Raw genomic sequence first — 60,948 nt, forward strand, 5'->3', positions numbered from 1 at the left:
AGGTAGATGGTGGTTTCCCAGGTTCATTCATTCCGTATAGAATTTAGACTCCAGTAGAAAAAAATATGATCTACATAATGAACTAAATCCCCATCACAATCAAAGTGAGTTTACCAATCATGTAGCACTAAGCCCTGGAGGCATACTGCTTAAAGCATTTACCTGAAAGGTGGTCAGTTCTAAGCTACCAGCTCTCCCAGGAAAGATGTGAGTTCAGACACCTTATCTATGGACTTAGGAGTTCCAACTATTTGCGTGAGAACCCAGGTGTGCTGTGAAGGAGTGTGCCTATCTTTAAAAGGATTTGGAAGCACTTTGTTCTTAATCAACAATGGAGGAGCAGCTGTGGCACAAACATTTTGTCTAAAATCAGAACACCAACTTCAGAGCACCAAATCAGTAGCTGCAATCGGAGGCTATAAGGGGCAGAGAGCTTTTTTCCCCTTCCCCTAGCCAGCCTGTAGCTCTATCCATCAAATTAATGACATCAAATAGTCTGAAAATTACAACTAAGACTAATTGTAAAGGCAATGGACTTCCTTGTATTTCACCCTGATCCAAAATATTAACATCTCATCTTGCTAGGTAGGTCTTGGAGGTTGAGAAGATATGGCTAGGGATGTATCTGATATTTCTGGTGTTGGTATTTCTTATTGAAAATAATATGGACACTGAATTTTCTTGAAGTAAATGTAATTACTAGAAATCCCACAGGTATTTTCTTTTAAGCAAAATTTACACTCTATTCAAAAATCTAAAATGATTCCATCTCAAATTACATGCTTAATAAGAAAATTATCTAGCTCCATGGTAAAATAAAGCTCTTTGGTGATAATTTTGACTGGACTTAGAATAAGTTAACTTGGCTTAGCAAATCCTTTCTTCTTAGGATTTATGACAGAAAAGGCACTTGGCAGCAGACAAGGCAATTTTACCAGATTTTGGATAGAGGAGCTTTAACTCAGGTGATCGACAATGCTATACTGAATTAGTGTCCCTAACAGGAAAAGTGTTGCGGTAACTCCTATATGTTCCCTCTCATGATCCAACTAATCACCCAGGTTTTATGTTCCAGTGGCTGAAATCAAAAGGTTGTTAGGTATGATGTGCCACCTGCATTGTGATTAGAACATTTTTTTTAAGAACGACATAGATATTGGAGAATTGGCTACATACCTAATTATTCAAAAGTAGATGAGACTGAAAATTGAGTAACATCAACTTAAACATTTTTTATTGTGAATTAGATGGGGGTTTGAATTTTGAATCATCATTATTGTATCCAATAATTTAGACAACTTGGCAAGCCTCCCAATAACTTGCTCTGCCCTGCTCCGCTTTGTGCTTGGTTTTCTCCCTTTTCTGAGATACCGTCTTCCTCCTTATCCAGATTAGCACCTGTCTATCAGCTAGTCCAGAGGTTCTCAACCTGTGGGTCTCAACCCCTGGGGGGGGGCGGGGGCAAATGACCTTTTCATAGGGGTCACATGATTCATAACAGTAGCAAAATTACAGTTATGAAGTAGCAACAAAAATTTTATGGTTGGGGTGTCTGCACAACATGAGGAACTGTATTTATTAGAGGGTTGTGGCATTTGGAAGGTTGAGAACCACTGATCTAGCCCATTGCTTCTCATGTCCTCCTTTTCCCTCCCACCCCTGGTCATGAACTTGTTTTTGAAAATTTAAAATAATGCTAAGCTATGAAAATATAATGATTGATGCCTTGTATTCCAGGGGAATGATTGACAATGTTTAACTTTTCTATCTCTTATGGGTTTTTGACTCCCTGCTTTTAATTTGCTTGTTTTTGTTGGTTTTTCTTGGGGTCTGCTAGTTGGTTTGTTGCAATCGTTGGGATAGTTGGTCTTATGGGGTTTTAGATTTGCCTTAATACTACCTCCAGAATAAACCTGAGTCAGGTATATCCCATGGACAAGCAGATGGATTCTGGGCCCCACTGAACTCTAGTCCCAATTCAAGAAGAGTTAGTTCTGATTACATGGCCCTGCTTGATACTCACCTTTATGAAATGATCACTGAAGATAAGGGTGCTACAGCAAAGTGTATGAAGAAAGCTGATGGTGCCAAGCTATCAATTTGAGTAGTGCCTGAGGTCTTAAAGGATTGTATTCAAATAAGCAGTCATGTAAGTGAAAAGTCAACTTAGTCCAGATTGAAGAAGTACACCAGTTCATGTGATGCAAAGATGACAATAACAAAATTCAAATATGACAAAGGGAAATGTATCAGAGTCTAAATGATAAACACCCAATTTGTAGAAGGCTATGGAGGACAGTGGGAGCCAGAACTCATCTGCAGAGTATCTAGTCAGATTTAAGCTGCTGGCAGATCCCCACTAGTCACAGGCGAGGGTCTCCAACAGCTTTACTATCAGATAGGGATCATGGTAATCGTGATTACACTGAGTCAAACTTGATACTCGGTCAGTTGACTTCCCTCTTGACGCAACCTGAAATTTTTCTAGATGCAAGTATTTCTTGTTAGTTCCATGACAAAAACTTCTTCCCTGTCCTTTTAAACATTCACAGTGGTCTTTCTTACTCACTAATTATAATTTCATATTTATATTATTTTATCTTTACTACTTTATTTTGTTTCTGTTTTTGATTGCTTCTGTTGGGTTTTCCAGTTTGTGAATCGCAGAAGGAGTAGATGCAGAGATAATCACTGATGCAAGGGTTTACAGGGCGGGGGCGGGGCGGGGAGGGGAGCAAACAAGGTATGTGGGAGGGGAGTGAACACTAGAAATGACAGTGATTACACAACTCATTTTAAAAGAGATGGGGAAAAAAATAAAGTATTCTAAAATTGATTATAGTAATGATTTCACTACTTTTTGATATGATTGAACTATTAAATTGTGTGATATGTGAATTAAGTGCCAATAAAACTGTTAAAAAATGATTGATTTAAAATGCTTCATGATTGACTCAAAATACTTAAATCCCAGCACCCCTTTTCACTTCCTGTCTCCTTATATAGTAATTTTATATAAAAACCCACAAATGTAAATTTTCAATTTTGAAATTGAATGTACCAATCTCTATGAAACCAAGTGTTTTTCTCAAACTAAAAAGAAAAGGTAAATTTGCCCCTGAGTTAAAAAAAAAAAAAAGAGCCTATGACATGGATTCTCTGTGTTTTAAGAAATATTTAACAGTTGTAAAGGAGCCTTGGTGGCGCAGTCATTAAGTACTCCAGTCCAAAGGGGTTGGGGGTTCAAATCCACACAAAAAACTATAGCAGCCTGTGTCCATAAAGACTAATAGTCTTGGAAACCCTGTGGGCAGTTCTGTATCCCACAGAATTGGGATGAGTCTTAATTGACTTGGCAAAAGTGGGTGAGTTAAAAGTGTGAATGACCTTTCAGAGCCAATTTGAACCTCAGGTGGAACTTGCAAAGGGTAATCAACTGCAAACTTTGGGGTTGTGATTATCAACACAGTGTGCTAATACTGATCATCGTCTCCTGGTCAGTCCTGATGGCAATCACAGGTACACTTGATGATTTTGAAAATAGTACACTAAAGAATTATTACTAATTACTCTAGTTTATTGGACCAATTTTTCATCATTTAGGATCATCAGTGTGTGTGTGTGTGTGTGTGTGTGTGTGTGATTTATGTTTACCAAAAAAAACAAACCAACAAAGGTGCTTGATAAGGAAAAGTTTGTTACTTATAGTCCCAGAATATAAACTCATAAAATTGGAAAAATCATTGGGGAATGTTCACAATATAATGAGTTTGTGTGTATTATATTTTTAATGGCAAGGATGTCAAATTCACAAATACTGCCAAAATAAGTAAAATAATGTCAATATGTGGTTGTTTTTAGATTGTAGTAATTTCCTTCGTTTCTGTGTTTTTCAAATTGTTTTAAATGAGAACATAGTAACTTAGAACAGATGTATATATGTCTTTGTAATTGAAAAAATTATTTATTTTATTATTTTAAGTAAATGTTTCAGGAAATGTTAATTTATACTCATTTGTGTATTATTCTTATGTTTCATTTAATCAAAGCCTTTAAAACTTTTACTTTCCCTCTATTTCTTCAGTTCAAATCTACCTTCCTTGGTTAAAAATTCTGGTTTAAAACGAAAGAGACATTTCACTTTCAGTTGGTTTACAACTTAAGAGAAAAGCACGTTGAGCCCGTTAATTGATTGGGAGTTGTCTGCAATGGAGTAGGCTAAGGCAGTGTGGGATACAGGATTTCTCCCAAGCTGTCTCCCCCAAATATATGCCAGACGGCTGCTTGAGAATGACTGCACTTGGAGGTCATCAGAAGTAGGTCAGGGGTTATTCTCCCTGAGAGCTATCAACCATCTAGAGCAAGTAGTCACCACTGTTTATCCCACAACAAGTAGGGCCCACTCCCTTCTGATAAGGATAGCAGTTGTCTGTTGCCTTGTAGGAGACCCCTGAGAGGTCAAACCTGCCCAAGGATGACTAAGGCTAGGCTGCCATCTTGAATCTAGGATCTGCCCATCTTGTCACATATATACCCCTAGACCTTCCCATTCCTATAGGCACACCCCTAGCTCATGCCCTTATGCCTATCATACATCCCCTTCCTACGATGTGTGTGCCTATTGTACTGCCCCTTCCTGTGACATGTGGTGACCTGCAATTACGCCCCCCCTTAAGAGGTATAATGCTTGGTTAGCAATAAGTGGGGTCCTCCAGCCTTGTGCCCGGCTCTCCAACCTCCTGCCCAGTCCTCAAGCCTCCTACCGGGTCTCCACCCCACCTCCCCTCAGCCCACGCTGTGTGAGGACCTGGCTGGTAAGATCATGACCATCCAGGAGGTGAGCATGCTACCATGAATTGTTTGGCATATATTTGGGGCAGACAGCTTGGGAGAAATCCTTCTGTATCCCACAAGCTGGTGCAGTCATGTTGTTGTTGTTAGGGACCATTGAGTCACTTCCAACTCATCAGGACCCTGTGCACAACAGAGTGAAACCCTGCCTGGTCCTGCACCATCCTCACAATTGTTCTTATATTTGAGCCCATTGTTGCAGCCATGAGCTTCCTCTTCTTTGCTGCCCTTCTGCTTTACCAAGCAGGATATCATTCTTGATATCTAGATAACATGTCCAAAGTACATGAAATGAAGTCTCGCCGTTCTTGTCTCTAAAGGAGCATTCTGTGTGTACTTCTTCCAGAACAGATCTGTTTGTTCTTGGCAGTCCATGGTACTTTCAATGTTCTTCACCAACACTGTAGTTTAAATGCATTAGTTTTTCTTCATTCTTCCTTAATGTCCAACTTTTTTATGCCATTTAAAGTACCAAGGCTTGGTCAGATGTTCATTAGTCGCCAAAGCAACCACGTTGCTTTTCAATGTTCTAAAGAGGCCTCGTGCAGCAGATTCACCTAGTGTGAGCTGTCTTTTGATCTCTTGGCTGCTGCTTTCGTGAGCACTGTTTGTGAATCCAAGCAAGAGGAAAGTCTTTTTTCTTTTTTTTTCAATCTTACCTCTGTTTATCATAATGTTACCTATTGGTTTGGTTGTGAGGATTAAAAAAATGTTTTTTTTGTAAAAAATTTTTTATACTGAGGTGTAATCAAGACCGAAGGCTCCAATCCTTGATCTTCATCAGCAAGTGTTTCAAGTGTTCTTTACTTTCATCAAGCAAGTTTGTATAATCTGCCTATCACAGGTTAGTAAACTTTTCTTCTTCATATAATTGTTTCTCTGATTATTTGCTCAGCACACAGATGGAATAACTATGGAGCTAGGATGCAACTTTGACACAAACCTGTAGCAATTTTAAACCATGCAGTATCCCCTTGTTATGTTGGCACCACTGCCTCTGGATCCATGTGCAGGTTGTGCTGAAGCACAATGAAGTGTTCTGGAATTTCCATTGCTCTCAAGACCGTACACAGTTGGTGAGAGTCCACACAGTTGAATGCCTTTGCATTGCCAACAAAACACAATCAAACAACTTGCTGTTATTCCCTGCCTTCATGCAAGATCCATCCGACTTCAGCAAGGATATCTCTTGTTCCATGTCCTCTTCTGGATCCCACCTGAACCTCTGCTGCTACCTGGCCAATTGACTGGAAGAGATCTATATTTGAACCTATTCCAAAGAAAGGTGGCCCAACAGGATGTTCCAATTAGAGAACAATATTGTGGATATCACATGCAAGTAGTATTTTGCTGAAGAACATCTAACCAGGTTGCAGCAGTACATTGACAGTGGCAGAGATAGAGAGGCTAGTGCAAGTACACAAATACCATCAAAATAAGATGCAAAACAATATAAATATCAAAAGAGAAACACAAACAACATGACGTAGGTCTTCGCATAAGGAAAATGTGTTAGTTGTATCACTTAGCTGATTTTAGGTAAAATCAATAATTATAGTAGTAGACTCTGTGGCTGCTGACTGAAGAGTCAGTCTTCCCACAGAAACCACCCACAGAAGAGGAAACTTTCAGACTCTTGTTCACATTCCAAGGTTTTTTTTCCTTGTAGAATACCTTCAATGCTCATTTGGTAATCAGATATTGTGCCTGGGTTTTGGCTGACTTCCCAGGGTTTATTTATTGACTCAGATTGTCAGTATTTTCAGTAAGAGCATCAAGCTAGTGAGGGTTAAGCCCAAGAAAGAATTTATGTTCCCTATTTTTAGCTGACCCGTGGGATTTAATTGGCTTAAAGAAGGAGACCATTTTTGAGAATGATGAAGACAACGACTGTACAAATGTGCTTTACACAATTGATGTATGTATGGATTGTGATAAGAGTCGTACAAGCCCCCAATAAAATGATTTTAAAAAAAGGAGACCAAGAAGGCACTCCAGTTACCAGCAGATTAGGAGTAAAATGATTAATGCTAAATGGATTGCCAGTTGTCTGAAACTCCTCCTGTTTGAAGAGTCCTGATCCTTAGAGTGAATTTAGTGCATGAAGAACTTTGTTTCAGATTTTATGACTTTCCTGCTTCCTAGGACTGAACCGACGTGGAGCACACCTCTTGAGGAGAGTTTCTGAGTAAGAACATAATCAGTGTTATACCAAGCGGTTGAAAGTGATCCAAACAAGTGTTTTCTGGTGTTGAGAACTTTAATCAGGAAGAGCCCAAATCCAAGAATTTAGGATGAGCCAGAGAAGGTATGAAGTGTCTTCAGAGAGGGGATAGGAAGGAAAAACTCTTATGAGAGAGAAATAAGACCAGACGGAAAACTCAGGGTGGAAAGGGAAAAGAAAGCCTAGTGTTTTCGGACCTGTTTGTGGCCAGATGGTTGGTTGTCCTGTTTGCTATTTCCTGTTTGCCCCCAGCCTCACTCTGCACAGGATCCCATTGCTCTCCAATGTGAGGTGGACAACTCTGGCCAGAGAGTGGAGCGAAAGGACAGGGAGGAAAAGCAAGGCTATTCATTCCTTTGGCTCCCTCCCTGTGAGGCCACTACTGATTGGCTGAGTCCTTTAACCAAAATCACAGCTCCTCTGGAGGCAACCATATCTATCCAGCCCTCTCTGTAGATTCTGGAAACTCCTCCCTCCATTTGGACTTTGAGGTGGTGAGACTGCTAGTCCCAGGTTCAAAACCACCAGCAGCTTTGCTGGAAAAAGACTGCGCTTTTTGTTTCCATAACCAGTTGCAGTGTCAGAAACCCACAGGAGGTCAATTGTCTAGATGGCAGTGAAAGCCCCAGGCTTTTGTACCTCGTTGTATCCTGCTCTACATTTTCAGAATTGTTCCTTTGCAAAGAAATCCTTCCCAATTTTGAGCGTCACATCTGTGGCTTGGCATCTTGACTTGTACTTTGTAATTCTCATTCACTTTTCTTTAGAAGCAGAATGCTGACATTTTGCTGAGACTACTGCTATGCATTAAAAGAGGACCTGCCACAGTTTTTCTTGGGGCCAATAAGGGCATAAACCAAATACTCACTGCCTGCCAGTCAATGCCAACTCATGGTGACCCCTAAGGACAGGGTAGAAGTGCCCCTGCGAGCTCCCAAGTCCTTAATTGTTAACCCAGCGAGAAAGCCCTGTCTTTCTCCCGGGGAGCAGTTCGGAGTTTCCAAGTGCTGCCCTTGCAGGCTGCAGCCCAACAAGTAACCAATATGCCTCCAGGGCTCCTTTAGGATGTGCAGTTTCCCTCGTGTCTTAAAATGAAGAGGCACTACCTTTCACAAGTTCCCTATCCTACTGGCTAGATAGTGATGTGATGACTGGATCTCCAGCATCTATACTGGAACATGAGAATGAGAAGAAACTTGGATTACTGACAGCTGAACAACTTTGTGGAGATGCCATTACAACCTCTGATTGCTTATCCCGAGATTTCCTTTTACTGGAGAAATAGCTTCTATTTTGTATCGGTCTCTGATGTAATGTTTTTTTTCCTGCCCCATACAGCCAAATTAATATCTTTAAAAATGCATTTCTAGAATTGAGAGTCTTCATTATGGTGATGAGCTATTACATCGTCCTTATCACTGCATCTTGTTGTATCCCCAGCATTTGTAATTAGGTTTATCATTTACTAACCAAACTAACAAATTCACTGCCCTTGAGTCAATTCTGACTCATAGTAGAACTGACCCTCTGGGTTTCTGAAACTCTAAATTTTTATGGGAATAGAAAGTCTCATCTTTCTCCTGTGGAGTGGCTGGTGGTTTTGAACTGCTGACCTGGTGGTTAGCAGTCCATTTTTTAACCCACTACCACCCCCACCCCCCACCCCGGGCTCCTTTACCATATAGTAGGAACTAAATAAATATTTGTTAACTGAACAGAAGTTGTCTGCTACAAACTGCAGAGGTGAGTACTGCAGTTGGAAGGAAGTTCACCAGGCTCTGTCATGTTTGTATATATTAATAATTCCCTGAAGTCATCATGCTGTTTCACACTTCCATGAATTTGCAGAAGCTTTGCATTTTGCCAGGAATGGCTTTTCCCCTTGTTCACCAGTCACACTAATTTATGTCTGAATTTTTATGTTAATCATCACCTCCTGAGAAATCTATTCCCCAGTCAACAGGAGTTCATCTTTCTTTATACAACTCTGAGTTATATGGTAGCATTTACTCCACTTTTGCAATTGTTTACGTGTCTGTCTCCTTGACTAGACTCTGGGACCATGTGGGCAAAGTCTATGATTTATTGATCTCTGTATTCCCAGGACCCAGCCTAAAGTCTGGTTAAAAGTCCAGGTTCAGTGTATGTTTGTGGACTGACTGGCAAGTTGGCAGATCCAAAGTTGTGGTTTGAATCTGCTAGTGAGAAGTAAAAAATATAAAGATACCTTCAAATTACTTGCTTAGTGAGGCAAAAATACTGTGGTGTATGAGGAGATCAACCTGGATTCTGGTCTTAATCTCAGAACTTCCTTCCTGGGGATTTTAGCGTCTTTGAACATCTAAATCCTCATTGATAAATGAGGTACTGAGATGCTCAGACCTTACAGGGTTAGGCTGCGGATCAAGTCAAGGACTGTGGGTGGAAGTTCTTTGTAAACTAAACTGTTAAGAACAAACTTAAAACTACCCAAGTAGAGTTTGTTTGTTTTTTAAGAAGGAAGAATCATTCTACAATCTACTTTTTGATAATAAAAAAAAAGTTGACCAGGCTTCAAGGCACAAAGATTACTAAGAAGTTGAGTTTTTTTCTCCCTATTCGTAGATTCTGAAAGGCAAATCGCTGGAGAAGTTTTTGTTTTGTGTCGATCAAAATCTCCATTCATAGACTCTTAAAGTCAAGAACAGTTTTCCAATTTCGAGGCCCATCAGCTTGAATCACTCTTCTACCGTCTATGTAGCTAGTTCAGGGATGCATAGGCTTCATTTAGAATTACTATTTATGGTAAATGCCTCCTGAAATTCAACACTCAGTAGCAGCAAATACTGGAAGACTCCTTGTGCTTGAAGCCTGAGCTAAATGGCTTCAGCATGTGGGTGCTCCCATCCCTTCCCTCTTCCTCTCCCAGTTCAAAATGTTCCGCTTGTTAGTTAGTACCCCAGGACCAGTGAAACATGCATTTTGCTTTTCTCTCATCTTTTGAATCTTACCACAATTTGCTCTCATAGGCTAAATAAATGATGAACTAAGTGAACTAGGTAGACTGGTTATGATTTACAGGGAAAGGGAAGAAGAGGGAGAGATTGCAAAGGAAAAATGGTCTTCTTATTGGGTTAACAGCATTAATAGGCCTCACCTAAGAACTATATTTAGGATCAAATGGAAAGATGGGATTATTAACTCAGCCCAGGAATGCTGTCTGGCAACATTGATGAGGTGATTGTCACAGCCTAATTCTTCAGGACAGGCAGCTCACTGGGGTCTGCCTTGTAGCTACTAGTTCATGGGTATTTTGCAATTATCTCCTCCAGGCCTTTTACTGCTTGCTTCCTTGGTTTTCTATGAGGTCAACTCTGAATCATGGCAAATTTATGTACACCAGAACAAAAGTTTCCCAGGTTCTGAGCCATTGTCACAACCTGGATCGGCTCAAGCACATCACTGTGTTTTGAGTGTCTTCCGTGGGGTCTTCTCTTCAAGCACTATATCACACAATATTCTGTTGTGACCCACAGGATTTGCATTGACTAATTTTTGGAAGTAAAGTGCTAGGCAATTCCTTCCTAGTTTGTCCTAATCTGGAAACTGCTCAAATATGCTGACCTTGTGAAATGAAGGATACCATCACTGATGTCATTTGGATTGTGGCTGAACGCAGAGAATTCCAGAAGTATGTTTGCTTGTGTTTTGTTGACTGTGCCGAGCCATTGGACCGTAACAAACTGTGCGGATCGCCTTGGGAAGAATGGGAATTCCGAAAGACTTCATTGAGCTCTGGGAGTGCTTGTACAGAGAGTAATAGGTAATTGTTCAAACAAAATGAAAGATTGCTGAATGGTTTAAAATTGGGACTGGTGTGTTAGGGTTGTATCCTTCGCCACACTTACTCAATTTCTATACTGAGCAAATAATCTGAGAAGCTGAACTCTATGGAAAACAGAACATCAGGATTGGAGGAAGACGTATTAACAAATGAATGGTTGAATGTCAACCAATTATTTTTCATACATCAAATCTATGTATTCCTTCTATCTTCTTTAGGGGCTTCCTGCATCATGCAATATTTTGCTAATAGGATGCGTTAGTATTACAGCACGAGGCTTGGATTTTCCCTTTGGTTCTTTTGAGAGAAGGATCTTGAACAAGCTCCTGCACGCCTGCTACATTTATCACACCTTAAGTTTTAGTTCTCTGCAGCTGCAGAAACGCCCCCTCTCCTTCCTCCTGCAGGTACCCCAGGCATTTGAGTTAATGCTGTAACATTGTTAAGTGTAAAACTTAAGATAAAGAGTCAGCCTTGAGGCACTGACACCCACACAGATTGTGTTCATGGATGTGAAGGCCTTATACTTTAGATAAAAATGGGTACTGTCTCTTAAATTCGGTCATTGGCTAGACTATTGATGTCATCAGTGCAATCACCTTATACCCCAGTGGGGGTGTTGATGTTTTTCTGCCGTTTGTTGCTGTTGTTCTTGTTGGTCTCTGTCATTCTTGGATAAAGTAAACCAGAGTTGTTCATAATCTGTTGCCAAGCAGATGGATTCTGGGCTCCCACTTAATTATAGCCCCAATCCAAGAACAGTTAGTTTCTTATCACATGGCCCTACTTGATCAATAGTCACCTTTATAAAGAGATCACTGAAGACAAAGAATGCTAGAGTAAAGTGTGATGAAGAAAGCTGACGGTGTCCGGCTATAGACTGGAATAGTGTCGGGTCTTAAAGGCTTGCATTCAAACAAGCAGCCAGCTAGTGAAACAACTAAATCACATTGAAAAGCGCATAAACCTGTGTGATCCAATAATGGTGATAACAAAATCCAAATATGATGAAGGGAAAAGTACCAGAGCTTAAATTATGAACACCCAATTTGTAGAAGGAAGGCTATGGAGGACAAAATGTATCTGCAGATTAGGTCAGATTAAGCCTGTGGCAGATCCCCTCTAGCCAAAGGCGAGGGACTAGAACAGCTTTGTTATCAGACATTATTGTAAACTTGATTATGGTGGATTAAACAATGGTGTAATATGATACTTGGACAGGTAACCTCCCTTTTCACCCAATCTGAATTTGCTCTAAGCTCAAATATTTCTTGCTTGTTCAACGACAGAAATTTCTTCTCTGGCTTTTAAAATATTGATGGTGGTCTTTTTCCCTTCTTTACAGCTTATACACACGTTTGTTTAATACTTTTCACAAATGTTTAAATCAAATGAAAAAAATTTGAGTTAAACCATTTCACTCTCTCAAAAGTTAACAACCTTCCTCCCCCCCTTTTAAACTGGGCACAACAAGCTTTTCAAGTCTCAGTCTCAGGCCGAATATCTGAGGAGGCACCCCGCCCCACACACAACCCCCCCCCCCAAGTTATGCTTTCAAATTTCCTTACTAAACAACCCTATCACCTTCAAAGTACTCTCCATTACTTAGCACATTGGTCAAATCTGTGATGCCATTCTTGCAAATATTTTTCAAACTCATGTCTTAGGATGGAGCTGTTCTTCCAAAGTGTGGCATGTTTCTGCTGCTCTTTTTCCTGGTCAGTCAGAATCTGAGGGCCCTCATTCCCAAATCTCCCATTAAAATTCACTGAACGGAGCTCCACAATAGTCCAGGCTTCCCTGTCTCTTCAATGGTCCGTCGTTGGTCTTCAAGCACAAGTACACGGATTTTGTCAACATTTTCCTCCATTCGGGAAGTCATGGGAAGTCCAGCACGAGGTTTGTCATCAACTGACATTTCACTTCTTTTGAAAGAAAACCACTGGTACACTCAAGTTTTTCCCAAAGTGTTGGCATATTTTCCATGCAAGGAACAAAATTTCACAGGCACATGCTGCTCTCTCAAATTGGCCATCACAAAAAAATGAGGTTCCAGCGAAACTGCTTTTACGAAAAAATTCAGAGAACCTTGGGAGCTGACGCCACTGGGTGCACTTACTCAGAGCAAGTTGCTCAATGCTTGCCCAGGGGGAAATGTGTACTATGAAAACACCTGGGGAGCTTTCCCCCCACCCCCACCCCTGGGATTTGGCTGCCCCTTAGCATACACCTGGACCAGGAGTAGTGCTCCAGTAGAACTCGATCCCCCACTCAGCAGTGCACAGCGTCTTTCCTTTTGATTGGCCTGGATTCAAAGTCCACAATTGAGACGGACTTACTCAGGCCATCAGACATCAACCCACTTATTGCCAAGTGACACCCAGCTCCTGACCAATCCTGCCCTGCGGGAGGTCTGCTAGTTCAAAAGTCTTGCCAGGAACAAATCCTGAAAGTCATGAGACCAAGGGATGGCACCCGGTTTCTTCGGATGCCCCGCAGCGACTCCCTCCTCCAACAGCCATCCTGGGCACCCTGGCCACACTAACCACAGCCACTAGCAAACAGTCCGTCCTTGGCTGAGTTAAAGTTGCATGTGGTTGGATTAGTGAAGTACGACACAAAAGCACCGCTGACAAAAAAGAAGGGGTCTTTTCTTTCTTACTTTTAATTTTAATTTTTATATTATTTTCTTCCTGCGGTTTCATTTTTAAAAATTGTTTCTGTTGGGTTTCCCAGTTTGTGAAGCACAGTAGTGGGTACATAGACAATGACAGATGCAATGGTTTCTCAGGGAAGTGGGGGTGGGGAGGGTGAAGGGATTAGGAGAGCCACCAATGAATGTGGGAGTGGGGAGGGAGCATTATAACCGATTATGATTATATATACAACTCTTTTAAAAAAGGATTTAACTATGAGGTGTATGATATGTGAATATTATATCAAGAAAACTAGTGAAAAAGAAACAAACCAACCAACTTGACCAATGGTTACCATGCGTAGGGGGCATTGAGTTTATGTTAATGGCGGTGGGATAATTTGGAAAAGGATTTCAATAATGGTTATATAACATGAAGAGTATAAGCAATTACTGAGTTATCCAAGTAGAAGTTAGTGAATTGGAGAGTATCTTGTGGTGTATATTTTTGCCACAATTTTAAGTAATTATACAAATAACAAATACAAGGAAGGATTGTGGTAATAATTGTATAACTCTTAATATAATCGAAATATTGAATTGTATGACATGTGGGTGAAGTGCCAATAAAATTGTTAAAAATATGTAATGTACTATCAAGAGAGCATAAAAACCACCACCCGAATGTATGCCAAGACAAGGTAGTCTTGAAGAAGTATCCCACTGAACTTATAGCCCCAAACAAAATTTACCATAGAGTCTAGTTTGACTCTTAGTGACCCTACAGTAGAACTGTGGGTTTCTAATACTTTATACTTTCACTGACTCTCACCCACTTCTCTGGTTGGCTACAGTGGCTGGTATCCAGACTCATTTTCAGCTTGAGATCTGCTCCGCTTGTTTTGGGGTTTCTAATTCCAAGTCTTTGTACATTTTATTAGATGGCTTTACTTTGTCTTCTTGAGGTGTCTTTTGAAATTTTCTGTTCAGCTCTTTTCATCATCTCTTCCTTATCAAGTTTCAGAGCCTATTCTGATATCCAATTTGGTCTTTTTTCTTAAAAATGACCTTTTGTTTTATGTATGAGATTCTTAATATTATCCCACAACTCAAGTGGTCTTCAGTTGTTAGTGTTCAATACATTAAATCTGCTCTTGAAATAATCTCTAAATTCAGGTCAGATATACTTAGGGTTGTATTTTGACTCCTGCACTTGTTTTACTTTTCCTCAGCTTCTACTTAGACTTGCATATGGCAATTGATGGTCTGTTCCACAGTCTGCCCTCAGCCTGGTTTTGGCTGCTGCTAATATTGAGCTTCTCCATCATCTCTTCCCACAGATATAGTCAGTTCAATTCCTGTATATTCCATCCGGTGAGACCTACATATATAATCACTGTTTATGTTGTTGAGAGGGTACGAGTAGTTGGTCTTTCAAAAGTCTATCATGTGGTCTTCTGCTCCATTTCTATCACCAAGCCATATTTTCCAATGACTGATTCTTCCTCTTTCAGAGGAATACAAATATGAAGAAATCTTATTATTTTAATCTTCAAAAAGAAGCCCTGATGGCACAGTGGTTAGGTGTTGGGCAGCTAACTGCAAGGGCTATAGTTCAAAACTATCAGTTGTTCCATGGGTGAAAGACTTTCTACTCCCAGAGAGTTACAGTCTTCAGACCTCACAGGTACAGTTCTACCTGCCCTAGCGGCATGCTATGAGTTTGCGGCAGCTCTATAGCAGTGAGTTTGGTTTTGAGTTTTAACCTTCAAATATCCTTATTGCTTATTTGAACATATGGAAAATGATACTTAGAGGCATTATTAGCTTGCCAAAATCACATCATTAGTAAATTAATAAACTAATAAGTAAGATTTGGGGCTCAGTTTTTGTTAACTCCAAAGCTCTTTTTACCTTAAACAGTTATAGAAACATTCTAGTAAATAAGACTTGACTAACAATTGCTTACTATTAGAAATGTACCTCAACTCCTATGAAGGTCTGTCAAAAGTATTGTTACAAAATTATGAATCAAACTCACGACAATGAGTCCATTGCTTTATTAAACAAAAATTTCACAATGTGAAGCTATTGTTTCTTGATCTATCCTCAACTTAGGTCTACACGCTTTAAGGAAGTGTTTCCATCTCTCTCCAACCCTTTCCTGAAGAATTCTAGACTCTTCAGTTTACAACACATCAAAATGGCAGTTTCGGTATCCTTGAGGGTGAAATCCTGTTCCTTTCCAATGTTCTTTGAGTTTGGGGGAACACAACTTTGAAAGAGCAACATCAAAACTGTAAGGTAGTGAGTGGGGTTAGGTTAGTCCTTGTTCCCTCCCAAGAAGGCGCAGTATGAACATTGTCCGGATGGAAAAGAATTCCTGAGTGTAATTTTCTTGGCCTTTTTCTCCACAATGCTGTTTTCAATAAACGTTTTGATAATAAGTCATCATAACTGTACTGTGTCCTTTAAGGAGAAATATTAAGATTACTCCTTTGGAATAAACCATCATAAAACACAGTAACCATAAAAAAAACCAAAAAAAACCCCCACAGTAACCATCACCTTTTGAGCTGATCTCTGTACCTTGAATTGAACTAGTCCAACAGATTTCCTGGGAAGTCACTGTTTTTTAAATTCTTTTTAATCATTTTATTAGGGGCTCATACAACTCTTATCACAATCCATACATACATCAATTGTGTAATGCAAATTTGTACATTCATTGCCCTCATCATTCTCAAAACATTTGCTCTCCATTTAAGCCTCTGGCATCAGCTCCTCACTTTCCCCCTCCCTCCCCACATGAATCCTTGATAATTTATAAATTATTATTGTGTCATATCTTTAACTGTCTGATGTCTCCCTCCACCCACTTTTCTGTTGTCGGTCCCCCAGGGAGGAGGTTATATGTAGATCCTTGTAATCGGTTCCCCCTTTCCAACGCACCCTCACTCCACCCTCCCGGTATTGCCACTCTCAGCGCTGGTCCTGAAGGGATCATCTGCCCTGGATTCCCTGTGTTTCCAGTTCCTATGTATTAGTGTATATCCTCTGGTCTAGCCATATTTGTAAGGTAGAATTGGGATCATGATAGCGGATAGGGAGGAAGCATTTAGGAACTGGAGGAAAGTTCTATGTTTTATCGTTGCTACACTGCACCCTGACTGGCTTGTCTCCTCTCCGCGACCCTTCTGTAAGGGGATGTCCAATTGCCCACAGATGGGCTTTGCACACTCCCCCTCATTCACAATGATATGATTATTTTGTTCTGATGATGCCTAATACCTGATCCCTTCGACACCTCGTGATCGCACAGGCTGGTAAGTAAGGCACTGTTTTGAATGGGCGTTTTTTGGGGGGGCGTTTTTTTAAAAGGCATTTTAACTAGACCCAGACAAGTGTATTACTAGTTGTGAGAGAACATGCCTGCAGCCATGCTCTGATTCAAGAGACGTTTAAACACATTAAAAAAAAAACTCATGCATGTATGAACTGTAACCCAATACTTTTTTTTAGCAGTACTTTTTTTAACTTACCCTTGTATGTGAAACAAAATTGAATGTTTGTTTGTTTTTAAGATCATTTTATTGGGGGCTCTTACAACTCTTGTTACAATCCATACGTCAATTATATAGACATATTAGTATATATATTGCCAATGTTCTTTTCTAGACATTTGCTTTCTATTGAGCCCTTGGTATCAACTTTTTCCCCTCCCTCACCCCCCTCGTGGCCCCTTGATAATTATATTGTATTCATATCTCACATGGACCGGTCTCCCTTCCCCTCTGGTTTCTGTTGGTCTTTCCCCTGGATGGGGGTGTGTGGTTATGTGGCATTCATTGCGATCCATACCCGCTTCCACTCCCCTTCCCCCTACCCTTTTGGTATCGCTATTCCCATTCTTGTACCTGGGTTCCATGTGTCCTGAGCGTTACCTGTGTACATGTTCCCATGCAGTCCAGAGTAGGAAGCAGCACTGGAGTCATGATAGTGGGGAATGAGGAGGCCTCAAGGGATCAGAGATAGAATGTTTTATTATTATTTTTTGAGATAGAAATGTTTTAAATTAAGATTTTAAACTTTTAAATGGTCCTTACAAAATCGGCATTCTTTACACCATTTTGGATAGTAGTTTTGGCCTCATACATATCACTCAAAATGCATAACCTTTGAGTCAGTAATTCCATTGTAGTAATTACGAATCTGGGTAAATAAATATAAAATTTAAATTGGAAATTTTTAACAAAAAATCCTGAGTCAAACATCGGAATGTAAGTGGTTTATTTGGATCAGAGTCAGTGGTATTAGAGTGGAAAAATGAGATAGGGAAGGGTGGTCTGGTTACTAATGTAAGCAACTGGGGCTCAATCGCACTCATGCAGACTTCACGAGGTGTTTTACCTAAGGGTGTTGGAGTGTTGTGTCAATTATGACTCATAGGGATCCTGTAGTATAGACTATAATCCTGCAAGGGTTTCCAAGGCTGTAATCGATGGGAGCGGATTGCCACATCCTTCACGTGTCGAACAGCTGGTGGGTTCCAGTGCCAACTTTTCATTCAGTAGTCTCACACTGAGCTGCTGCACTGCCAGGGCTCTTTCTTACCAGATCAGCTCATAGCTAGTCAAGGTAAGAAACTATGGCCATTGACCAAATTATAGATTTAATTTCAGGGTTTTTTTTATGTCTAAAAAAAATTCTACTTGGTTTATCTAAAAGCAATGCATTTCTCCATCAATCTTCTTCATCTTTTACTCTAATTTCTTTACCATATTTATAGGTTTGCATTAAAATCCTATGTGAACCCCAGCATCTGCGCCATTTATGGATCTTTCTTCTTTTGATTTTTGGGTCACTTTGCTCTTCTTCTAGTCTTTTGCTAATATTGCCTTTTAAAATCATAGAGGGCAGAGTTTATAGCTCTCACCTTTCGAGGACAGCTTCTTTCTCCTGTCAGGCCTCTGGATGAGAAAATGATTATTACTTTGGTCTAATCAGTAGTTAAGCTGATTGGGGTAGTTCTTTTAATCTTTAATTGCGTTGCTCTTTGGCTTTAAAAGCCTTGAGAGTAAGATAGATTCTACGTATATTTTACGACCCTCCCTATTGCAACATGTTGAGACTGAGGCACCACACAACCAGTCTTTGCATCAAGCCATGTGCACAACAAAAATCATACAGCACTGGGAGAGTGGAGGGTGAGTGGGTTGGAAAGGGGGAACTGATTACAAGGATCCACATGTGACCTCTTCCCTGGGAGAGGGACAGCAGAGAAGGGGGGAAGGGAGACTCCGGATAGGGCAAGATATGACAAAATAACGATGTATAAATTACCAAGGGCATATGAGGGAGGGGGGAATGGGGAGGGAGGGGGGAAAAAAAGAGGACCTGATGCAAGGGGCTTAAGTGGAGAGCAAATGCCTTGAGAATGATTGGGGCAGGGAATGTATGGATGTGCTTTATACAATTGATGTATGTATATGTATGGATTGTGGTAAGAGTTGTATGAGTCCCTAATAAAATGTAAAAGAAGAAAAGAGAAAAAAATGATTAGGGCAAAGACTGTACAGATGTGCTTTATACAATTGATGTATGTATATGTATGAACTGTGAAAAGAATTGTATGAGCCCCAATAAATTGTTAAAATAAAAAAAAATCATACAGCAGGATCTTCCATCTTCCATGTTGACCTAGAGCATGGAGCCAAATACTTGTTATTCTCCCATACTCAGCAAGGCTTAAAAGCGAAAGCTAGCCTGTGGCAGAGCAAGGTGGTAGCTTACGGGAGCTATCTTGCTCATTTCTCCAAAAGTAGTTTAAGTACCAGATAGATACATATATAAAGTATATATAATTATATACTACTCCTACGGAAGTGTTATTTACTTGTCTGCGTATCAGCGGAGTGCTTCTACACAGCAGAGTGAGGTTGTTTATGAGCTGCACATGCCCAAGGTCATTAGTCCTGAGCCCTTTAGCGGCACATCGAGCTCTTCTAAATTCTGGTGGTAGATTGAATCTTTGTTCCCAATGCTCCATAACCTTCTTGTATTAGAATTACACCTATGTCCTTATAACCAAATCATTATTTTGGGTCTCCCACTAGAATAGGCAGAAACTATCTCCCTCTGCTATGTGACTTATTTTGGTCACTGACATACGAGCCACTGTGACAATGGGTCAGGAGGCCTGGTGCCATCGTTCCTCTGCTTTGGGCTGCGAATCTCAAGTCAGCAGTTTGTGACCACCAGTTGTTCCATGGGAGAAAGACTTTGTACTTGCTTAAACATTTCCTGTCTCAGAAACTCACAGGGCCAGTTCTACCCTGTCCTGTAGAGTCACCATGAGTCAGTAATGACTGGTGGCAGTGAGTAAGAATGGATCAGCTCCAGGGTAAGAGCTCAGCACTTAGATGTGTTTCTTGTTTGCTATCTTGAACTCCAGTGACATTCCATGAAAAGGACATGTCCCAAGAGCCACTGGTCCAAGGAGAATGAGGAAATTTGTGCAGCAGGTTTGAATCTATGAGCAATCTAACACTCAAGTCCAACTGATTTCAGCCAAGCCCAACGGAACTACAGCGAACCTGTGGGCCCATGGGGGAAGAAATAAATATTTGTTGTTAAAGTTCATGAGAGTTTAAAGTTGGTTAATATGTAGCAAAAACTGTTTAAAATCAATGGTTAATATTTTCACATTAAAAATATACTTTTTTGCTTTATGAGTTTTTAAAATGTTCATAGTGAAATGTGGAAGATAATTTATTATTCTGGAAAAAGTATGAGTTTTAAATTAGTCTTAGGCTTCAATTTCATCCTTGCTTGCTTGCTTCATAAACTTTTGAAATTCACTTCCAGGTTTCTTCTTTGTTCAGTTGATTGATTGCCTTAATACCTGATTAAATTGGATATTCCCCCCCCCAATATTCTTATCTGGGTATCTCTACGATTGTTATACTCATTCCAAAGTCACATTTTACATTACTGTCATACTTGAGCAGTTCCACCTTACTGAGTCACCATCCGTCAGAATTGACTCAATGGCAGTGAGTTTGGAGTTTCTTTATCAAAATCAGAATGTTTTACAGTTTGAGATTTTAATTTAGAGGCGGTTTTAGTTAGCTAATATGCATTCAGCAGAAAATATTAATAGTTTTATTTTTCTTTTTAAAATCATTTTATTGGAAGCGTATACAACTCATCACAATCCATATATCAGTCCATTGTGTCAAGCACATTAGCACATTTATTGCCACCATCATCCTCAAAATATTTTGTTTGTTTGTTTTTAAATCATTTTATTGGGGGTTTGTACAACTCTTATCACAATCCATACATCCATCCATTATGTCAAGCACATTTGTACATTTGTTGCCCTCATCATTCTCAAAACATTTGCTATTTATTTTTTCTTATAGTTAAAAAGGTTTTAAGATAATGACTGTATTTCAAAAAAAGAGCTGATATCAAGGGCTCAAGTAGAAATGAATTGTTTTGGAACTGTTGATAGCATCATATATACAACTGTGCTTGATATTGTATGATTGTTATTAAGATCAAGACTTAGACCTAACACCATTGGAAAACACATAATTGTTATTAATTTAAAAAAATGACTATTTCAGAAGTTACAATTTACTGAGCATATGTCAAGCACTATGGAAAATAAATACACCACCTTTTTCTTTAAAAACAAACGTACCAGGGCTCTGTGGCTCAATGGATAGCGCACTGGACTCCTACCTCTTCTCAACACGTGATTTAAAAACAAATGTAATTTCTTCATTCATTAATACTAAAAAAATATCTTTTTATTGGAGGCTCATACAACTTTTTTCCTTTAATTTTTTCTATTAAAATCATTTTATTGGGGCTCATACTTTAAAAAAAATCATTGTTTTGTGGGCTCGTACAATTCTTTTTTTTTTTTTTTTGCTCTTATAGGACCCAAAACTTTAATAGCTTTCTCACATTACAGTCAGGAAATAGCATCAGCCCCCCCCCAAGATAAAGAAAAGCAAAAATCCAAGTTCTTCTCCAACCACAATTATTTTTAATCTACGAAACGGAATTTCCTTACAAATTAAGTAGCTTTAATAGTACTGATATTTTTATCCTTGATGTGCTCTGTTTATTGACTGCTCTAAGAAGGGAGGTTGGGCTGTTACTTTTCCAGAAATTGAAAGTACCATCATTAAGATAAGGAAGAGAAAGATTTGTATCCATCTTTCGGGGACACGTAAGGTGACAGTGAGGTCTCACAGTTGGAGAATTTATGGATACTGCCAGGGGAATTAGAAATGCTTTCTAGCAGACGAGTAATGCCTCTTCCCCGGACACTGCTGTTTTGGCCAGAAATTTTCACTCCAGATGGGTAGTCATCAGTGGGTATGTTTGATCTTTGGTAGTGATTAGAAGAGTTAAAACGAGGATATCCTGTACTCTCAAGCCTTAGCTTCTCAAATCTAGGCTCATGAGAAATGAGAGATGTCACCTGGTAGCGCCCTGCATCCAACACCACCATTTTGGGTGTCATGCTGTTACTGGCCTCATAATCTTGGAGTGGAACATGAGCCTCTGTGAGCTGGATTCCAAAATGAGTGGCTAGAGAATTACTGATGCAATACGCGATCTTCTTGCAAACAGCGAGAGCACAGCAGAGTATATCATTTTCTTCATGCCACTTGCACCTTGTGTTGCTAGAATAATCCCACATGGCCACATCTAGGAGGCTCTGAACCCAGGTCTTAGAAGGCTCCTTGAGGAATTTTTCTTGGTAGATTCCCACTACTAGGTCCTCCACAGTAAGTAGGTTCAGATCATGCCTGATTTCTGATGTCTTCGCCATATGCTTCAGGCACCAGTTGACTCTGGGTCTATCATCAGACTTGCAATAGATAGGCCGCCAGTTCCCTGGGTTTGGATGAATGAAGCTATACAGGTTTTTTAACACCGTTGCATGGTCATGCCCAGATTCAGTTTGAAATAGGAATCTTGTGGCTAGAATCACTTGCAGCCTGACAATGAAATCTAAATCCTCGTGGAATTTCACCAGGATTTATGAAACTGTGGAAATCTGCCAAAATACCATCTTGGAGAGAATATTTAACACAGCCAATTTCACAAGGAAGGAAGCGCTGTTCACAATGTGGAGGTAGCTCACCATGGCTAAAAATGTTCAAAAAATAAAAAACGCCTCCAAGGAGAGCTTGATCATTTTTTAGAGACAAGCTTGACATATCCGGGGGTGAAACATTCTGCTTTGGTACAAGCATGCCTGGCCTCCTCAGTGTTGTGGAAACAGGATTCTGCTTCTCCGAAGGCCCAGACTCCTTTCCCTGGGCGGCCCTCCACTCCCGGGCCATTTCGGCATTTCGGCGTATTTCTCCTTTTCTTCCTCCCTCAGGAGGGCCCAGTCGGCGGAGCAGTATGGGATGGCATCGGCGACGCGAGCCACCGGCAGGCCTCGCTGCCGCAGTTCAGGGATCTTCTCTTGCACGAAGAAATAGTAGGCATTGCGGCTGGCCTTGCGGTTTGGCATGGTGAGCTCGGCCAGGCGTCGAAGCGGACCTGAGACGGCGAAAACCCGCCCGCGCCCTCGCAGGGCTCCCGCCCTTAGTTGCTCATACAATTCTTATCACAATCCATACATACATCCATTGTGTCAAGCATATTTGCACATTCATTGCCCTTGTCATTCTTAAAACACTTGCTCTCCACTCAAGTTCTTGGCATCAGCTCCTCATTTTCCCCCTCCCTCCCCGCTCCCCCTTCCCTCATGAGCCCTTGATAATTTATAAATTATTATTTTCTCATATCTTACCCTGTCCGACGTCTCCCTTCACCCACTTTTCTGTTGTCTGTCCCTCAGGGAGGAGGTCACATGTAGATCCTTGTAATCGGTTCCCCCTTTCCAACCCACCCTCCCTCCACCCTACCAGATTCACTAATACTTTCACAAGGTTAAAAAGTCCAAAATGAAAAAGAGAGAATCAGGTGAAAAGATTTATTCTTACCTTGGTTACTTAGGTTGCCCTGCCCAGAAGCAATTAAGGTTACCAGACTTTTGTGCACTATTTCAGTGATACACATGCAAACACACACAAACACATCTCCCCCATGATTTAAAAAAACAAATGCAGTGTAATTATGCTACACACAGAGTTCCACACTTTGCTTCCGGATTTAACAATATATCTTCAAGATTGTTCACAGAGGTTCTCAACCTGTGGGTTACGACCCCTTTGGGGGTCGAACGACCCTTTCACAGTGATTTCCTAAAATCACATAAATATTTCACAATATATAATTACATATTACTTTTTTTAAATGAAAAACTTTATTGGAGCTGGTAGCTGGAAGTCAGCAAGCACTCGGTATCCTTCAGCCCCAAATTTACATATTATTTTGTGATGACTCACTATGCTTTAATTATGTTCAATTTGTAACAATGAAAATACATCCTGCATGTCAGATATTTTATTTACATCATGATTCATAACAGTAGCAAAATTACAGTTATGAAGTAGCAACGAAAATAATTATATGGTTGGGGGTCCCCACACATGAGGAACTGTATGAAAGGGTCGCGACATGAGGAAGGTGGAGAAACAGTGTTCTATAGTATCACATAAAGAAGAACCTAATTTTCCTTTTTAAAAATTAAACACATGCAAACACAGTATTGGTGCAGTGGTTCACTCAGTGATGGGAGGACCATGATGTCAAAATTATCTTTATAATAATACCAAGTTGTTATTTCTCTCTGCCCATCACTAGGAAGTGTACAGTGGAGTTTTCCAAGGCCTATGTGTTCTTGCAACGGAGTGAACGCACAATCGGATCTGCAAATCCAGCTGTTCTCTGTTCACCAGACATTGAAGACCTTTTCAGAAACACCAACCATGTCACTGTTCGCACTTACTGTTTTTTTGTCTTTCAGAAAAGATAATTTAAATATAGTGTTATTTATAGTAACATGTATAAGCTTTACTGCTATTTAAAAAATATCTTTTAGGTTTTTATAAAATTTTCACTTCTTTTTTTATTTTGTTAAGTTTTCATTTCTATATTGATAAACATTGGTAAGTATAATCTATAATCCATATAAACCAAAGCAATTTGGGGACCACAATACATTTTAAGAGTGGTCCTAAAATGACTATTATTTTTGCACAGATGTATCAACCTTTTTTTCTCTGCTGCTGAACAGTTATTTGGAATTTGTTGCTACTACAAACAATGCTGAAATGGAGATCCTTTATGCAGTGTGTTTCTTACACACGTGAGTAAATGGGTCAGCAGTACCCTTAGAAGTGGAATTGCAGAATCTCACTGTGGTATATATATATCACCTGACTCTATACTTACAATAACCCTGTGGATGAGACATGTCATTAGGCCCTTATATATGAGAAAATGTAAGCTTAAGGAAATTACATACTTTCACCAGACTTATAGGGCTACAAAGCTGCTACAGAGACAGGAGTTAAGCTATTTTATTAGACTCCTTTCTTTGGATAACTATTCTGATTTATGGTCTCTCCATGCAGTACATGCACACCCTTCAATGTAATTCACTTATCTGATGACAGGTTCTATTCCTGCCCTGACAGAAATTATTTCCTGGCATATAACCATCTTAAAATAGGGTAAATGACCTGGGATTTCAAAGTAAATATCAGTACCAGAGAATGACTTAAGTGATAAGAAGAATAGAATCTTTCATTTGGACTCAAGAATTTTATTGATCAAATGATTTGGAACATGAATTTTACAATGTAATGTAATGAATATGATTTCAAATACTTTTCAGAGAAAACTTAATAACCTGTCTTTTATGTAAAAATAACATGCAGTATATTCATTTTTTCTGCCTGAAATATATAGGGCACTGCTAATGCTGATTCAGCAACATTGTTTTCTGTTTGAAGACACAAAACATAGAGACCTAACATATTTTATACAATTGTAGTAAAATTTCTACCAAACCTGGCATTGATGTGTTTTGAAATAGTTTCTATACTCTGAGCCTTTCAAAGACCTAGTTTCTTTTTATAAGTTGCACTGCCTGTACAGTGAAACTAATGAAACCCCACTTACATGGGTCATGTTTTATATTAATAATTTTACTTTTTCCAACTGCTTGCCAAATAGGCTTCAGACTCCTTAAAACTTAGATCCACCTATATTTTTGTCTAGAATCCTCTTCCCCCTTTTTTTGCCTTATATTTAGTCCTTAAAAACCTGCCAATGGTGAGCTCTTCAGAAAGGGCTTCCCTTACAATGCCCAGTCTGAGTTAGATAAGTCTCCCATGCTCCCACAGAGCAGTGTGCTGTTATACTGTGATCATGATTCATGTTAGTGTAATTGTTATCACACCCAGCAGACTCTGAGCTCCTTAAGAATGGGGGCCCTGTTGGATGATTTTGTTACATGAAGGAACAAGTGAATAAAATTTTAGTCATATGTGTACAAATGTTATAATTTCTTTCTCTGTATATATATATTTATGTACATATATATACACAACACATATGTGTATATGCACATCTACACAATATTTATTTAGGAAATAATATTGTAGAGTTTTTCTATTAGTATTCATTTGTTGTATGTTCTTTTGCTTCTTCATTCATAACAAATGGTAAGGATAAATATATGGGAGTAAAATTTTAAATTGAGAAATTTTAACCATGATATATTTTCTATTTATTTTAACACTTTTATTGTAAAAAATTAACATATCATATGATTCAATAGTTAAATCATATCAAGAAGAGTTGTACAATCATCTCCATAATCAGTTTTAGAAAATTTTCTTCATTCTTGTGTTCATCATTAGTAACTCCTCATTTCCCCCCCAACTTCCCCTGCCACACCCCAAGAAACCACTAATCCAGTTACTGTCTCTACATATTTATCTCTCCTGGATTTCATATACAGAAAAACATTTAAGAAAACCCAAACACCAAAAACCTAACAAGAATAACAAACTAAAACAGATAAAAACCTCAATAAAAGAGAAAGCAGACTTAAGTGGAGAGCAAATGCCTTGAGAATGATTGGGGCAGGGAATGTATGGATGTGCTTTATACAATTGATGTATGTATATGTATGGAGGGTGATAAGAGTTGTATGAGTCCCTAATAAAATGTAAAAAAAGAAAAGAGGAGAAAAAAATGATTAGGGCAAGGACTGTACAGATGTGCTTTATACAATTGATGTATGTATATGTATGAACTGTGATAAGAATTGTATGAGCCCCTAATAAATTGTTAAAATTAAAAAAAAAACAACAAAACTTTTCGTTAAAAAAAAAAGAGAAAGCAGAAAATACTAAAAGCTAGAACAAGTGTAAAAAAGGTCATAAAGGAGATCAAATGGTAGGATGCTAAGTTTTAACTACATATGTAATAATCTGCTTTCAATTGCACTCTGCAGGACAGCAAGGGCATTCACACCCCTGGTCCCTGGCCAGAGGGGATTCACTGGGGGTTTAATCCATGTGCATTTCACCTTCACTTTTTTTTTAAACTGAAACCGCTTTGAAATGGGTCATAACTACGCCTGCTGTAATTGGCCTTGCAATGCTCTGTCCAGTAATAGCTATGAGCTGAAGGAATTTACTGAGCCTGCACTCATGTGAGGACCCTGAAAGTGGGTTTCCATGGTCTCCCACAGCCTTCTGCAAACCAGGTGTACACAATTTAAGCTGATACCTTTAGATTTGGATCATATTATTTAAAATCCTTGGATCACATAGACAGGTATACTGCTTCCATGTGGATTTAGCTCTGATGCCTCACCTAGATGACTGCTTGTTTGAAGACAAGCCTTTAAGATCTCAGACCCTATTTAAAATAAATAATTTTATTAGGGGCTCATACAACTCCTATCACAATCCATACATACATCAATTGTGTAAAGCACATTTGTACATTCGTTGCCCTCATCATTTCTCAAAAACATTTGCTCTCCACCCAAGCCCCAGGCATCAGGTCCTCATTTTCCCCCTCTCTCTCAACACCCCTCTCCCTCATGAACCCTTGATAATTTATAAATTGTTATTTTGTCACACAACGGCTGGAGCCAAAGTGGGTGAACAAGTAAATGTGGTGAAGAAAGCTGATGGTGCCCGGCTATCAAAAGAGATAGTGACTGGGGTCTTAAAGGCTTGAAGATAAACAAGCGGCCATCTAGCTCAGAAGCAACAAAGTCCACATGGAAGAACACACCAGCCTGTGTGATCGAGTGGTCCCAAAGGGATCAGTTACCAGGCATCAAAGAACAAAAAATCATATCATTGACTGCACACCTCCATGATAGGATCGCTGAAGACAAATGGGTGCATAAGCAAATGTGGTGAAGAAAGCTGATGGTGCCCGGCTATCAAAAGAGATAGTGTCTGGGGTCTTAAAGGCTTGAAGGTGAACAAGTGGCCATCTAGCTCAGAAGCAAAAAAGCCCACATGGAAGAAGCACACCGGCCAGTGCGATCACGAGGTGCCAAGGGACCAGGTATAAGGCATCATGCAAAAAAAACACAATGATATAAGTGTGTGTATGTATGTGTATATATGTGTATATGTAGATGTATATATATTACCATATTAAATGAAGGGGGAAGTGCAGAGTGGAGACCCAAGGCCCAAGTGTCGGCCAATGGAGATCCCCTCATAGAGGCGTTTAGGAGAGGAGATGGGTTAATTAGGGTGCGAGGTAGTACCGATGAAGAACACAGCTTTCCCCCAGATCCTGGATGCTTCCTTCCCCCAACTACCATGATCCGAATTCTACCTTGCAGGCCTGGATAGGACAGAGGCTGTACACTGGTACATATGAGGGCTGGAGGTACAGGGAATCCAGGGTGGATGATACCTTCAGGACCAAGGGTGTGAGGGACGATGCTGGGAGAGTGGAGGGTGAGTGGGTTGGAAAGGGGGAACTGATTACAAGGATCCACATGTGACCTCTTCCCTGGGAGAGGGACAGCAGAGAAGGGGGGAAGGGAGACTCCGGATAGGGCAAGATATGACAAAATAACGAGGTATAAATTACCAAGGGCACATGAGGGAGGGGGGAAAGGGGAGGGAGGGAAAAAAAAAAAGAGGACCTGATGCAAGGGGCTTAAGTGGAGAGCAAATGCCTTGAGAATGATTGGGGCAGGGAATGTATGGATGTGCTTTATACAATTGATGTATGTATATGTATGGATGGTGATAAGAGTTGTATGAGTCCCTAATAAAATGTAAAAAAAGAAAAGAGGAGAGAGAAAAAAATGATTAGGGCAAAGACTGTACAGATGTGCTTTATACAATTGATGTATGTATATATATGAACTGTGAAAAGAATTGTATGAGCCCCAATAAATTGTTAAAATTAAAAAAAAAAGAATTGTATGAGCCCCTAATAAATTGTTAAAATTTAAAAAATTGTTATTTTGTCATATCTTGCTCTGTCCTGACCCTATTCTTTCTGATCGCTGGGCATCATCTAGTTTCTTCAGCACACTTATGTTACCACCCATAACTTCAGTGATCTCTTCATGAGGGTAAGCATCAAGCAGAGCCACTCCGTAAGAACTAATTATTCTTAGACTGGGGCTAGAATTAAGTGAAAGTCTCAAATTCATTCACGTATCTATGGTTTATATGTCTGTGGTTCACCTTGGCATCATTGCCATGTTAGGTTAGAGATAATTTTCAATCATCCCCCTTGGAGCAGCATTTCCACTGCCAGCAAGTCAATGCTGACTCACAGCAACACTATAGGGGAGGGTGGAACTGTCCCTATATTTTCTCTAATTAACTTAAAAGATTCTCAAGGCTAGGATGGCTAGCAATGCATAATCTCCAAGCTGGAAACTAGGAACTGGTTTTCTGGGAACATAGTGATCAAATAATTTGAATAGCTAGCCAGCATCCCTCCTTGATGATCTTCATCTTTGAACTCCACAGCATCAAGCTCTGTCCTGTGTTCTCAACTAATCCTGTATTTGCCTGTTTGAGTTCAAATAGAAACAACTCGCTGCCCTTAAGTCAATGCTGACTCATAGCAATTTTTAGGGCACAAAATAACTGCCACCGTGCATTCCCGAGACAGTAATTTTACAGGAGTAGAAAGCCTTGTCTTTCTCCCTGGTGTTTTCAAACTGCTGACTGGTTAGCAGGTCAACAGACAGCCCTCTACACCACTGGGGCGCCTTATTGGAGACAGAGGTTATTTCACCAGGTGAAATTGAAATCAGGTTTGGATCAGTCAACAGTCGTTGGATATCTGCTATATGCCAAAGTATGGTGCCTCTTTTAGGGCCTATGTTAGAATGATTTGACTTTTGTTTTAGCTAACTTTTTTATTTTTAAAATAATTTTATTGGGGCTCTTACAATTCTTACATCCATCCATTGTGTCAAGCACATTTGTACATTTGTTGCCATCATCATTCTCCAAACATTTGCTTTCTACTTGAGCCCTTGCTATCAGATCATTTCCCCCCTCCCTCCCCCCTCCCCCTTTAATTTTTTTTTTTCCACTGTGCAACCCACTTCAGTGCCTGAAGCCTATGGGGTAAAGTCAGGCAATGGTTCGGGGATACAATTTGCTTTGGCATGGGACACTATGAGAGGTCCATGGGATTGGACCTGCCATAAATCCAAACCCATGCCACCCCTTTAACTTTTTACACCACAAACTTAAAAAGCAAATGCTCTGAATTAAAACACATAAGGACAATGAATAAGGAAGAGTGATAAAAATTGTTGTGTTTGAATTGAAGGATATTTAAAGTACCATGGACAGCCAGAAGACCACCACCAACAACAAATGAGACATGAAGGTCACATAGTCCTGAGCCTGCCTGCCGGCCTTGGTTAGAGGGTCCTCAGCCAATCTTGCAAACTTTTCTAGTCTGCAAAAGTGTACATACCCCAATCACGGGACCTTTTCCTCTTCTGTAGTCCTGCCTGCAACTCTGATGAATTGATCTGCCACCAACCAGGATTCAGTTTCTTTTGTTTTCCAGGTCCTATTTAAGTGGCTGAGTTACTGTGACTTCTTGGACACTGTTTTGGCCTTGTGCCCATGGTGTCCTTCATCGGAGTGATTTTCCATTGTTCTGTTTAATGCTTAACACAGTATGTTTGAATCTGGGGTCTCTTTTCTCCTCTACAACAGAGAAAAACTGAATGGAAACCTTTGAATTATGGTGTTGGAGAAGAATATCGAGCACAATCTTCTGCCAGAAGAATGAATAAATCTGTCTTAGAAATATAGCTAGCATTCTCCTTACATGGGAGAATGTTAAGACTTCCACACATGCTATTTTTGGACATGATATGAGGAGTAACTGGTTCCTGAAGGTTATTATGCTTGAGAAAGTAGAGTGTCAGCAGACTAAAAAAATAAAAACCCTCAATGAGATGAACTCACACAGTGGCTGCAACAAAGGACCCAAACATAGGACTGATTGTAAGAATGGTACCAAATAATCCTTAGTTCTCTTGGACTCTGTCCCTATGAGTGGGAACAAAAGGAACAAGCTGGAAGACACCTAACAACAATAACAACTTGAAATTATAAACTATGTCAACATAAAAATGTTATAATGGGTCAAAAAACTAAATTCTCCTCTCTTTAGCAACAAGCTATATTTGTATAGGTAGCATATCAATATTCCTGCTTATTATTTACACTCATAGGATCTGCCTGTTAAAGGAGAAAAATCCACCTGCTGGGAGTGCTAGATAAATGTTTGTTTTTTTTAAGTAAAGGAGTTGCTTTTTATATGATTCCCTTATCTACTCTGTTTAGTAGATACATTTCAGTCTTTCTGAGGACAACAATAATTTACATTGGAAAGGTACATGAATGCCTAAAGCAGAGGGTTTTTAGGAAGGATTAATTCCTTTTGAAAACACTCTGTGAATCAAGAGAATAGCTATCTTCCTCTGCAGAAACAGTGACTTTGATTGTTGATTTAATTCATAATCCGTGGATTTGATTATTGATAACTGCTTTTGGATATCCATTATTTCCTGCTCAGAGATGTAGTACCTTTTCATATTAGACTTAAGATGGTGATTGGGGTATAGATTTCATGAAGACAGGTCTAAGGGATTATCATGCTCATTTACTGCACTTGGCACAGATAGGCAGGTCACTAAGGCTTAGTAATAGGTGTTAAGAGTACATTAGTAGCTTATCTTAATGAAAGAGTTGGCAATGAATAGATAGAGTATGGAAAATATTTCATGTTTTTGTGTATCTAAATTTTTGGCCATTTGTGTTGCTGGAGATTTAAAGAAAAAATATCTTTGTATTGTAACACATACTTCGAGTAAGATTGCTGTCACTCTACTCCATTTTCTACAGCCTTTGTGAGTACATAAGTTTTGTATATTTCTATTAAGTGTTCACTTTGTGTACAGCATGTGAAGGTTACCGTAGGAGCCAAATCAAAGCCTTGAAAACTTTCTCACAGGTTCACTTTCTGGCAAAAAGGATATTTAAAACAACAATGAACAGCATACTTTTTTATAGCTTAGAAATGGAGGAAGTAAATACATAGTTAAAATCTCAAGAAAAACTATTCTAAGACTATTTTAGACGTTTCCCTGCAGAAAAATAGGAACCCCGGAAGTTTCTTAATTTCAATAATAGCTAAACATTATCAGTAATGATGATATGAGAGACCTGGTGGCATAGTGGGCTGCTAACTTCAAGGTCAGCAGTTCAAATTCAGTAGAAGCTCAACAGAATAAAGATAAGGCTAAACCACACAAAAGAGTTACAGTTTTTGAGAACCCACTGGGGTAGTTCTACCCTGCCTTATGAGGCCACTCTGAGTCGGGGCGTTCACTTAATGACTGAGTTTATTTTTTGTTTGTGTAACAATGACATGAGATTATGAGTTTTATAAACACGCATTCAACAATATTTCCTAGCTTCAAATGACAACTCTCCTCAAGTTTTCACTTCTTGGTCATGTATAATATTGGGCTACAATGGAATGAAATGCTTTGTGAAAATATTAAATCTTTTGCTCTTAAAATATGTTGTGTCTTCGATGTACTAACTATACGATGATAGAGCAGTTACAAGCAAAACAAAAACAAAAAGAAAAATGTTAGTGTATACTAGACAATAAAGATACTTCCTAAGGGGATTCTTGTACTTCCTAAGGGAAAAGTACGAGCTCCCAAGAAACAATGAAGTATCTCTCTATAGCCTAGTAGCCTAAGGAGGGCAGAGGTGAGGCAAATTTTAGGTATTTCCATTTTTCTTTGTTTCTGATATTAATGTTTTAACAATATTTATTAAAAATTAAAAAAATAAAAATATCATCTGATGGGGGGGTTCTTACAACTTTTATTACAATCCATTACAATCAATTGTATCCGGCATATTTGTACATGTTGCCAGCGTTCTTTTCTAGACATTTACTCTCTATTGAGCCCTTGCTAATCAGCTCCTCTTTACTTTTTTTTTTAACCTAATTTAATTTGGCAACTCATTCAATGACTAGGAAGAAACAAAAACAAAACCTTTTAGTCTATAGTATTTTTCTGTAACTCCGTCTGTTAACTGTTTAAATGCTTTGTGTGTTTTAGGAGCAGAGTTTCCAGGATTTGATCAAGCCTGGGAAAGGAACCTCCAAATGAAGACTTTCTTCCCACTCTACCCCTTCGTGCTCCAAAAAATGGAAAAACTTGAAATGCAGAAGATTGAGTGAGGGGAACTCTTAGCCCCGGGTCTGGGTGTGGCTGTTGTAAGAAAGCTTTCCCGGTGATCTGAGAGCGCGCTCCAAAGATCAAAACTCCAACCCTCTCGGGGCAAGCCTTTTTTCGCACAGGCTCTAAAGTCTAAATAAAGGCATTTCCCTGGGGTTCGCCTAAAGCACGTCGGCCGCCGGGGAGGGTTTCAGTTTGTGGGTGTGGGAAGCAGCTACCTGCAGCAGACCCTTTAGTGCCTCGGAGTTCAGGGCACATTCGTCCCCTCTTCTCTACTGGGTGCAAGTCCCTGCGATTGCGTCCGCCAAGGGTCCTGCGAGTACCTGGACGCGAGAAGCGAGCTGGGGTGGCCTCGGCTCCCCTAGTCCTTGCTCCCAGATCGCGGCCGGCCAGGGCAGGCGGCAGTAGGATAACTAACCTAGCTGTTCGGAGGCGGACAGACTGCAGGAGGAGGGTCGCCAAAGGGACGGCGGAGTAGGGCTGGACCTCGCAAACAGCCTACCTGGGGCTCACGGGCCGCTCGGAATGGGTTGTTATGGTAACTAATGACCGAACAGTGTCGTATGAACCAGCCAATGAGAAGGGCCGTCTTTTCCTCCGCGCTCCTGAGCAGGAGGTGTTGCGAAAGCTGGAGCAGGGCCCCGGGAGGAAGGAGGTGCCGAGACGTCCTCCGGAAGGGGCGGGGGCGGGGCTTGTGACGTTCCGGGGCCAGCCAATCAAACCGGGGCTTCCCGGCGGCCCCGCCCTATTACCGCACATTTCCCCTCCCCTAGCTCATTTCGCACGACGCAGCGGTTGGGAACACAGACATTTTCGGAGCTGGAGCCGCCTCTGTCGCCGCCATTTTGTGTCTGTGGAGAAAGGAGCTTCGGTGGCGGCTGGGAGTGCACCGAGATCACCCGTGAGACGGCGGCGTTTCGCACCCGAGGTCCCCCCTGTGTCGTCCCCCAACCCCCCTCCGCGGTCAGCATGTGGTGAAGCCGGAGCCGCGAGAGACCCGGGGCAAGGAAGCGGAGTCGGAAGGGAGGCGGGGTGTCGCCAGCGGCTTCAGCTTCAGCTGCGGCGGACCTCGGAGGGGGGCCGCGGCGCAATGTCAGAGCAGACGCCGGCCGAGGCCGGTGCTGCGGGGGCCCGGGAGGACGCCTGTCGGGATTATCAGTCGTCGCTGGAAGACCTGACCTTCAATAGCAAACCGCACATCAATATGCTGACCATTCTAGCCGAGGAGAACCTGCCCTTCGCCAAGGAGATCGTCTCTCTCATCGAGGCCCAAACCGCCAAGGTTTTTATACACCCCGCAGCCTCCTATTCTTCTAATACCCCCTGATTTTAGTGTCAGCCTCATCCCAGGTCTCGCTTCCATCCAAAGGGGGCCAGCGGTCCGCCTCTCCGACCAACCCCCTTCCTCGCCGGCTCGGTCTTTGGCGCAGGCTTGGAGCGTGGGCCTCTCTCGGGGGAGGGAGTGGGGAAGAGAAAGGGTGGAGTCCCACTTCCGTTTTCCAGCACCCAATTCGGGCCACCGCATTGTACACCCGACGCGCACTCAGGCACACGCTCGCACACGTTTGGAGTAGAGCCCCGTGGGGTGGGCGGGGGTCGTGGGGGGGCGCCTTGAAGATAGTTGGTGGTTTGGGACAGTAAGAGTTAAAGCAGATCCTGTTGAGCCCCCGGGAGCGCGGGCGGGAGGGAAGTGGGTCTCCGCTCATTTCCCCCTAGTGCCCATTTGGGTGGCTGTGCTCTGTGGGTTGGAAGGAGGTGAAGGGGGACCTGGGAGCGAGCCGCTGGCGGGTGGGAGCGGGGGATCGGCCCCGAGGGGAGCAGCCGCCTGTTCGGAACCCAACATGGCGCCGGGGAAGCACATGATGCGAAAGGGAAGAGAGGAGAATCCACTCCCTGCCAGCCAGGCAGCTGCTCGCACCGTCAGCCCCGTTTTGGGGTGGGGGCGGCTAGATTGAGAATTTTATTCCCCTCCGGGGGGGTTCAGTTTGCCCCCAACTCCTGGGAAACGGGGGGTTGATGGTGGGGTTTTGGTGGTGGAGGAGATCTTATACAACCTGTGGGTAGACAACTGGCCCTGTGGGTAACAAGTACTTAGGGCCCTCCTCTTCCTCTTCTCTCCCTTCCCTGACAGTGAAGTTTCTTCACCCCTTTTCAAAACGTGGTCCTCTACCACCCTCCATTTCCCTGTAGTCCTCTGCTGTGGATTCCTTGTGGGAGTGATATGTCATTTAAGTAAAGTTAACTGTTACATTTAGTTTTACTTTTCCATAGCTTCCCATGACTTCTAAGTTTTAAGTTATTTTTTTCAAGTTTGTACTTATGGTTTAGTTTTTCCTAGTTGTTAGTGATTGCACTGGCCAGGATGAGCCTCCTTTTATCAGAGTGAACCCCTTTTAAAAGGCCACTTTAACAACAACCACCATTATATTGTTTAGAGGCGGTTTCTGTCTAGTGTAAAGACCGAGTGGTCTGACTCTTTTAATAAATGGTTTTGAAATGTGTGACTGGTATTATAAAATTTGTGAATAAAACATATAAAATATGTATTTGTCTTTTTTATTTACATTTGTAAAGTGTAGAATCTGTTTCCAAGACTTTTTATCTACGTGGTTGTGTGTTTTTAAACAAAAAGTCTTTAAGTGACTTGGGTTCATTCTCTTTTAGGTTCCATCCACTCTTTTGGGTAAATCGGCACAAGCTACACGGTGTCAGGTCGTCCTTTATACCTTAATTTAAAGCGATGTGGTTTTTTTTTTTTACGTGCCCAACAAGTTTATCATGTTCAGTGTGACGACTAAAATACAAGTCTTTTTCCTTTGAGAGCCCTTGTGAAACAACTACTTTCTTAAAAAAGTAGATTTTAAAAGGAAGCATTCCTCATACTCATTCTTTTAATTGATGTCACAAGCATGTTGGACATGAAGACAAGTACTTTTTGCTTTGATGAAAGCTTAACTTTAAATTCCTTTTTATGTTTTGGGAAAAAAACTGCACTTTTTTAAAAGTAACATTGATATTTTTTTCCCCCAGTGTAAAATTATCTTTTATCTTTTGGGATGACTTAATCATCCACAGATCCTAATGTTTAGTAATTCAGGTGGTTTCTCAGAACAGTTTCCTTGCTGGTTTTTAATGAACCCAGAAGACCTTCGAGAACTGAAAACTAAATGCTGAATATAATGACTACATTAAAAATTGTATTTGTGTGTTGATACACAGTGGTGAAAATAGATGGGCTATTTGCCGATGAAAGCTGACATTTCTTGGCACTTTTTTCCTGGTTATTTTTGTAAAGCCAGATTGAGGAAAAGATGTAAACTTCTCTTTGGGGAATTTGGGTGGGGGTTGAGGGTGTGGGGAGGTTTTTTCTCCAGCATTTGGTAGCAGGCTGGCTTGGTTTTGTGTTTCTGGAGGCGAATGTTTTCTGTTTTTACTATAGCATCTCAGGCTTACTAAGTTTAAGGATTCACACGTGACTTCTCCCTTGAGTTACATATAAGGATGTCACTTGTACAATAAAAGATTAGTTTTAAAGAGAGCCTTTTCATTAGTACAATGACTAAAAAGTGGTGTAAAACATGACATGGTAAGGGTAAAGACACAGTAACGAAGCATTTGACATGTTGGTATTTAATAGTTTACCCACATGCAGTGGCCTTGTGAACCCTTTTATTAGATGGTGTCATAAAACAAGTTTTTCATACAAAGCTATTCAAAGGTTTCCATAGCCAACGTAGGTTGTAAAGGTGTTATCAGAAGCACGAGCACTTCCACACACTTGTATGGGCAATTGGTTTTGTGAAAAATAAGGCTTTGTGTACTCCAGAACTTAGAACCTACCCTAGCTACAGGTAGCTATGGGTAAGTGTGATGGGGCTTATAATTCTGTACACATGGGGTGGGAAAGTGGGGCAACTTGTTTTTTTTGTTTTAATCATGGGCGCTCTGTGGAATCAGAGTTGACACTTGGTTTATTTGGTATGTCTCAATGCTCCTGAACAAGTCTGTGAACCTGCTGATGCTTTCTGGAAGCTTGCTGTGCCTTCTAAAAGCCGGTGATGGGTAGACATTGCCACTGAGCTGGGACAACATCCCCCCCTCCCCTTGCTTTGGAAAAGGCACCACACTGGCTCTGCACAAGTTTAGAATCCCAGGTTTGTGCTTGTCAGAGGAAACAATATTACAACGGAAGATTCCATGCTGTGAAGAAAATCCTCGAGACAAAACCTGGTTTCCAGAGACAAGTGCAACCTGATTTCCATGACTGCTGCGCCATCCAGTTTTTCTTGTATCACTAACAGATTGCACCTTCCTGCATGTTCACTTGCGAGTTTAAAAGCGTTTTTGCCATTAACTTCAAATGCGAAGTGTACTTAGTTTTCCTTGTTCATTTGGATAGAGAAGTTATCCTAATGATTTTACAGGTAACAAAAGCTTCATAGGCTTCAACATATAAAAAAAATGCCTATAGAAATTAGGGTTCTGCAAGAAGTTTGAAAACTTCATGGAGTCCAGGCACACCATTTTAGGTTAATGGGGGTCAATGCGTTTCCACTTGGATTACAGAAACAATTTCTTTCCTCCAGGCTCTGATTCTGGTCACTTTAAAGCACAAACCTTTTTACCACATAAACCTGCAATTCCATTGAGTGTTCTAGAAATTTTTTTTCTTCCTGGTAATTCTGAGTTTATATGCTCAACAAAAATCATTTTAAGAGATGAAAGTTTGAACACTTTAAAAGATTGTTACCAAATCCAAGAGTACTTAGTATCAACCAGAAATAGAGGTCTGTATTAATAGGTTTTAAAACTCACTTTTAAAAGTAATTTGTTTTGGTGGCAATTTATTATACTAAACTTCTCAGTTTCTTTTTTATTACTTCAGGCTCCTTCCTCAGAGAAGCTTCCTGTTATGTACCTTATGGATTCTATCGTGAAAAACGTTGGAAGAGAGTATCTCACTGCCTTTACTAAAAATCTAGTTGCAACATTTATTTGTGTGTTTGAAAAGGTATATATGCATTTAGAAATACTTGAATTTTTAAAAAAATGTGTTCCTGATTAAATAAATACTTGCTTTTGTGTTGGGTTTTCTTGGGTGGTGAAATATTTTGGACATTTCAGGATCAAATACCATTTCAGAGAAAGTGACAAAAGCTAGTGATTTATATTTTTAAAAGATTTCTATGGGTTTTCCATTATATATTCAAGAATAGACAGGTTTGCTTTCTGGATTATTTGTGCATTTTAATTTTTGTTTTAAGATTTTATTGGGGGCTTTTACAGCTTTTACGATCCATACGTAATTTTTGTGCTTTTTAATTTAAATTCAGTTTGTTCATTTGGAGATTGTTGTACTACTAGAGTGAAGGCAAAAATCAAACTATCAAAGAGTAGTAAGATTTCATTTAAATTAATGATGTTAGGATGTTGAGTATTATTATGGGTGTGAGGAGCATTATATTCCTGTGTGTCTCCACCTGTAATTGTGGTAACTGCAATTTGTGTGGCTCTCTACCCCCTGGAAATGTTACCTCGTGTGTTTCCTTGTTCAGCTTTGTTCTATGTGAATGTTCAAGTTATGTGTGAGTAGTGGAAGGAACAGTTCAATGTATTAGATTGTTTTTGGAAATTTTTATTTCTCCTTATTGTTTAGAAGCTAGTTAAAAGGACAGCAATTCAAAACCACTGCACCTCCTCAGAAGAAAGGGTTTTCTTTTCTTACAGAGTTAGCAGTCTTAGACTCCAACAGGGGCAGTTCAATCCTGGCCAATAGGAAGTTGTAATCCACTTGATGGCAGTGAGTTTGGTTTTTTGGAGTGTTTAGAAGAAAGGTTTGTTAGTTTCTATACCTATAGGTTATAAATTTCTACCATAGCATTGTATTCGGTTTCTGGTTAGAGTGAATTATGTTGAGAGTCACGGAATTGACTGAGGCAACTTATTTTTCACTGAGCAAGAGGGTGTTTATGAGATAGATTTAAAGATTCCTTTACCATCCAACAAATAATTGGTCGTCTTTCACATTTTAATAGATGTATCTGTTGTGTCTGGAGAAATCTTAAAAGAGTTGTTGGAATGGGATTAGTTTCAAGGAAATAATCTACCAGATTGTTTATTAGAACAAAGTGTTCAGTTCCTCCTGGAATGGTTTTTCTCTCAAGTTCTTGGGCAGAAAAATGTGCAGAATATTGGAAACTTTCAAATATCATTAAACTCTTTAATAGTGTGTTTTAGGCTTTTGTTCTGGCTTTATTCAGTCTAAGGAAAAGACAATTTAGCATCATAAAAATTGGAGGAATTTAGACACCTTGCTTTCAATTTCAGTGTGTTCAAGTTCAGTTGTGATAGAATCCCTTAGTGGATCTTAACACGACAGTTGATAAAAAATGACCTTGTAGTAAAGAGTGCAAGTCAAGCTTAATTATTCTAAGTTGAAATTTGGTTTTCCCAAGGGCCAAGTTTGTCTGATGGCTAATTATTTTTAACAGTTCTTATTTTGCCCATTATAAGAGTAAGTGGAAGAGTTAACACAAAGCTAAAGCTTATCTGTGGTTAAGATTTGGAAGTTTCTATAATTTCAGTGTCAAATCTATGTGGTGTAAACCATATTGGAGAAGATTGGTTAGTGAACTTTGTCTTAAAAACTTTTTTTTACCATGTAAATAATGAAAATAATTTCACTGTCAGGGAAACCATCTTCTAATGTGTTTTCTATTTTTAGCCAGAGAAATCAAAACATTAAAATATTATCTCCAAGCCCTGAAATGTGAAAATATTTTATATTTCTTAAAATATAAAGACTTGTCTACATGGAAGACTTGATTGCATGAATGCAAGCTGATATAGGCTCAACTTTCTATGTTTTCTTTTTCTTGTTAGGGTAAATTATCCTTATTCAAATTTGCAAACAATAAACTTTTAATAAATTTTTGCTATTGTCTATATAAAGGGGTAGCACAGTTCTCTATGTGAAATTTTTACTTAATATATAAACATTCTATAGTAACTTAACAAGCCATAGAATTGTTCTGTTTTTCTAGGTGGATGAGAATACTAGAAAGAGCTTATTTAAATTACGTTCCACATGGGATGAAATATTCCCTTTGAAGAAACTTTATGCCTTGGATGTCAGAGTCAATTCATTAGATCCTGCTTGGCCTATTAAACCTCTACCCCCCAATGTGAATACATCTAGCATCCATGTCAATCCTAAATTTTTAAATAAATCGGTAAGTTTTGATGTGAATGGTATGTATATAATTAGTAGTTATTACTATGAAGTGTTGTTAACTTTAAGACTTCCTGCAAGAAAGCAAAAACACAAGAATGCCTTGTTTTGAATTTGTCCAGTTAAAACATTTTTTTCCTTAGAAAAATATTTAAACATACTTAGCTTGTTTAGGAATTACATAATTGAGTTTTAATTTTCAGAATGAAGTTCTTTGCATACCTTATATTTGGCCATTTATGAATAGTAACAGCTGATCATTGAGCCCTTGACTTTGCCTTTTAGTTTTCCTTACATTGCTTTTTCTTATAGCCTGAGGAGCCTTCAACCCCTGGCACGGTGGTCAGTTCCCCTAATGTGTCTACTCCTCCAATTGTTCCTGATATTCAGAAGAATCTTACCCAAGAACAACTAATAAGGCAGCAGTTATTGGTGAAACAAAAACAGTTGTTAGAACTTCAGCAGAAAAAGCTGGAGTTGGAGCTAGAACAAGCTAAGGCACAACTGGTAAGTAGCGATTGGGTATTTCACTTAATTCCAACGGTCTTCAAATAGTTAAGTTTGAATTACGTTAAAATACTAGAATTATCAACCGTGTCCTCCCATTTCTCTCTTGAAGATTATGGTGTAGTAGACTTATGTGTATATCCTTAATTGTTCAGCTCTTGAGTATAAACCGAACAATATTCTCTGCCAACTACTTGCCTATTAGGTGAATGTTAAAAGAGAGCACCATAGTTTTTATAACAACTTTTTCATGGGCTTAATATATGAATGTTTTTGGATATTTTAGAGGAAATTTTACTTCATGAGCAGATACCAAGCTTTTAAAGTATGTGGAAGAAAACCCATCACTCAATTAGTGATGAAGATGATATATTTTGATACATGGCGGTCATAATAAGTTATTTTACTTAGCACCTGAGCATTTTTGGCAAGTGAAAAGAGAAGGCAGACTTTTGTAACTTTGAGGGGAGCTAAATTTTATATCCACCATTTGAGATGAAGGGCACAATTATCTCAAAGACAGTTCAGAAGGATAAGGAGAGGAGGAGTAGAGGCAGAAAACCTAGGAGGTCCCTTGAATAGGGTTTCATTGAGGTGATTATAGTGAATATGATGAAGCATAATGTGTATATGACTTGTATGAAATTGATATGTTCTATAAATCTTACGGTAAAAAGTTACAAAATTGAATGACTTGTGCTGCTGGGGCTGAACAACTGAGCAATATGTTAGGCATAATTTGGTTCACGTACTAAGTACTTAGAAGGAGGATTTTAAAAAAAGTTCCCTCCCCCAAGAATTGCATTATAAACATCTCCAGAGTTATTAGTAACTACCAGTAAGAAATAATGGGGGGGGTGAAAGTACATGTGATTCCACCTTTCATTGTAATTTCCATTTAGGGTAGAAATAGACAATATGAATGAAATATTTAGTAAGTTGAATTATTGGACAAGTCATTTTAAATTTCTTGACAGATCATCTGTATTGTACAGTACAAACATGAACATTTATTTTTGTATTTCAGGCTGTTTCTCTTAGTGTTCAGCAGGAGACATCCAACTTAGGTTCTGGATCAGCATCATCCAAATTACATGTTCCACAGATTCCTCCTATGGGAGTTAAAGCTTCCCATCAAGTTCCTGTGCAGCCGGACAAAAACCGTCCAGGTCCATCTTTACAAATTCAGGACTTGAAAGGAACTAACCGAGATCCACGTCTTAATAGGATGAGCCAACATTCTTCTCATGGAAAAGATCAAAGTCACCGGAAAGAATTCCTAATGAACACTCTGAACCAATCTGATATTAAGACCAGTAAAACTGTACCCTCTGAAAAACTAAATTCATCTAAGCAAGAAAAAAGTAAATCAGGTGAAAAAATAACCAAGAAAGAACTTGACCAACTAGATTCTAAGTCTAAATCTAAATCTAAATCACCATCACCTTTGAAAAACAAATTATCACATACAAAAGACTTGAAAAATCAAGAATCTGAAAGTGTGAGAGTATCTGATATGAGCAAAAGAGATCCAAGATTAAAAAAACATCTTCAGGATAAGACCGATGGTAAAGATGATGATGTAAAAGAAAAGAGAAAAGCTACAGAAAAAAAGGATAAAGATGAGCACATGAAATCATCTGAACACAGACTGATGGGGAGTAGAAATAAGATCATAAATGGCATCGTGCAAAAACAAGATACAATAACAGAAGAATCAGAAAAGCAGGGGACAAAACCTGGAAGATCCAGTACTAGAAAGCGATCACGATCGCGATCACCGAAGTCTCGCTCGCCGCTTGTACATTCCCCAAAGAGAAGAGATAGGCGTTCACCCAAACGAAGGCAAAGGAGTATGTCTCCGACTTCAGGGCCCAAAACTGGAAAGATTCGCCAGTCTGGAGTTAAACAGTCCCATATGGAAGAGTTTACACCACCTTCCAGGGAAGAAAGAAATGCTAAGAGAAGCATTAAACAGGATGTTCGAGATCCAAGGCGAATAAAAAAGACTGAGGAGGAACGACCACAAGAAAATGCAAATCAGCATTCTATGAAGTCAGGCACTGAACCAAAGGAGAATATGGAAAATTGGCAAACTTCCAAGTCTACCAAACGATGGAAATCTGGCTGGGAAGAAAATAAAAGGTACGAGGTTAACATTTTTAATAAAGTAGAACTTTATGTTGAAAAGATGAAGTATTGTCATAAAAGTTAAGTGATGTCGCTGGGTGTGCTATGATTAGTATATTACTTTTAATATATTAAAACCCTGTTCGTCGAACATTTTTCCTAGCTTACAGATTAGGAAACTGAAGTTTAGAAATGTTACCTGCTTCAGTTAAAAAAGGCTGTACAAATAGGACATTGAAAAATCAAAATTTAGACCCGATTTTCATGACTTCAGAACTGATGTCTTCATTTCATTCCTTCTCATGGTTCCATATATCTATCCACCTTTTTACGATTCGGAGTACTTAAAAAAATCATGTTGAGGTTTTGACATACTACTTACTCTTATGGTTTCAGCTTACAGCAGGGTGACGATCATAGTAAGTCTCCTCACCTGAGGCATAGGGAAAGCTGGTCAAGCACTAAAGGAATCTTGTCACCTCGAGCCCCAAAGCAGCAGCATCGATTAAGTGTAGACGCCAATCTTCAGATTCCTAAAGAGTTAACTCTTGCAAGCAAGAGAGAATTACTTCAAAAGGTAGTTACCAAAATTCATTCCATGTAATCGCCTTATTTTGTCTCCTTTTTGGTAAGTACTTTTTATATTTAAAATATTTAATTTTCTTTATCACCCCTATACAGACGAGTGAACGCTTAGCATCTGGTGAAATTACACAGGATGAGTTCCTTGTTGTTGTTCATCAAATTCGACAACTATTTCAGTATCAAGAAGGTAAACATAGATGCAATGTACGGGATAGTCCTACGGAAGAAAATAAAGGTGGATTAAAAAAGAAACCTCTCTTATCTGATGCTGAATTAACCTACTATGAACATAAAGCAAAACTGAAAAGGACACAGGTTCAGCATTCATTTCCAAGACTTGATCTCTTAGATCCTGATATTTTTGACTACCCTTTGACTGATGCCTTGTTGTCTGGAATAGAATGTGAGCCATCCAAAAGTAAACATGCGAGTAGGAATAGTGGAGCGCAGTTTGACAGAAAAGAACAATTTAGTGAAAGAGCAAGACGTCTTTCTCCTGTATCTGGGAGTCGTACTTATGCTGAGAATCTTTCACCCCATGAGGGCCGGAGAAGACATGACGAGCAAGTCTCTGCTAAAGGTAGAAAAAGTTAAATCAGATTATGCCTATTGAATCACAGCAGTGAAGGGAAAATGGACAAGCTAAGTGGGGATGGATTTTTGTGACTGTTCAGACTTGTGTTGTTCTCCCTCAAAGGGAAGGGAAGGGAGTTAATAATTATAAAGCCAATTGTGGGCCAGGATTTTTTGTTAGGTTCCTTTCATATATAATCTGATTTACTCCTCACAACAACCCAGTGAAATGTGTATTATCCCCATTTTACAGGTAGGAAACAAGACCAGAGAGGTTACATAACTTGCTCAAAATTACCTATTAAGTGAGTTGATAGGATGGGGATTTTTAACCCAAGTCTATCTGACTGTAGAGGGAATCCTCATATTTACTGCTTGGGTAGTATCTGTTTTTTTCCCTTCCCTTCTAATACAGTGAGGTGGTTATGTTTGATTTTTATTGAAAATTGTCGTGAATATAGAAAAATGATTGAAAAGAAAGATGTAAATTCAAATTTGGGAAAATTTATTTTTTCTTTTTAAAAGGTGTACGAGAAGAGCAGAGATCACCATTCAATGATCGCTTTCCACTTAAACGACCTAGATATGAAGATTCTGATAAACCTTTTGTAGATAGCCCAGCATCAAGATTTGCTGGCCTCGATACAAATCAGCGACTTACAGCCTTAGCTGAAGATAGGCCATTATTTGATGGACCTAGCAGGCCATCAGTAACGAGAGATGGCCCAACCAAGATGATTTTTGAAGGACCTAATAAATTAAGCCCTAGAATTGATGGACCTCCTACACCAGCTTCTCTTCGATTTGATGGGTCACCAGGACAAATTGGGGGAGGAGGCCCTTTGAGATTTGAAGGACCACAAGGTCAGCTAGGAGGTGGGTGTCCTTTGAGATTTGAAGGTCCTCCAGGACCAGTAGGGACTCCTTTGCGGTTTGAAGGGCCAATTGGTCAAGGAGGAGGAGGTGGCTTTCGGTTTGAAGGATCCCCTAGTATGAGGTTTGAGGGTGCTGCAGGTGGTATGCGATTTGAAGGACCAGGGGGCCAGCCTGTTGGTGGTCTTAGATTTGAGGGACATCGTGGTCAACCTGTGGGTGGTCTAAGGTTTGAGGGCCCCCATGGGCAGCCTGTAGGTAATCTTAGATTCGATAATCCTCGAGGTCAACCTGTTGGTGGACTTAGATTTGAGGGGGGTCATGGTCCCTCAGGGCCTGCAATTAGGTTTGATGGACCTCATGGGCAGCCAGGAGGTGGTATTAGATTTGAAGGCCCTTTGCTACAACAGGGAGTTGGAATGAGGTTTGAGGGGCCCCATGGTCAGCCAGTAGCTGGTCTGAGATTTGAAGGCCAACATAATCAACTTGGTGGAAACCTTAGGTTTGAGGGTCCACATGGCCAGCCAGGGGTTGGGATCAGGTTTGACGGACCTTTAGTCCAACAGGGCGGTGGAATGAGGTTTGATGGTCCTGTACCAGGAGGTGGCCTAAGAATTGAAGGGCCTCTGGGTCAAGGTGGTCCAAGATTTGAAGGTTGTCATGCTTTAAGGTTTGATGGCCAACCAGGTCAGCCATCACTTTTGCCAAGATTTGATGGATTACATGGTCAGCCAGGACCTAGATTTGAAAGAACTCCTGGTCAACCAGGCCCACAGCGGTTTGATGGACCACCTGGACAGCCGATTCAGCCAAGATTTGATGGTGTACCCCAAAGATTTGATGGTCCGCAACATCAGCAAGCATCGAGATTTGATATTCCACTTGGTCTGCAAGGCACACGATTTGACAATCATCCTTCACAAAGACTTGATTCAGTATCATTCAATCAGGCTGGTCCATATAATGATCCGCCTGGCACTGCTTTCAATCCCCCATCCCAAGGACTACAGTTCCAACGACATGAACAAATGTTTGAATCCCCTCAAGGACCAAATTTTAATGGACCTCATGGTCCTGGAAACCAGAATTTCTCTAATCCCCTTAACAGAGGTTCTGCACACTTTTTTGATGAAAAGAATCTTCAGAGTTCTCAATTTGGCAACTTTGGTAATTTACCTGCACCACTGACAGTAGGAAATATTCAAGCATCTCAACAGGTAAGTTTGCTCTTTTAAAATTGTATTTTAATATTTAAGGTTTGAAGAAAGTTGGCAAGAGAGATGTATAACACAGTGGAAGGACATTTTAAATCTCTCAGACCCCCACAATGTAAGGGAAATGGATTGAAAGTCTTTGAGGCCCAAGTTTGTGACCTGAAAACCCAAAACCTCAGCTTTTCCAAGATCTAGGAACATCAGCCTTCCCCTTGTCTTTTGTTTTACTTAGGCTTTAAAGTTACTATATGATTTTTAAAATTCTGCTACAATATAAAACTGTTAATCTGATAAAACTTTGAAGTTAACCATCGAGCTGATTTTTAAGCACTATTCTTTGACGAAGCACCTTTTTAATCAATGTTAAACAGAAATACCAAATTGCCCATACTTTTATTGTCAGTAATTCTTTTTCCTTCTCTTGTCTTACTTGGATAACTTTTCCAGGTACTTCGTTCAGTCACATTGAATTATTTGTTATTGTCAACACAGCAAACGTGCTACTGGCCTCAAATATATTCACATTACAGTCACTTTTTAGGTTTTTTTTCATACTTCTTTAACATCTAAAAATGCATATTGAAATTATTTTAAATCAAATTTTTTTTCTAATTGGTGATTGCTTGATATTTGAATGGTTGTTTTTGTTGGTTGAAAATTTCCTGGACTTCATTTATTTTTTTATTTCCAGGTGCTGATACTAGTTTCTTAGGGCAAATTGCGAGGATAATTGTAAGACTATATGAAAAAAGAAAAAAATGAAAAAATTAAAATATATTATCATAAACATTATTAGCTAGAAAGCAGTCTTTAGTTCATATCCAATTTTATGGAAATACAGTTGACCTGCCTAGTTAAATTTACTATATTTTTGTTTTGGAAAATAATGAAACTTGACAGACACTCGGGCTTGGAACTTGATTTACTTTCATTCCTAATTATACAGAATGAGGGTTTATCATGTGCTCATGTGCGTGCGCGTGCAACAAAATTCACATGGATACTGAACAAGGCTTATAAGTGGGTATTTATATGGTGTGGAATGCCTACTTCTTTCTAGACTACAAATATGTTATTTCTGTGTCAACATAGCACTTTCTTAGGCAGTCTGGTGGTACTGTTGGGTAAACATTGGACTGATAACTGGAAGGCCAGTAGTTCAAACCCATCAACTACAGGGGAGAAAAATGAGGCTTTCTGCTCCCTTGAAGAATTATAACCTTGGAAACTGATGGTAGGGTCGCCATGAGTCAGAATGAACTTGATGGCAGTGGGGGTTGTTACATGAGTAAAGTATAAACTCCGTGGGAGAAAGATGTGGGCATCTGGCTTCTTTAAAGATTACAGCCTAAAAAAAAAAAAAAACAGCCTAGAAAATCCTATGGGCAGTTCACATGGGATTGCTATGAATCAAAATGGTTTCAATGAAACCTCGCTGCCTATTTGTTTCTTTAATGTTATTTTAAGAATCCCTTGGCATTTATTATTATTTTAAATCATTTTATTGGGGGCTCATCAAATGGCTCTTATCATAATCTATAAGTACGTCCTTTGTGTGAAGCACATTTGTTGCCATCATCATTCTCAAAACATTTTCTTTCTGCTTAAGGCCTTGGTATCAGCTCCACATTTCCCCCTCCTTCTTTCCCCACCCTTCCTCCCTCCTGAACCCTTGATAATTTAGAAATTATTTCATGTCTTACACTGATTGATGTCTCCCTTCACCCAATTTTCTGTTGTCCTTCCCAAGGGAGGGGGTTATATGTAGACCTTTGTGGTCAACATCTTTTACAGTCTACCCTACTTCTGATCATTTTAGAAGATGATGGCTAAGGAGGGAAACCACGTAGAATTCAGATTAGTAATAGAGACAGGCTTTTGACTGGAGGCAGGTATGCAGACTTCAGCTTTCCTCTGAATTATTCCCTGATTGTGGATAGGAGTCATTTCTGGATGTAACTTCAATCTGTAAAATAGAGAAAACACTAGCAATGTAATGTGACTGTGAAGTCACATGGCTAATTAGCCAATTTTATTTGCATGGTATCTTAAACTTTTGAAAGAAAAGTACCCTATAACTTTTTCAGACATAATGGGGACAGTATTACTGTTTCCACCTAAAAGGCAGCAAGCATTGAAACTAGGCTTTATGAAATCTTTAAATCTGTCTGACTAGAATGTTAATTTTACTTAAAATATGAACATTTTTTTAAAATCAAGGTTTTTCTTACAGGTTCTTAGTGGTGTTGCTCAGCCAGTAGCATTTGGCCAAGGTCAACAGTTTTTACCAGTTCATGCACAGAATCCTGGAGCATTTGTTCAGAATCCTTCAGGTATGTACTTTGTGAACTTGGTGGTTTTCAAAAGACAAATAGTTATTGCTTTGTTGAGTAACTTTGTAATTTTTAGAAAAAGACAGTTAAAAAAAAAGGAAATGACGGTTTCGATATAGGATGTTTGATTTTGAGAATTTTAATCTGGTTGCAGTATTCTTTTTGTTCTCTTTCCGAGTATGTTTGCCTTGTGGACATTTTACTCACAGGGACCCTGCTTACAACCAGAGATAGTTAGCTAGAACTGGTAGGTTATGGGAAGGAAGTCTATTTTGGGGTAGAAACTGTAGAGAAGGTGTTCAATTTGTGTTGAGCTAGAATGAAATACATGACAAAACTAAAACCTCATTTATTTGATAAGTACGAGTTTGTGTGTGTGTTTGGCTTCATCTGTTTTATGATCCAAGAAACTATCAGGCACACTACACTATAGCTTAAAAGAAATGTTGAATAAAATATTCTTATTTTTTTTTCTAGCCAGGTGCTCTGATAAAATCTTACTTCACTGGGGTGAGGCCTAACTAATTAATTGGATACAAATGAATTTAAGTTTTAATATGTGTTAAATGGGAAGTATGTAAATTATGGTGATGTTTAGTCCTGAAACACCAAAAAAGCCGTCTTCAGAAACAGGATGTAGTGTAACACTGACTTACCGTATATACTTGAGTCTAAGCTGACCTGAATATTCGCAGAGGCACCTAATTTTTCCACAAAAACTGCATTAAAAATGTGCTGAAAAACTCGGCTTATACTTGAATATATACAGTACTTGGTTTATAAACCTAGGAAGTTTTCCAAGGCTTCTGCTATAACAGGAATTCCCTGGCCAATCTAGTTTTATATGTTCTTAAATTATATCAACTCAAAATATCATCCAATTAATTTAAAAGGTTTTGTTTTAAAATTTTCTAGTTTTACAGTTATGATTAATATACATAGGTATTTTAATTTTTTGTTACTACTGTAATGGAAAGGAAGGAGTTTGAGATCTTATGATGTCAGAAGACCAGAGTTAGAATCTTCATGCTTCCATTTATAGACGGGCAAGTATCCTCCTTAGGGTTCAGGTTCTTCTGTTAGTATGATTATGTCAGCATTTACATGGAGCTTTATAACATTATATATTATCCTTAGAACTCAGCTTCTTTTGTAGATAAATTTTTGGATTTACATTGAGTGGCATGAGATAGTGTGCAAAATTAAAATTTTTCTTTGGTTTTTTAAAGATGTTGATATGCACACGTGTATGTAAGAGGAATTTTTCAGTGATTTAGGACTTTTTTCTTAGATGTATAATGAGATGCATACTGGAAGTTTTTAAAATACTGCTTTTATAACTGGGTTCAAGTATCACAATTATTAGACATAATGTTGTGGAACAAAATGTGAAGACAGATTGATTTCATGACCAGTGAGATTATGGAGAAAATTGCTATTCTTGCATACTTTAATTGAAATTATTGAAGTTTTATGTAAGCCTGGCACCTGTTCACCAGTGGCCTTCAGCTGCTTTGCAAGGACAGTAATTCAGCTAAGGTAATAGGGGACAGAGATATGCGAGGGCTTCAAAAAATTTGTGGCAAAATGGAGTGAAAAGAAAGTTTCACCATGACCTTTTTGACTCCCTTGTACATACACTAAGCAATACAGTTAGTTTATCTACCTACATAAGTTCCACGGATTGTCAGGTCACGCAGCAAGGAGGGATTTGATTAGGGTGCTTCCACTTTGTTTTATACCCGCTTTTTCCCTAGAATTCTCTAAGAGATGGCACTGTATTTAACCTATACAAAATTGTATTTTCTAATATGGCTAATGAACCCTGGTTGTTGTGTTGGTGAGCTGCTAACCACTAGGCTGGGGCTTAGTGCCCACCAACCAGTCCCGGGGAGAAGGATGGGCTGCCTGCTCCAGGACAGCTTTAGGGTGACTGAGAGTCAGAACTGACTTCATGGCAGGAGTAATGCAGTCAGAGGATGAGTAGAAAATCAGAGTGGGGGTTGCAGTGCATGGGATGAGGCTTTGTGCCTGTAGTATTTAGGAAAAAGTGGGAAACACTTTGTTTTAGGTAGTATATTTGATTTCTTAGAGTATTAGTGTTTTCAGTGTTAATTTTCATCATTGGTCTTAGGATATATTTTCAGTTGCTTGTGATTTATTGACGTAAATAAAAAAAATGTTCATTTAAAGTAATTTGTCATATTCATGACATCTTGAAAAATACTTGGTAATTTATAGCTTTGTTGTACTTTCATTTTTGAGTTTTTTTTGTTTTTTTTTAAAGGAGCCCTTCCCAAGGCATATCCTGATAATCATCTCAGTCAAGTGGATGTAAATGAATTGTTCTCAAAATTGCTAAAAACGGGAATTCTCAAATTGTCACAGACCGATTCAGCTACAGCACGTAAATATGGTTTTATCCATAATCAACATAAAGCTTAATTAATTTATAAAGATATGTGATATTATATAAAGATGTTAAGTTTTTCTTAAAATAAGTTAATTCTGTCATACTTTTTGTGTGTTGGAAATATAACAGATTTTTAATGGCATCCTGAGGTTAAAATCTTGCCTTTGTAGTGGATACCTATTTAAATTAACTAACATTCTTGAAAGTATCATGTAAACTTTTACTAGTCTTCATTAGTTTAGCTTTTAAGGAGGCTTGAATATTAGTGAAATAAAATATTACCAGGATGGACTTTTTAAGATATCAGACTTAATATTACTTATCAAAACAAAATTGTTTGCTTTCTTGGACATTAAGCTTACCAACTGAATAGACAAAAGTGGATTTCTCTGTATGCTTGTAACACACTATATTGTTTCTCTATTTAAAAAATGTGTTTGTATTTGTCTTCTCTATTGAAGAAGTAAATGAAGTTGCTGCTCAACCTCCCCCTGAAGAGGAGGAGGATCAAAATGAAGATCAAGATGTTCCAGATCTAACCAATTTTACAGTTGAAGAATTGAAACAGTATGTAATATATATCATATATATATTAAAGATTAAAGGGATATTTTGTTTTAATAACAGTAGGTAATATTAGTGCCATTTCTTTGGCTTTTTCTAGTGCTATTTCATTATACTTTTTTAAAATTTAGGATGTTTTTAAATTCTTAGTCTAAAAGACCATTTCAGAATTTCTATTTTTTTAACTTGAGTTAAAAAATCACTACTTTTCCTTTATGCATTTTTGAAGTCAAGAAAAAGTTATTTTATGGTCTAGTATTTGAGCATTTAAAAATTGATAGTCATTTTATAATGAAACATTCATTTTAATATTATCCTTATAAAGAGAGCTGAATTATTCGGAATTACTTTACCATTTTATCATATACATCTTTTCCTGTCTATAACTTTGTCTTCTGTGACTTCCTGATATTGAAAATGAAGACATACCTAACTGACCAACTCATAAACTATTTTCTACTGTCATGTTTAGTGTTTCTGTTATTACTATTAAGTATTTGTCACCAGGTGGTGCAAATGATTAACACTATGGTTGCTGACCAAAAGGTTGGAAATTAGAGCCACCCCTCCCCAACTCCTTTAAATGCCGCAGATATAGCCTGGTGATCTACTTCTGAACATCACTCATATATTTTGTTTGCAGGTTTGCAAAGTACTACTAGACTGGGCTGTGCTATATCTGTTTTAAAACTTGCCTTTTCCTGTTTGTTCACTTACCTGTATACCTGTTTCCCACTAGTCTTCTAATTTTTGTGTTATTTTTCTGTTCTCCTTTGTTTTTAGGTCTTAGTGGGTCCAGGTAGTTATTAAAACTCCAAAGATCTAGAGAGGTGAATTTAAGTGTTTTGTGCAGCTTAACACTGCTAAGTCTGAAACAACTGTTGCCTTAGTAGCTGGCAGATGACCATGTTTTTAGCTAAAAGGAAGTGTAAGTGGCTGGGCCAGGCCTACGGATGTGTTCGATGTTCCAAAATCACTGCAAAGGATGGTTGATGACATGCTACTAGAAAAATTTGTCTTCGTGTATTGTTAAAGCTTTATTAAAATACAAAAAAGGTTTTTCTGAAGGGCTTTTAAGCACATCATCAAAGCTTAAAAGAGTATTTCTGTGTTTTTGAAAACAGACGTTATGACAGTGTTATAAATAGACTCTACACTGGTATTCAGTGTTACTCTTGTGGAATGAGGTTTACAACATCACAGACGGATGTTTATGCAGATCACCTAGACTGGCATTACCGACAAAACAGAACTGAGAAAGATGTGAGCAGAAAAGTCACTCACAGACGTTGGTACTACAGTTTAACAGTAAGTAATTCATGTGCCTCTTAACTGACATTTTACAACTGTAATGGTACTCTAAAGATACATTAAATATCTGAGGGCCATTAATTTTTTGAATTTGAATATGAGAAAAGCTCCTAATAGAACTTTGAAGTTTATGTGTTTACTTTTTAGTTAGGATTAGGCCATAAATTTCTTCTAGCTATAAAATTCTAAGGTTTTGTTAATTTTTTTAATTCTTCAAAAATAATACATGAAATCTACCTTGTTTAAATTAGTAGTTGCAAATCTAGGGGTAATGAAGATTGCAGTAATAGATATAAAAGCGTATGTTTGAAGGTACCTGACCTTCAAAATTGTACTATATATTCAATATTGTATTAAAAATCTGCAGTAAATGTTGAGCAAATGGAGATAATTTCATTTTTTAAAAATTTCTAGGACTGGATAGAATTTGAGGAAATAGCAGATCTTGAAGAACGTGCAAAGAGCCAATTTTTTGAAAAGGTTCATGAAGAGGTTGTTCTCAAAACTCAAGAGGCTGCTAAAGAAAAGGAGTTCCAAAGTGTACCTGCTGGGCCAGCTGGAGCAGTTGAGGTAGGAGAATGTTTACATTTTTTCACCTGTGAAGAGTGCCCCTCACTTTTAATAAGTTAAGTAAATGTAAAGATATTTCATTTATATTCCTCTTTTAATGATTTTATAATTTGTTAGGTTTACTCTTTTACTTTTATGATTTAGTTTTGGGTTTCATAAATGCTATAGTCACATAGTAACAGTGACCAACACCAGTGAAATGTTAACTTTTTTGCCTGGAAGTTTACAAAATCCTTTCTTTTGTATCTGTATTACATACTAAACCTATTTAAAAACTTCAATAAAATCCAAATTCCTTTCCCCACATAACACCATCTTTTGTTTAATGGAATTAAACTTCTTAAGTAAATTATATTCGATTCTATTTTAGAGTTGTGAAATCTGTCAAGAACAATTTGAACAGTACTGGGATGAAGAGGAGGAGGAATGGCACTTAAAAAATGCTATTAGAGTAGATGGAAAGGTAAGTTTAAATTCTTTTATGTAGGAAGTATTAAGATTAACATTCTTTTATAGGGAGAGTTCACCCCTTGAAACAAACATAATTGTTTTTTTGGCCTTAGTGAAAAATGTATTTCTAAGGCATTGCAATCTAGAGTCATAGATGCTGAAGTTGGAAGGAATGTCTGGTTTTGTACTCATTTTGGAAATTAGAATAGATCTAGGTCTTGGTCTTCTAAGTGTAGTACTCTTTTTAAGCATGCTATATTGATTCTGAATTTATGTTTCATCATCCAAATGGTTATTATCTTATCAGCAATCCATTTTAGTCTACTTAAATGTATAAAAGAAATTTAAAGAGAAACTCTTACATGTAGGGGTGACAACTCCCCTCCCTCCGCAACATTTGCAACAGATTTTGTGAATTACCTATTCCACTTTTTTCCTTCAGATTTATCATCCATCATGTTATGAAGATTATCAAAATGTAAGTTTCTTTTTGATTACTGTTCTCATTTACATTAGAAAATTTTACTTTGTTACAAGTTTTTTAGTCAATTCCACCCCTCCCAAAAGTTATTAAGCTTTATAGTGTTTATATTTATAGTCTTTGATTTTAGGTGACACTTAAATAGGTGACATTAAATATTGATGCTAAATTAACAGGATATGATATTTTTACACCTTAGTTATTGAAAGGTAAGTGGGACACATGAATTTAAGAGGCAGTTTAGAAGATAGATTTGTTATTAAGAGACTGTAATTTCTAGAATGCTGTTTTGGTTTATAAGGATATGAAAATCTTCAATATTTGAAATGAGTCACAAAAGCCCCAAGGTAAAGAAGTGGCTTCAAAAAGTTGGTGAAATACATGGAATTTTCCCATGAGCTCTTTGAAACTCTCTCTGTAGGGATCACTATTTGTAGTGGTTAAATGGAAGCGTGTCAAATCAACTTCTTTTGGCCTCCTCATTTGTTAACCTACATGGGCTCAATGAGTTTGTGTGATACACAATTAATGAAATATGAGTTAATTTTTGCGTAGAACTGGGCAAGGCATTTAACGCAGTTGGGATATGTGCGTTCCTTTCCTCTCAGACGTCTTTTTAAAACTAGATGTCATTTAATGTGATAATTTTGAACCTTCATGGGTGATGACTTTTTCATTTTGTAGACATCTTCATTTGATTGTACACCATCTCCCAGCAAGACACCAGCTGAAAACCCCTTGAACATTATGTTGAACATTGTCAAAAATGAATTGCAGGAGCCTTGTGAAAGTCCCAAAGTTAAGGAAGAACAACTTGATACGACTCCGCCAGCTTGTGCAGAAGAAAGTGTAGCCACACCAACTGAAATTAAAACAGAAAATGATACAGTTGAGTCAGTTTAAATAAAATGAGAAAGGTGTGTTTTTCTTTTTTACAAAAGCTGCTGTTGGATCTAGAAGGTGAAGAATTTTTTATGTATATATAGACCTATTATCTATATAAATTGTCTAGCTGAGGCAGGGCCTTTAGCTGTCATTTGGTTAATAAATACATTTTAGTATTTGCATTTCCTACTGCCTGCACAGTTTCAGGTGCTTGTTGTGTGAAAGTTCTGTAGATGTGTGCAAATTTAACAAAAATGAAATTGTATGTGTAAAAATTGTACGATTTTCACTTGTGAAACTGTAAATTATAAATAAAAATATTTTTGCTATCCATGGAGTGTAATATTTATGCACACCATCAAATAAAGACAGTGTTTCTGTACTTTTTATTGGGCGAAAATGGAATTAAACAGCAACTTCATAAGATTTTTTCTTTTCTAGTAGCTTCCCATGATTCAGAACAACTCTGAAGTTAGTTTTTCCTTAAAGCACTGTAGACATTTCTGAAATAGAAAAGTCTTGAAATTTTTTTAACTAGTTCATATTTGCATACATATATATCCACTAGTTCATATTTGCATATATATATACAGCTATACAGAATCATCCAGATGCCCATTTTTGAAAAGTAGCTAATGAATAGCTTTTATTCTTGAACACGAACACTTATGGTTCCATCAAATGACTAACAAATATATTGAAGCACTGCTGGTGACTTTTTTGTTTTGTGACTTTTTTTGGTCTTTCAACACAACTTAATGCAGATGAACACATCTTTTTAAGTTACGGGGTGGGGGGGTTCTGTAAGAATGTTCATTTGAGACATGGTTAACTTTTTCTTTGTTTTTAAACTGAATTAGTAGATGGATACCACGAGATGTTAATATTCATACATGTAATAAATAGAATGATGAAGAAATTCCCAGTTTGTGCATCTTTATTTCTTTAAAGTGTTACTTTTTCTTATGCTTTTCTTTCAAATATCTTTGATTTTTAAAACATGAACTACTACTAGCCAAGCCCTCTTAGATAAAGGATTTCTTCATTGGTTGCAAACTGCCAACTAAAGCAATGAAATTTTGTTTATTCAGAACTTACTGTGGCAGGTACTTTGAGAATTTTTAGATATAAGGGGGCTTAAAAAGTGGGAACATTCCAATACCGTTTTAAATGGCGTGGTTTCCATGAACTTTTACATTCTCTGATACTGACATCCAGACCCCAAGATGAAAAGCTGGAAGCACCCAGTCACTGTTAAAGTGGTAGAACAGACTGCGGGGAAGGGGCAGCGGTTGGTGTAACAAAATTTATCAAAGGATCACGAAGGCAGGGGGTGGGAGGGAAGGCCAAGAGCTGATACCAAGGGCTCATTCGAATAGAATGTTTAGAAAATGGCAAGATATGTGCAAACATGCTTGATACAAATGATGTTTGGATTGTTTTATAAGCCCCCAATAAAATTATTTTGAAAAAAAGATACTAAACCAAAATCTAGTCAGACATTAAATTTTGAGAAAAAAATCATTTAAAGGAAAAATAAAGGGAAAAAAATCTCACTGGTCTATACTTAAAAATAAATCATGATAAATCAAAAGTGGTAGAACAAATAATTGAACCTTACTTGGCTTCATTTTATCCCACACTTTTTGCAATAATGTTGGGCAAGGAGAGGAAACAGCTGGGGCAGTGTTTGCAAAGTGTAAACACTCCCTGGGAGGCACTAGAATTCAAATGCAGATACTACTTACCCTTTATCCTAGATTTTGGATCTTGGTACAAAATGTTTAATTGCTAGGGGACACTGAGTAGGCCCAAGAAGTATGGAAACGAAAATAACTGTTAGTATATGGGTAGGTGCACCAAATTGCCTAGAGATGGATTAAAGAAATCTTTGTAATAGGTGGTAAACCTTGCGTTTGGAAGCTAATCAGGAGTGGGGTGAACATATGCATGCAGGAAATCTAATAGTATATACAAAGGTTTATAAACACGTGTTTACAAAATTTAATTCTTAAATGCCAAAACACTAATTTTGAATAAGATCTAAGAGCCTTGATCATGTGAACTTTATTCTGATGACCATGGGATTCACTAGAAATTTTAAACAGATGTGGTATCTGTACCTAAGAAGGGTGGTTGGAAAGATCAATCACAATTTGAGATGATTACATGCTGCAGAAGGACTCAGTGAGAAAACTGATGTCCACTGGATTTGGGAGTAAAACACAGAGTAGGTGCATTTAGGAATATAGATGGATGCTATTAAAAGAAAAAAACCAAACATGAGTCTGTGAATCAAAATGTAGCCGAAATTTTGTTATGCATTTTTCTGGGGAGAAAATCCCCAAATGCCTATTGATATATAGGACAAGTGTGCCCAGAGAGAGAGAGTTTTTAGGGAATAAATATTTAAAGATGTAGATTGGAAAGTGAGAAAAGCATTATTGAAGTATGGAATTCATTAAAGCCGAAAAACATTCAAGGATGCAGTAAATACGAAGATTCCTTTCATATAACTAAAAAATTTATCACTATATGAAAGGGTCAGGAGAGTGGTAGTGTAGGTGAAGTTATGAAACACTGGTTGAATCCTATTACCAGTGTTTTCAGGTCTGAAGTCCACCTCTAGTACATTTAAATTCCACAGGTGATTACCAAGTGTTGATAACTAAGAAAACTCTTTAAGAACAGATTTTCACCCCGGAAGAGAACGGAAAATCGCCTTCACAAGGCACTAGGGAACTAGTAATCCGTGCTGCAAAGTACAGCAAGAAAAGCTCGAGTCTCAAGGAAGATAAAATACTGGCTTTTGAAAAAAAGGACGAAGTTTCTGAGAAAGAAAAAAAATGTCATGTGAGGCATTTCCTGAAATCTTTGCAGTGCTGTCTTTAATATAACTTTCCTACTTCAATGCTCTACTTTCTTAGTGGTTTAGCAAACGTTTGTAATTCACCTAACAAAAAAACCTTGAAAAATAAACATAATTATGGTTTGTAATAATTATGTTCTATATTTCAGCTTCGTCTAAAATAGGTAGTTCTACATTCTAGGTAAGTCTCTACATTGTCCAAACTGCTAACCTCAAAAGTTGGTGGTTCAATTCCCTGAAGAACTGAAAGTAAGGCCTGGAGATATTCAGTAAAGGATATAGCCAAGAAAACCCTCAGAAACAAGAGTTGGGGTCTGTTAACTCATGAGTTTTCCTTGTGTTGGGGGTTAATCTGTTGTCCAGAATGCCTTTCTTTACCATCTTATTTAGCGCCTAATAAGTGCTATAAGATTTATACAAAATTATTCATGGAGATGTAGAGTATCTAACCACACTTATGTGTGAAAAACCTGGTTTATGGAATTAAGTAAGCTTCCAGGGGAGGTGAAGACCCACATACATCAGAGTAGAACTGTGCTGTGTAGACCCACATACATCAGAGTAGAACTGTGTGGTGTAGAGCTTTCAATGGCTGAGCTTTCTTCTAAGGTGCCTTTGGGCAGATTCCAGCTCCAACCACACAAGGTTGCCCTGAGTTCATTTTAAGCAACAGAAAAAGAGGTAAACTGGAGACAGAAATGAAAAGCCAGATTATCAAGACTGTAAGACCTAACTTTCCACTGCAGGAGTGGGAAGTTTTCTCCTAATTTATTATTGGCTCATCAATCTCATAACAGGCACTGTTGGGCAGGTAGGGAAGAGTAAGCCCAGAGTCAAGAACATCAATGGGGTATCTTCATGAGCATTTAAGGAAGTGCTCAAGGGAGCGAGAATGTCTGGGAAGCAAGACAGGAGACATGGGCAGGAGTAAGTACAGTTGGTTACCAAAACTCAATTCATTGGCCTGGGGTTTAGTCCTGCTCCCTCCTCTGGAACTAGATTCCAAGAGCTGATGATGAGACTATCCTGATTTATTAGCCTACCTTGGAAAAACTGAGATAGAGGTGGACTTTAGCCACTTTCACTAATTGGAACCTCAAGGTTTCCACTTACAGAGTGGGCTCTGATTCTCTGGAATGCTGATGCCCAATTTAGCATGAAGAATGCCACCACTATTCCGAATTGTTTCATTGGGAATCTTCCTTCACCCAGTCAGTCCCTCACTTACCCTGAAATCCTGTGCAATTTGTTTTTTGTCTCTTGATTATTTCATTCACATGGTTTTACTTCCAAAATCAACGTGTTTTTCTTAGCCTCTATGAGTATACATTTTCCTGTGACTTTAATTTTCATTTACAAATTAATTTTTTAAAGTATTAAAGCAATTAAAATCCAGAGCCTTTCTCAATAAAGTAACCACTGAGCAACTTTGCAATTAAAAAAAAAAGTTCAAAATAATTTGCAGAAACAAAATGTGATCACATATGTATTAGTGTACATTTTGTCATTTACTAATCTTGGCATGCTCACCAGTGCCTTATAATCATCACTGATCAGACTTCACATTATGAATATAGCAAAATTTAACCATTCTTGTATGCCAGATAGTCAAGTTTCCCCCCCGTAAGTATTGTAATGGCTATCATACTTCAGGCACCAGAGCAAGTTATTGGGAAGAATACAATCTTTCACCAGCAGTGCCCTCAAAGTGACTGACTGCCCATCTCTTCTTGACAGTCATTAGCCAAAGCTTCTCACACACCGATGGCTAAGCAGTCTTTCACTGCCTTACATTTTCTCTAGATACTTATTTGTGGGATTGAGCACCATTTCCTTTGTTTTGGGAACACTTATCATATTCTTTGCTGTTATTTTTGTTGTGCCAACTTACACTCTCATTTACTAGAAACTTTATATAATTAATCACACACATATATGTATGTGTGTGTGTATAAATATATATATAGATATACTTGTTCTCTCAGTCTACTTTGTGATATATCCAGTAGCTTTTGATTCTTGTCTGCTCCACTAATTTGTCTAATCCTGTTTCTTTACCATCCTGTTTTTAATACTCTACCTTTATCATCTGATATGTTGTTTGATACATTCACCAACATTAATTCTATGTTTTCAAAAAGTTTGGTTAATCTTTTATATTTACTATCAGAACTTTAAAATTACCTCCCCACTTTCCACTAAAGGTTCCATGGAAATTTCTAAAAGAACTGCAACAAATGTACACTTTGTGAAACATACCTTTATAATACTAAGCATACTCATGTATATTTCCATTTATTCAACTCTTCTGTAAACCTAGTAATTAACTTTCATGTTTTTCTTTGCTCATGTCTTGATAGGTTTATTCCTATATTTATTTCATACTATATGCTATAAATGTGATTAAGATCTCTAATGAAATTTAATGACTTAATGATTACTTCTAATGCTTAGTTCTTAATTTTGGATGTGGCTCTGAACACTTACTATTTCACCAATTAACTCTTGGAGCATTTATCATACATAACTGCTCATTCCCACCCCCTTTCCTCTATTCTAATTTGAACGTTTGATAGCTGTCAGACTTGCCACATGAACAATGTTATCATTTACTTAATTTCACACTAATTCCAAAATGTATTTCTTTGCTGATTACACTGGGCCCACAATTCTGAATTAGAGGAATGA

General features: G+C 38.6%; 2 protein-coding genes and 1 non-coding gene across 4 annotated transcripts; 1 reads left to right on the plus strand and 2 right to left on the minus strand.

Annotated features, from left to right (window-relative positions):
- Positions 1-21,736: 21,736 nt before the first annotated feature.
- On the minus strand, positions 21,737-23,083 carry LOC142446966 (protein maelstrom homolog). Its single transcript, XM_075548678.1, is given in 4 exon segments — positions 21,737-22,000; positions 22,037-22,520; positions 22,522-22,913; positions 22,916-23,083. Coding segments are annotated over 4 exon segments (1,308 nt in total).
- A 6,990-nt stretch (positions 23,084-30,073) lies between these two features.
- Positions 30,074-30,207, minus strand: LOC142447648 (small nucleolar RNA SNORA42/SNORA80 family). The gene has a single exon (XR_012784313.1). It is a non-coding gene; the product is annotated as a small nucleolar RNA SNORA42/SNORA80 family (small nucleolar RNA).
- A 3,856-nt stretch (positions 30,208-34,063) lies between these two features.
- PCF11 (PCF11 cleavage and polyadenylation factor subunit) lies at positions 34,064-56,302 on the plus strand. 2 transcript variants are annotated; one of them, XM_075546372.1, is made up of 16 exons: positions 34,064-34,553; positions 38,157-38,282; positions 40,315-40,503; positions 40,815-41,009; positions 42,037-43,154; positions 43,536-43,716; positions 43,821-44,304; positions 44,823-46,387; positions 48,618-48,717; positions 51,005-51,124; positions 51,592-51,697; positions 52,819-53,002; positions 53,420-53,575; positions 53,946-54,038; positions 54,468-54,503; positions 55,191-56,302. In XM_075546372.1, exons 1-16 carry the CDS (start codon positions 34,362-34,364, stop codon positions 55,407-55,409), a joined length of 5,064 nt encoding a protein of 1,687 aa, XP_075402487.1. In that variant the 5' UTR covers positions 34,064-34,361; the 3' UTR covers positions 55,410-56,302. The 2 variants fall into 2 exon arrangements, with proteins under 2 accessions (XP_075402487.1, XP_075402488.1); XM_075546373.1 differs by having other exon boundaries at positions 43,821-43,911; positions 55,191-56,301.
- Positions 56,303-60,948: the final 4,646 nt, after the last annotated feature.

The sequence above is a fragment of the Tenrec ecaudatus genome, chromosome 4 (assembly GCF_050624435.1).
Source record: "Tenrec ecaudatus isolate mTenEca1 chromosome 4, mTenEca1.hap1, whole genome shotgun sequence".
Taxonomy (NCBI): domain Eukaryota; kingdom Metazoa; phylum Chordata; class Mammalia; order Afrosoricida; family Tenrecidae; genus Tenrec; species Tenrec ecaudatus.

What these genes read in the sequence shown, in the direction of transcription:
- PCF11 (XM_075546372.1), top strand. Translation starts at nt 34,362, where the DNA reads ATGTCAGAGCAGACGCCGGCCGAGGCCGGTGCTGCGGGGGCCCGGGAG. An exon ending in CGAGCAAGTCTCTGCTAAAG is followed by an intron (nt 44,305 to 44,822) that starts GTAGAAAAAGTT and finishes TCTTTTTAAAAG; the next exon opens with GTGTACGAGAAGAGCAGAGA. An exon ending in GTTATGAAGATTATCAAAAT is followed by an intron (nt 54,504 to 55,190) that starts GTAAGTTTCTTT and finishes TTCATTTTGTAG; the next exon opens with ACATCTTCATTTGATTGTAC.